Below are 72089 nucleotides of genomic sequence, written 5' to 3' on the forward strand. Positions count from 1 at the left end.
TTCCTCTGAGTCTGTCCTACCCCAAAATGCAATGTTCTGTTTTTATTTCCTTTTTAATTACACTTCGAAGATAACATCTGTTTTACTTCTAATCCTCTATACCAAAGAAGTATAGAAAGAAAGTCCCTGAGGAGATAAGGGGGTTTTATAACTGACTGAACTGCAACACGCTGAACTTGCTTCCTCTTTTATGTCCAAATAAAACTTCATTGTGAAACTGTGTACTGTTAAAATAGCTGATTGCAAAACTCTCAGTCCAGGCAGATGGACTGTTGTAAGAAGAAAAAGCCCTGGTGAGTCAAACGCTCAGAACAATCTTAGAGAAACTGTTCATCTGTTGGCAGCCCACAGTGCACCCCATTTCAGCCATCAGTCTCCTTCTAGCTGACATGGTGAGACATCTTGATAGATCAAGATTGTCAGGCCAAATAGGTTGGAAGAGTGAGGTGCCAAAGCAGAAACGCACCTCACTCTTGCACAGCAGGCCTACTTTGTTGTCTGCAGACCCTTGTACATATAATTTTCCACCAAGCAGCACAGCACAGCTGCTTTCTCAGGTTTTGCTTTGGCAAACTTGACAACACTTGTCAGGACAAAAATTAGATCTAAAAGTTAGGCCTGGTCTGTTTTAGCACTCGGTACCATACCCAAGAAGTTTGTCTCGGGAGGGACAGTGGATGAAAATACCTGGGGCAAGCAGGAATTCATCCAGCAAGTGTGAGGTGTGGGAGCAGTGAATATGCCTTTGAGATTGGTGTTGGAATATTCCTTATGGGCAGAAGACAAATACTGTTTGAAAAAAATAACTGGACTGTTTGAATTGATCCCAATAGGATAGACAGAATTTGCTTTAAAAGGCATCATTGTGCATCCACACATTGCAATAATAAGAGAAATATATTAGAAATATATTTTAATTCTCACTGAATTTTTACTTCCTCATTCAGTACCATGTGTTTTTCTCAGAAGCCTCCAACTCTGCCAGCCAGAAACAATACTTCTGTTAATGTCATTTTCCTAAATATTCACTATGATGCAACATGTGACTGGGGCTAATATCAGAGACTTCTTCCAAAGTCTTCTTAGACATAGGCATGAAAAAAGTACAAGTGTCATTCTGTCCCTACCTACATATTTGTAGCTAATTCATACAGCAGTTTAACAAGTGATATTGTACCCAGTCATATGCCATGCTGGGGCCAACAGCATCTAAAACTGGACCAGCACAAAAACTGGACAACACTGGCAGTTTAATGCAAGTCTCATCAGATATCTTTGCTGTAAATGTTCTCCCTGTGTGTCCTAGATTGCATGGCAATATGTATTCTATTTACCATCTCTTAGAGCTGTGGCAGTTTTCTTCTGTTAATTGGGCAGTTTTCTTTATCTCTTCCACAAATCAATCCTCCCTCTGGGGAGATATCTTCTCTTAATGGGCCATTGATCTCACTGCATGACTGATAAAATTACATCATCCCATTGGGAGAACCTCTGCCCAGAGAGAGGAACCAAGCATTCCTAACTGGATATAATCTGAGATTTTGGGAACAGCCTTTCCACCAGATTCCCCAAGGAAGAGCTGCCTTTTCCACTGGATCTTCACAGGAAGATGTCTTGGTTTGGAAAGACAGGAGTCTGCTAAAGAAGGCAGGAGCCTCCCCTGAAATGGAGTATGTAAACTTTCCCCACCCCTCTGAATTGCTATAAATTTTAAATTAAGGGGCTCTCAGGCAAAAATATGGGAGCAGAAAATAACAGTTCTTTAATAGGGAAAAGAAAAAAAATAAAGGATAAAATAAACGATGCAGTACACTAGAACAACACTGACAGAGTCAGAACCCAACCTGATACCCTGTGGGGTGTTGGTGGCAGTCCAATTGGAAATGTGGCTGCAGCCCTCCTGAAGTATCACGTGTTGTTCTGTTGGAGCGAGGGGGATCTGTAGAGAAGGATGTATTCTTCCTCTGAAGATCCAGTGGAAGAAGAGACAGCAGCTCTTCCTCCAGGGAATCCCGTGGAGAAAGCCGTGCTGGTGTCTCAAAACCTCTGGATTATATCTGGGTAGCAATGCTTGGCTCCTCCCTCTGGGCAGAGCATCTCACAATGGGATGTTATAGTTCTTATCAGTCATGCAGTGACATTCAACAGTCTGTTATCAGCAAAGTCCCCTCCAAGGGAGGTGTGAATGTGGTCACTCAGAGAGATAAAGCAAACTGCCCACTTGACAAAGGTAATCTGCCATACAGATGATAATTGAAAACAACTTGCATTGCATTGCAATCTTCAACAGAAGACTACACCCTTCTACAGGATCACTGCTCCAACAGAACCACACCTGACACTCCTGGAGGGCTGCAGCCACCATTCCAATTGGACTGCTACCAACACCCTGACCCACAGGGTGTCAGGTCATATTCTGACTCTGTCTGTGTTGTTTTGTATTACTGCATTGTTTATTAATATTTTCTCTAATTTTTTTTCTTCCCTAATAAAGAACTGTTATTCCTGCTCCCATATCTTTGCCTGAGAGCCCCTCTTAATTTCAAATTTATAAGAATTTGGAGGGAGGGTGTTTACAGTTTCCAGTTCAGGGGAGGCTGCTGCCTTCCTTAGCAGACACTTGTCTTTTCAAACCAAGACACTGTGGAAACAAAGCTACTGTCGTAACAGACCACCCCTTTTATGCTTAACATTAGCATTAATATTAAACATTATTGAAATTTTTTCTCTGATCTCTCATTTGTACTGTAGACCAATCTCAGGCCTTGTCACACTTATACTGGCTCAACACTTCTTTTCAATGTTTTCTTACCTGGATGAAATGCATCAAGGAAAGCAATAAATAAATCTCTGTGAGGTTTTACCTCTTCTGTAGATCTAGGGAGCTTTATATTCACTGAAGCTCAATATTTCTAATTAGACTGTTGGGGAAAAGCTTTGATAGTATAAAAAAGCATTTCTGTAATGGCCCTCAGAGAGTTTTCAAAATATTTTTTTAATAATCTAAATCCATACAAACCCAGGAAGATACAAATGGACAGATATTTTAAAGTGCTTCTACTGCCAGAATAGCACAGCTATCCAGAAACACTGTAAAATCAATCTACTATCATAGATTTATGTAAGTATAGATTTAAAACTTATCTTCAGACACCTAGATTTGCATAAAATGACTTTTTTTGTCATGCATGTGGAATGTTTTCAGTTCTCTAGAAGAACTCAAACATTGTCTGCATTTCTGCACAGTACCTATGGAAGTGAGATATAAAACTGTAATTTGTTGTGTCACTGAAATTGCACATTAACATCCTGACAGTCTAGGCTCTCAGGACACCCACTTATTCTAATGACCTTTTCCACATTCACTCCTGACCTTGGAAGAGTTGACCTCAGCTAACAAGCACTGTCCTGTATGAATTTTTGCCATGTGGCTTATAAACTGCTCTGAGTGCAGAACTCTGAGGGGCAGATCCAGATCTGAACGGGCTGGGTACAACACACCAGCACCTGACCCCTTTTGCAGAGATCCCCACGTGGGCTGTGCCTTCTCATGCCCAGTGAAACAGATGTGAGAGAGAAGGAAGCTTCAGCACCTCAGGGAATCTTTCAGTCAGTCTCTTCATCTGTAAATGTAGCTCAGATTGTGAGGCCATGCCAAATTATTTTTGTCAGTGTAATTCACTACAGCAAACCCAAAATATCAAGACTCTGTAACCCTATGCCCTCCCCCCTCCAAAAAAAAAAAAAAAAAGGAAAAACATTTCAAGTAAATTACCATGTCTCCTTCTCTACCACATTATTCTACTCATAAGGAATTTCCTTGAGGAAATTGCTTTAATTTTGATCCTAAGCAGTTCTGATCCTTAGTTTTTTAATACAGTTCAGGAGTTTATCTTCAAGACAAATGTGCCAGTTGTTTGCCCTCACTCTGCTTTGGTTGGCCTCTGTTTAGGCTGGGCCTGTTGGGTCAGAGAGTGCAAAGACAGCTGCCTGTCATTTGCAGGTGAAATGTTTATATTCTAGAAGTGATAAATTGGGATCTTTTGCTAAGACAATATTCCACAGCTTTTTTTTTTAAATTCAATAGTAGGAATAAGTGCATAAAATAAATCAATTTGCCTGTACATATAGTCAGGCAGGTACGTACACAGTAAGCTCTCTCTGGTTATCAAACTATTTTAGCTCTATTCTTAATTGGCATGTCTGTACCTTTACCCATAAATTTTGAAATTTAAAAGGTTAAAGAAACCACCTTAACATTATGACCTAGTTTATAAGTAGGTCCTATTTGTGCAATAGGACAAAGTGGATATTTTCAAACCTTTTGATCTTTGGAAGGAAAGATTTTATGGGAAGGAGATAAGCATGTTACCCAGTACTCCATCATAAAAACAATAATGAATGATTTACATTCCTTACAGCAGCAAAATCAGACATATTTCAAGCTTTCCAGGAAGTTTAACTTGATTTGAATTGAAAACACAGTTTTCAATGCATTCATTGCACCAGTATAATCAATTATTTGAGTAAATCAGCATTCTTTTAACAGGGAAGAACCTTCATCATGCACAGTTATTTTTCATTTTCCTTTATTGCTGGTAGTAGAAAATAGATCAGTAGAATTTTCTAGATAAAATGTGAGGATTCCTATCTTACAAATGAGTGCCAGGCAAGTCTGGTTTTGACATATCTCAGGCCAAAGGGAGTCTCCTGAATTAGTTACTCCAACCCTTTACTTGCTGTGTGGAAAAAAAAGTGGTTGTGACATCGTTCTCTTGGCCATGCATTTCCAAGGAGGAAAAAAAGACCTGTATCTCTCTGGATACACAGAGAGCCCTCCCATTCTAGAAAAGGTGAAGGAGTTTTGGTGCCCAGCCATATTTACTGTTTCCAGCTGTCCATGGCCAGTGATTGCCCACACAGCAACGAGAAGTTTGGCTGTCCTTGGGGCCCAGAGCCTCAACTCAGGAACTCAAGGAGCACAGCACCTTCCATGTAGTTATATCCATCAAGCCCTGCACCCAGAGTATGATACTTCAAAATGAAGCAATTTTTTCATCACACAAAAGTGACCACTAAATCTTTTCATTAACTACAGAGGCATTTGTAATTCAAGTACAAATAGGGTAATAACAGGGAACATTTGCTGCTTTTCATGCTCCTTCTAGTCCATTAAATATACAATTTATTCCTATTCCTTTTCTCTTCTGTGGATGACATACATATTTAGTTATATGCAGACATTGCTACAGGTTCAATCTATGTACAAATCAAGGAAACAAAAACAAGGCCTTTGATATGAGAAAATTATAAGCAAGAACATTGCACCCTCTGATAAAATCTCCAAGGCCAAGGGGAATTTGCTTTGGGAGGAGATAACAGTATTTGATATAGCATATTGAAGCTGATCTACATTATGTTCCCAGCACTGGTGTTTTGTAGTAACAAGTAGCCAATTAGTGAAGTCTTTTCAGTTCATGTTCTTTTCTTCTCTCACTAATTTACATGAACTAGGAGACTGATCTTGCCACAGTTCAGAAATCTTTCTCTTCAGTCTCAACCTCTCTTCATTCATAGCCCCTTATTTACCTTTAGTAATCAAACTGTTCTGCCCATATCCTTTTGTTGTAATGGTCACAAATGGTCACAAATGATGTATCCTGAACAAAGTACATTATTGTACAAGTGATCCCACTGATGGCAGAAACTATCCTGAGGTTTCCATGCATAACCACACATGGGCACATAAGCCTTCAAGCCCTGCAGAGCGTGAATCATCCTGTAAAGCATCAGAAGGCAGCAAGCTGGGCAAGCTGCTCTCTTTCCATTGTCTGTATCTGTCCAGAAGCCAAAAACTTCTCTTTTTTTTATTCTCTTATAATTTTTTTTGTCTCCTAACTAGTACCATGATAACTTAGAAATGGATGGTTTTAAACCAACCAAGAATATCAACATCTAAATGCCACCTACTTTTTAGTACCCTCAAGTAACAACATGCATAAAAGGTGGTCTACAGTGAGCAGAAACATAGAAATATATTTACTGAAATCCTGATGCACACCACAGATACTGTGCATGGCTTGCTCTGTGCTGCTGGCTGAAATACCCCAGGGTCTGATGCACTTCAGTCAGCAGCAGAGAGGAGCCCAACTCTCAGCACACTGTGCAGAGTGCAAACCACAACTACTCTCAAGCAATGAAGCATATTATTCCCCAGCTCAGCAAAAAGCTTTATCAGCACCTATAACTCTCATGTTTGCACCTCCAGGTCTTGTTAGACAGTTCTCTGGGGTCACTTTTTAAGCTTCCCAGGATGCACACATTAGTTCTGATCCTTTCACAGAATTTATGGTAGGCCTCATCATTCCTCAAAAGTCGACTTTTAGACAGGAAGTTTAGCAATTACTTTTTTTTGGGGGGGGGGGGTGTGATTTTTGCTCAAGATGTATCATTTCTCTGCAAGTATTTAAATTTTCAAATTATGTCCTTATACACTGAAGGTTTGGTGGTTTATCTCAGTTTTAGATTTATTTAATGTTTTTCATACACTGAAAACTTCTTTAAATGGTTGAAATTAACATAAATCATTTCAGCAATGTAAAATAAACATTTTATAAACCTGAGTGTGCATAGCAAATAGAAATGACGAAAATTAGCATTTCAGGTATCACACAAACAAAACAGCTACCCCAAATCTCTGAACACAAGCATCTCCTGCAGAATAAAAAAGGACTTGAGTTCCTGACTATGGCAGATCACTTCCTACCATAGGAAACCTGCAGGGATGTTACACTGCATCCTTGGCATCTCAAGTCTGAAATGATCACTCACACATGATCACTTAATTAAATAGAAGCTAATTGCATCCTACTCATCAGATAGAAAGGTGTTAAACCTTTGGAAACCATTGGACTACTGATAAAACTAACTTGTAGGTTAGTTTTATCAGTAGTCCAATGGAAGGAAATATTTTTGCTCCACCTTTTATTGAAGGAGTGCTTTCACAGATGCAGTGTCTAAAGCAGAGATTCTAGCAGCCCACATCATCCTAGGGAGAGGGCAGCAGAGCTGAAGTGTTTTTACCAATTTTGACAGAACTTGACTTTCTTTCCATAAGAATCTTTTTCTGCTTTCTTGCCTCTGGATGAGCTCATGATTCCCTTCTCAGCAGATCTCTAGATCTAATAAACTCTAAGCCTTAGCAAATCCCAGCTGATGAGAGGAGGAGCTTGTTCTTTCACCTGGCTGCACCTTGAGGACAAGGAAGACCATTCATCTCTGCAGGACAAGTGCACTACAGTACTTGCAGTGTTCTTCCTGGCTTTCTGCCAGATTCCCACTGAGGCTGCACACACCCTCTGGGATAAAACAGGATATTCCTAAGGAGGAACTGGTTAATTATATTATAAAAATGTCAAATGTCATTTCCAAGAACAATAAAGATTATCTGAAAGACTGCCTACCTGTACAGAATGCTGACACGTGATACAATGCTTGCATTGGGTCTTTGTTAAAAATAAATCATGCATCCAGCTGCTAATGTACTTCTTGGTTCAGTGACAACTATCCACTAGTGGTCAGGCTTTACAATCAGGCAAAGAGCTGTTATCTGTAAAACAGGACTGAGCAACAGATAAGGGCTTTCTCTTTTAGTTTTTTTTTTACTACACATCTGTGTAACAATAAAATTGAAGGCAGTCAGGCCACTAAGAAGGGATTTTTTTTTTTTTGTTAGTGCATCAAAATACCACAAAAATTGCAGAAATCCAAGAAGTATTACAGCACTCTGTTTTCTTTAGTTGCATTGGCACATGCCTGTAATTTCTAGGTAGAGCCATCCCATGATAATTGGGTGATTTTCATGGGGGTTTTTTTGCTCAAGTACTGGCTCTTAATTTGACTCTGATTTCTACATTCCTCACTTTCTTAGTCTTCCATCTTCCCAGCAGTCAACTTTTACAGCTGTTCTAAATTCTGTGTCAGTAACATTCATTTGAATATTTTGTCAGAGAGTAGCAACAGAATAAGCAATTGATCTGCTGAGTACTTTTAAGAAAATAATGTTTATTTACTTATAACAAAATAATGTTTACTTTTAACAAAATAATGAAAACCCTCCTGCACTTTGGTCCATGCAAAGCAGAAGCCATCACTGCCCACGGAGTTTTTTGGGTTTTTGAGTTAGGTAATTCTGGGCAATCATGCCATGAGTGAAGAAAAACAGGAAAAGCAGAAAATGTGAGGGTCTGGATCACTAGTGGACAAATTACTAGTTCTATTTGCTAAGAAATTATGTTCAGCACAGTTTGCTGCTGTTGAGCATTATCCAGGGGCAGAAGACCTGCCAAAGGAAGTGAGAGGGAGGAAGGTTTTAATAGGAAACTTTCTGAAAAGCAGATTGAAAGCAAAGGGTCATTGAGTTGATTTTTTTGAAAGAGATAGTTACAGGAAAAGGGCAGAAAAACATGAAATTGAGCAATTAGACAGACATGGAGAACCAGGGAAGCTTTTTCAGATGGAGGCTGCAACTGACGTTTTGCAAGGAAGACTGGTAGGGAAAGGTTATTTAGTTACATGAATAAGAGGAAAACAATTTCAGAAAAATTGATCCAGCATGGTTTCTGAAGAAAACAAACATATTTACTTTAAGATGGAAAAGTGTATATTTGGTGTGGTATTTAGGGGATTTATGGAAGATATATATACATATTCAGGAAGACTGGGAAGGAAACAATACAAAGATTTAGAAATAAGAGCATTTAAGAATTTAAATTACGAGCCAGCAATGTGTCATTGTAGAAAGAAGATCAATATTATCTTGTGCTGCATTAGGCAGAACATTGTCTACAGTTTGAGAGAGCTGATCCTTCCACTCTACTCCAGCCTTGAAGATACTCAAAAACAAATGAACACCCATCCTGAGCAACCTGCTCTCAGACTCGTCTTGGAGCAGAAATTTGGACCAGATGATCTTCACAGGTGCCTTCCTGCCTCAGCTGCTCTGTGATCCTAAATAGGAAGGAGGCAGAAAATACAGCATTTGGTACAACAGTCAACAAAGATTTCTCTGCAAATGTTTGCTGCTACTGCAGCATAAAAGAGCATGGATGTGTGAATACAATACAATGAAATACACAAATATGTGTGACAGTAAGCACAATGATACAATAGACAAAATCTCGATATAAAACTAGACAAAGTAGCAGAATAACCACAAAGGAAGAAAATGGAAACTAAAGGTAAAGAAAGTTTTTTCCTCAAAGCAGCATCTGATATTTGAGAATTGGGGCTGTATTGGCAACACTGCCAAAATCCTCTGTTTCTGAATGACATCTATAAATATTACATGACGAATTTTCTCAACTGGTTAAATCACTTAATAGCAAGCATGGGTTTACATAACACTTCCAGAGAAACAAGACAATTTCTTGGATTTGATTATACAAAAGGTGAAAAAATTCAAGTGATTTCAGTAACCACTAAGCAAAACATCAAAGACTTTGGCCATAGGCCATATAATTACATTTCCATAGTGAAAGGTATGAATGCTGGCATCAAGAATCCCAAAAGAGAAATGTCTGAAAACCAGTAAGAGGCAGGAAATATAGATCAGAACAACATGGATTACTCCTAAATCAGTATTAAGAAATGTCTGTATCTTTCTGGGCATTACAGAAATGTTGAAAAAATGTAAGGCTGTAATGTCAAGTAAAATTGGTTATTTTCTTTTTTTTTTCCCTTCCATTAAATTGTTTATATTTATTTTCATCTTAGGTAGTTGGCATCTTTAATGACTTGGTAAAGCTACTGGTGAAGGGAAGAATGAGATAAATCATCAGAAATTAGAGACGTTTAGTATTTGTGCAATTTCTTCTTTTTTTTAACCTCACTTTACATCAAGCTGCACAAACATCATTATTTACAACACAGAAATTGTAACCTAAAAATTATAGTGATCTATCAGATATCTGTATCATCATCAAACTCAAGAGCCATTTGTGCTAAGTCAGACAGGGCAAAGTAAAATAATACAAGAGGTCAATAAAATAATTATACATACCAGATACCATGATAAGGAGCACTTACAGGGCATAATTCACATTTTGCTATGGATTTACTATGACCAGTAAATGGGAAATATTTCACAATATCCTTGACTCACCCATGTGTGATACATGATGCAATCAATTTCCATAGAAATTTATATCTAGCTTTTTACTAGAACAGTACTTTGAACCCAGTATTATTATGCTCTGGCAAAATGCAGGATTAAGGCTGCTTGCTGTCAAAGCTGGCTGTTTAGCACCCACAGACTGGAGAGAAAAACGGGCACATTACTGACAATGATCTCTGGTAGCCCTGAGGAACTCTAAAATACAGGTGCTAAGGTCAGTGGTCCTGATCTCTGATGACTACCCTGATGTGATGGTGTTTGAGAGTCCCCAGGATGAGGGAAGAGATGAGAATCTTGACTCCATGTTTCAGAAGGCTGATTTATTATTTTATGATATATATTATTTTAAAATAAAATTATATAGTGAAACTATACTAAAGAAAGAGAAAGGAGACATCAGAAGGCTAGCAAAGGAATGATAATAAAAAACCCATGACTGACCAGAGTCCTCACACAGCTGGACCAGGATTGGTCATCAAGTAAAAACAATTCACATGAGACCAATCAAAGATGCACCTGTTGGTAAACCATCTCCAGACCACATTCCACAGCCATCAGATAGTCATTGTTTATATTTCTTTTCTGAGGCTTCTCAGCTGAAAAATCCTAGTGAAAGGATTTTCATAAAATACGTCAGTGACACCCTGAAGGGTTGGGCCTTTTTTTAACTGAAGTGTTTAAACCACTTAAGTCATTCTAAAGAGAAGCCTGGACTCTGGATACCATATTTGCACATCTCCCCAGTTACATCCCACAGCTTCTCTGCAGACCCAGCTGGTGAAGCACAAGCTCTCCTAAAGAGCAGAGGCTGCTTGGTCACTGCCTTGCTGCCTGTCAGTTGTGGTTAGGGAGAGGACAGAGAGGAGGCAATTTTGGCCATTCAGTTGTTGGCTTTGCTGCCAAGCAGTGTGACCTCTGGGATGAACTGAGCAGGTCTGAGCAGCCCTGCACAGCCATGGATGGGCACTTCCCATTAACTCTGTGAGTTCTTAGAGCAGCCCAGGGAAAAGGACAAACTACCAGCACCCTGACTCACAGCCCTGGCAGCTATGGAGGGCAGGGGAGGACAAACAAAGTCACTCCTTTTGCTGTTTTAAGTGTTTCATTCAATTACTTATGATCAGGACATACCTCTTACATGGTGGAATGTTTCTCAATGCAATAAATGTCAACCTGACATGAGGAACAGTGGGTATCTTTGTAGAGCAGGAGGAAAGGAGCTTTGTCCTGCCCTCTAAAAAATATATTCTTATTAAAGCACTTGAGGATTTTGAACTTGATTTACCTGAAGACTGGAAAGAATAATCCTTTTACTTTTTTTTCTTTTTTTTTATTCCTTAATTCTCCAGCCCTCAGGCCCAAAAGCACAGAATATTATTGGACTGACCTGCCTCAGGTGACACTGTGCATGTTTAAAGGCACAAAGGTCAGAAGGAGCATTTGAACCTGTTAACATTTGAATTAAGAGATAAGAATTTATAAGATTTGGTAAGAAATGGACACTCCACCTTTGAACTGTTTCTATTGCAGAACACAGCCCAGTTCCTCTTTCTTTGTCTTCTGAGGTGAATGAACTGAGCATTGCTCATGAAAGTGCAGAATGAACTTTTCACAACTGGTAAAATTCCCTATAATCAAGACAGCCTGGGAACTTGAACCAACAAATGAGGGGCAGAGCAACTGTGGGAAAAACACAGCATCCACCCATCTGCTGCTTTATGTGTAAAAGGCCACACCACATTCAAGGAAAGCACCTTCTCACCTTTCTTCCACAACAGCCTCTTCAGATTTCCTTGGGAAGCTGATTGTTTAAAGTTTACCTGATGAGGGCTTTTCTCACAGCAAAAAGATAGTGTGCTATTCTTAAATCCTCCCTTTCCTGCCCACAAAGCTCCCAGGAAAAATGTGCTTTGTTAGCTGGGACCACTTGTTTTACATACACTGTCTCAGTTGTCAAAATTACGAAGAAGTTAAACCTTCTGCTGATGTGTATAAGGAAAACAGCATTTCAGCCATAGAAGAACTCTGTGTTTTATATCAGGCTTCTAATTATTACAAAATTTTAAAGAGGAAGAGGCAAAAAGAAAATAGGAATCGGTCTTTCTGGAGAATATATAAAAAAAACTCCCTTTCATTTGGATGTTGTGTCATCTGCAACTTAAGGCACAGCATAACTGAATGTCTAGGCAAAAAACAAATGGTTTTTAGAATAGGGTGATGGGGGGAATTTGTAAGTTCGCTCCCAACCTAAATTATTTTACTAAAATGGCATTGAACTATTAGAAAGCAACTTACTACTTTATGCTATTTGATGTATATTGTGATGTTATTTTAATGTAATATCTGGAATTATTATATTATACAAAACTTTATCTCTGTTTTTATTACATATATATATATAAGAAGACATTACTCAATCATATATATTATATCTATACCTATGTATATATCTATATCTATGTGTATTAACTACAATTATTTAGTGTACATACTATTTATTGTCAAAGTTCACATCATGCATTTATTGTGAATAAATAGAAGTGTATTTCCCTATGTTTCATATGCCTCCAAGATTTCTAATACCCTCAGTTCTCTTTTGTTTCAGCAGACTTGGGTGCTCCATCATCTGAGAAGTCTGTAGAAAATACATCAGGGATGTCAGTCTTTTCTATTCACTGTTTTCACGTTGCTTACAAAAGTACAGCAAACAAAACAGTAAGTGAAGATAACAGAAAGAAAGTCATTTTTATGTTAAAATTTTAGTCTTTTTTATTTCTTAAGTAAGCAGTGCTAAAACAAAACACACACATCAAGCCCATTTTAGGGCATCCACAGGAGAGAGGCACATTTCCTTGCCACCTTAAATTCACTGCAAAAGCTTCCTTTGACTGCAGGGGGAGCAAGAATTTTCCTAAAGTATTTTTGAAGCATTTAGTTGTGGTGCACTCACTGTGCAGTGTCTTGCTCATTGGCTAAATAATTATTTCTCCATAGAACAGAAAGAATTAACTACATACATAGCATATGAAACACTGAGCAGTGTGTTGCCTCAGGCTGAGTCTCTGTAGAAACAAATGTATAAAAGAGGCTAAAGTTAGTAATTTAATTTCTTTGTATTATTATACCAAAAATATAATTTCATACAGAATGAACAGCCAGATATAAATTTATCCTGGAATAACAGGAAACTTATGTTGTTACAAAGTTAATTTTTCTATTTCTGCAATAAATAGATGAATTTTACCAGTGTTACACTGACATTCTTCACCTGAATATGTAGCCTTATGATTTTATCTATGCTCCTATTATATTTTGTCCTAATATCATCAATAAGGAGTATATATGGACAAATCATTCTTTCCTATTCATTAGAGTCTTATTAAACTGTATAGAAGAATCAATGCAGCTTCTAGAAGTCAATGTACTCACAGGGATGACTCAGAAATAAGGCAGCTGGAACAGTTTCCACCCCAGCTCTCTGCCCCTAAGAAGCTTCTGTTCCCACAGAAGAGCATTGTAAACTGGAAAGAACCAAATGCTATGAGTAAGCTCTCCTGATAATGGACCAGGAGCATTACTGCAATTAGAAGTTGATAAGGAGTTGTAATATGAAGATTGACACACATTCTGTTAACAAACCACTGATAGGTACATTGAAATGGCAAAGGCCCTGAGACACAGTTATCAGGAGCTCACCTCAGGAAACCCGGGCAGGAAACTACATTTTGAGGTACATTAAAGACAAACAGGAACCTGCTGTTGGGAAACAATTCAGACAATGTATAAATTCAATATAAATTTGACCTCCACAATAACCTACTGAAATAGCCATAAGTGATAGCAGAGGTGGAGCCATCTGCAAATATAAACCTGTAAGAAATACCTCCTGCTGCACAAGTGTCTGTGCTTTAGAATCCAGAATGCAAACCTGAGCACTCAGCCTGCCTGCAATGCTCCCACTGAAGGGTTACCTTACGGTCATCCCGTATCTTCACCTCTGCTCCAGCATCCTGCCCAGCAGGTCTGGCTGTAAACCAGCTGGGTCTGACAGAGGCAGGTGTTAAGCCCAGCATTACCCTGGGTTTCCAGGAATGACACAGGCCTGGTGTCTGTGCTGGATCAGGACAGTAAGGTCAGCAGTTCATCCTCACCTTCCAGGACTGGAGCAAGAAGAGCTGAACTGGTCACTGTTTCAGAAAAGCGTCTTCTTTTTGTGTGTCAGGCTCCTCCACCAGTGCACCAGGAAAGTGCATTCTTAGATCAGATTTCCTAATTACTGCTTAAAATATGTGGTCTCAGCAGATGCTCAGAAAGCAAACAATAAATCAAATTCAGTCTATGAAGATCAGTCCACATATCCACTTTCTCTTTGGGTGACAGGGCTTTCTGCCTTAATGATATCTACTAGATATGTCACGGCTTTCTCATACCTTCCCCAGGATACTTTTGAGTTTACCTCACAAACTCAGTTATCCTCCACTATTAAAGAACCTTTTTCTCTTGGGCAGTTTCATTGATAGCTTAGTTATCTTACTCTCTGTGTTTTGCTGGGAGTTTATTTTAGTGGATTACATCTGAGTTTCTTCTTTCTAGAGCAGGGTTGTTACTCCATGAGGACAGCTTTGAGGTTCTGCTTTGGCGACCACAGAAAGAAATATATGTAATATCTCTCAGATTAATTTCAAATGCAATTTAATTGTCAATAAAACACAGCAAGGCATCTTTTATGAAGCTCGGCAAGGCTGGTGTTCATTTCAGTGTTCTTGATGAGGTGTATTTTCCAGCTGTCATGGGTTAGGAATACTATTCCTCAATTTAGTATTCCCACTGTAAAGACAACCACAAGACACTCCCCTCCCCCACTCCAGCAAGAGAGACAAAAGGCAGAGATTACAGGTTAAGATTTACTGGGAACAGCAATGAGATAAGAAAATGAATGATAAAACAGTATTAATAACAAAAGCATACAAAACCTGGGTGATTTACATAAAACAAGATGCTCACTGATATTCCAGGAGATCCATCTCCTCTATACTCTCCACTAGGTAAAGTTATAGGCAGCAGTGAGATGTCCCCTACATTTTCTCTTCCCAGGGCCAAGCAAGCACATCTCTCTCAGCAGCTGTCTGTACATTACCTGTGAGTCCCCCAGAACTCCACCTGCAGGTAACTAACACCATTTTGCCTTCTGGTATAAGTGGAGCATAAAAAATATCCAGAAGACCTCAGTGTAGCTGAGCTCTCCCATCAGTTTTATGAGAGATACACTTGTTTTGTGATGTAAAATTGAAAACAACAATGTATTAAAGCTGCTCTCAAAAGCAGACAGTACAGTCTAGTCTTCATGATAATAATGCAGCCATTAACATCTCCACAATTTCCTCATAGATGGCTAACATTTGGTTTGATGATATGGAGGCTGAAGGTCTGACAGCAGCTGAGGCAATCTAAGAGGTTGCAGCTGCTGAATATTTCATGCTGTCCCCAGTCTCCTCCACATCATCTCCTACTTATTCTTAACCTTTCCCATGCTCCTTGCTGTGGTAAGCTCTGCTTTTCCACCAGCTCTGGCACTCATTACAGCAAGTGAGTCAATTCAGCTTCTTGGCAGAGAACAATCCACTTTTATTTTGTCTGGGTATGTTTTCTGCCATATTAATGAGCTCAGAGGACTCAAGAAAGGATCCAGTAAAAACCAGACCCCTTGCACAACAAGCAGAAATTGCATGGCCAGGATCAGGATGGTAGTGTAAAAACATCATCCTTTAGGATCTGTGTGAGGCCAGATCTACTTACCCTGTGGAATCCTGCCTCTGCCAGTTATTAACAGTTTATTCTGTCCTGTCCTCTCTGTGGGCAACAGGAATGCACTTAATGATTCCTGAGAAAGGCAGTGGCCAAGGAAAGCAATGCCTTTGGACCTCAGAGAAAGCTGTGCTTTACCTCTGCTCTGCTAAGCACTTCCTAAGTGACCATTGGCCTGTAATTTAGCTGGGCCCACCTCCATATCTGTAAAAAAATGCCATAGGCATTACATTTTCACAAGAGGTTTCATAGAGATGATACATAAAAACCCTTTGATGTTCATAGATAATGTACAGTTCCAGAGGGCATCTAATTAGCTAGAGTAAATTACTAGATCACTTTATAATAATTGGTGCTGAATTCTCAATTCTTATCTGAGGGTGTTGCACAGTAATTCAGTACGCCATCACCAAACTGAAACAGAAAACCAAAAAGACTGGATATATTTTCTTTACTAAGCATGTATTTTCCTTAGCAGAACATATATTTGATAACATGCTCTAATAAAAACTGTCCTTCTGTACTCCCTATAGACATATGGCATCTCCCACTTGAAACTTTATATTCTATTCCTTTGCTTTAGTTCTTCTGCATGATGCAAGAGCCCAGGTTTGTGTAGAATTGAGCTCAGGTTTGTGCAAGATTAACAGAATTTAAACCCATTGTAGCAACAGTCTCAGAGTCTTCATGGAGTTCCACTGCTGCTTCTTGGTTTTAATCATATCTTCACCACATACAAAAACCAGAGTCTGGAGTGTACATCACTAAATTTTCAACTTCCAACTAGGATGTAGATCTGATATATCTGATATATCCAAATATCAGTATTTGGAGCAATATACAATCCTATTATCATATGCAGCAATTTCACAAAAGCCTATTTTTGGAAATATCCGCTGTGCAGTGCAAAAAAAAAAAAAGGATGTGAAAAGATGCCCTTTATGACCAGCAGTTGCCTTGCCTCTGCCAACTTAAGGCTAAAGTACAGAATGAGCCTATGAGAATTGGCCTTATCATCATCTTATGGAGCACTAATTAGATTAGCTCTTTTGATTAAAAAAAAAAAAAAACTAGCAAAGTACAGTTGTTATGAAAACAGTAGAAAGCTAACTCATTTTTAATGTGTGTCTTCAATGCAGTGTATAGTTTCAGGAGAAAATTTTGCAGTAAGTTGCCATGATTTTTATGGAAGCTAAAAGACCAAGTATCTCAGTTAAGGATTTTGAAGCATGGAGTAGTAACTATACCACTAATGAATATTTATATTCTCTGAATTATTCACTCAATAATTCCTAAGAATATTTACTTTTATCTATATAAAATTCTTGTAGGGTGTTTTTTCTGATTTCTCCATTTTGATTTGAATAATAGGGCTTTGAGCAACCTGCTCTAGTGAAAGGTGTCCCTGGTAATGGGCAGTGAATTGTCACTAGATGATCTTTGATAAGATCATCTTCCAACCTAAGCCATTGTGTGATTCTCTGACTCTTGTAAAGACTTACTGGCTTAATAAATGCTTTTCAAAGGATTTAGTATTAGCTGTCTTCAAAATGTGAATTTATTTTTATTATTTATTTATTTTATTGTCCACCAGAGAGGCAGCAACTGCAACAACGATTACTCGGGGTTTGAGCACTGTGAGAGTGATTCTAAATATAAAATGTCATTCAGGGAAAACTATTGTCTAATACCAGGTCAGAAGTAAAACATACCCTGTGAAACATTCATTGCATCACTGCAGTCATGGCTTCACAACAAAATGGTTCCTGCCAAATGGTGACAGGGTATTGTCATGTACTGTTTGGTGTGTGCCAAAACAAATGTAGGAGACAGAACACAGAATGGGTCACCACAATCCTGCCCTCCTCTGGATCTATAGAAAGGTTTCCAGCACACAAAGGGTGCTGCAGATGACCTATAGTGAGGGCACTGGCAGCCAAGGTCACAATCTGTTTGTGCTGGCTCCCTGCTCCAGAGCAACAGAGTTTATCCACTTGTGCAGGCCAGGCACCCTCACACATACCACTCATCTTCCCAGTAGGCAAAAGGGTGCAAGGGGCAGCGTGACTCATTACCCCGGTGCCCTGGACACGTCACAACTCCACCTGTTCCAGCCCAGCTCCAAATCCGTGCCCTCTGTCCCTGCTGGGGGAGCCCAAGGATCCCTCATCTTTAAGGAAGTGCAGGGTTTGACGGCCGAGCCCTCTCTGGCACTGAGGAGCAGAAGGGAAAGACAGGGACCTCTGGCACCCACTCTTTAATTCACACTGTATCACATGCTTGGAGTAGCCTGACACGGTCACATTTTGTCCTTAGCTTGAGGTCACTAAAGAAGAATCTGCCAAGAAGAGCAGAACGGAATTGCCAACTTAACTCTGCTGAGATTAAAGACAAAAAATCAAACTGAAACTAAAAAAACCTGAACCAAAAGCAAACAACTGGGTTTATGTGCTATTGAAACTAGTTCTGTAGGAACTAAATTATGTTGGCTCTGAAAAATGCACCACAAATATTTATGTGCTTAATTAAAGTCTTCCAATGTGTCCACTACCTTAAAAATATTTTTTTAAAAAAGCAGTGGGGCTGTATTCAAAGATGGAAAAACCCTCCATTTGAGTACAGTTTACAGAACAAGAGGTCAAAAAGCTCCATGTGGAACAAGAGCAGCATTTACAGGAATCTGCATTGTGTGGGCAGTTGACAATAACCAGCAACTTTATAAATGTTACATTTTGAGGAACTGAATTTAACTTTCTTATAATTAAGTCGTCTAAAATCAATGAGAGCCTCCATTATTTCTACCAGGCTAGAAATTGTTACAGCAAGTCTATCTAAATTCCAAAATCTCTTCTTCTGTCAAGAATAATATATACAAGGCTCTCAACTAACACTTGAGCTTTATTTTGGGGTTTTTTCCCATTTTGCAAGTTCTTCAGCAGGAGAATAGAACAGCAAACAACTTGATTTGCACTGTGTAGACTTGCCTCAGTGAGATCTGAACCAGAAGCAGAAGAAATTAGTCCACACGGATATCCACCGTCCCTCCTTTAAAGGAAGCTGATTCCTTTAGAAGTGTCTCAGCCAGGCATGGCCTCACACCATCTTACTGTAAAGGTACGGCCAGAGCTCCTCCCTTCCTTCCCCTGCAGGCTTCCCTGGGATAGCACCCTCTATCCCTGCTCTACAAACAGTATTGCATCATAAATACTACAAGAAAAAAATGTTCTATTCAAACAGGAATGTGAAGGAAGCGAGAGCACACTGTTGAATGAGCTAGGAAGAATAAACTATTCTCCCTGAGTCAATATTTTCTGGTTTTGGACTAAATTATTTCCCCCTTCTGCCTGTCTTGCCTGTCTGTTGAGGGTTAAGAAAATATCACAGGTTATTGCTGTCACCTCTCCTGTTCCTGGTCTATAAACATTCACAGGAATTGCTGAAGAACACCTGAGGAAATGTCACCTTCTAGAGAATTTCTGTAACTCAGTAATCCTTAACAGTACAGTGGCATTTCATGTTTTGCATAAATGTCTGTCATGATATTGCTTCCTCCCTTCCTGGATCTCTAGAGACCTCAACCTTTGCTGAAATTGTCACACCCTATCTTGAGCTAAAATACGCTCAGAACACAATACTGCAGCTTTTAAAAGAGAAATAACACAAACCTCACACTTTTCCTAGGAATTATACTAATTAATTCAGATTTAACTAAAATCCCATGGGATTAATTCCTAATCTACATGGAGAAGATGTAGCCTTGGACAAGTTTTCCTGATGAACTGCAGTTCTTGGCTTTAGAGTAGAAGCTCCCTGTGACAAGTGAGGAAGCAGAGGGGGTATCTCTGACAAAGAGAGGGATCATTATGACCTTCTAGGATAAACTCTGTGGATCTTTTTCTAAGGGCTGCAGCAAGCTCTTGAGCAAGATGATCACTAAACTATAGCTAGGTTCCAAGAAAAAAAAAAATACCAGTCTTGGTAATAAGATTTAAGAATAATGGAAAATCTTTGATAATATTTGGCAAGTGGCCCACAAGCTACTTCACTGTCAGTTTTGAAAATGCGGATGTGGGATGTGGATCTTACCACAAGGCTGTATTTGTCTCATTTCAGATGCTGTAGTTAAGGGCTGCAATGAAATCCCTTGCTATTACACACGAGCAGTAAGTGCTGTTCACGCCCCATCCAAGGCTCCTCCAGGCCAGCTGAAGCACTAACAAACAAAAAAATGAAAGAGCTGGGTAAGGTATCTTGCAAAGCTTTCCTAAGTGGCAGCAATCAGATTGTGCTCATCACGGAGCAATTGCAGCAAAACACCCCAAGTTTGGACAACTACTAGTAACGTGAATTAATGGCAAAGGCAAATCTTTTTAATGGTGTCTGTGGGGGCTGGTTTACTGGCACCGTGTGTCACTAATAACTCTTCAGGCCCTTCAGTCAGCATTGGTGGCTTTTGCAATTCCGGCCCGGCTCTTACAACACCAGCGGTTTTTCTGGAACCTCAAGTTCCAGGAGTACCACAAGGAGTAAGGAAGGAAGACTGAGATTCCATTTCTTTTAAGCCAATGAGTATCTCTTCATGACGCAGGGTAAATATTCAAAAGATAAAAGAAGCCGCTTTGGGGATGTATCATGAATACATAGCACACATCTCGGTCATCCACGATCACTCAGCCTTGCACAGTTCCTCAGCAGCATTCGCTCTGGGAATACCCAGGATTGGCACCTCCCCAGCGGAGTCCCGCCTCAGAGAATGGGGGGTTTCTTTCCCCCTCTCCCCAAAAAGGAGCGAAGCACGTTTCGCTCCGTGGAACGCCGCCTCAAGTCACAAGTGATCCGAAAAAGGGACCCGAAAAAGGGACTCGAAAAGGGTTCCTGCTGCTCTCCCGCAGCGACCCGGGCTGACCTCAGAGCCAGCAGCGCTGCCCTCAGCGCCCCCGGGACTCTCCCTCCTCCCCACCCGCGCGCCACCGCCACCCCAGGGGCTCTGGGGCGGGGCGAGGAAGGGGGCGCGCCGCGCGCCGCTCGTCACGTGACACGCCCCTCTCGCGCCCCTCCGTGAGCCGGGCCCCGCCCCCGCCGCTCCGCCCCCGCCGCGCCCCGGGCTCTGATTGGCTGCGGGCTGACAATGCGCGAGGCAGCGCCCCCCGCCCCGCCCCCCCCGCCGGCTTCACCCCGGCAGCCACGCGCCGCCGGCCGCGAGCTGCCCGTGCGGTGCCGGCGCGGCCGTTACGGGAGCGCAGCGGGCGCTGAGGGGGCTCCATGGCCGCGTCGCTGGGGCCGCTGGTGGGAGCCATCGATCAGGGCACCAGCTCCACCCGCTTCCTGGTGAGCACAGCGCGGCGATCGGGGCGGCACCGGGGGCGGGCGGCGCCCCCGCGGCCTGAGGGGAGCCAAGGCTTCCGCGCCTTCGCTCCCCTCCATCCCGGCGGGGGCCTCTGCCGTGCCCTTGGGGAAGGGCAGGGGAACGGGCCCGCAGGGCTGGGCTGCGCTGCCCGGCTGCAGCCCCTGTCTCCAGGAGAAGCGGCGCCGCTCGGCCCGGGGCTGCCGGATCCGCCGCTGTCCCTCAGTCGCGTTCCCGCCGTGGCGCCGGGGGTAGCGCCCGTACCGAGGGGAGCGGTCCCGGGGCGAGCCCGACCCCGGCGGCTCTGCCGCTGCTCCAGGGCAGGCTGCACTTGCGATCTGTCAGGCTTGCAATCTGTCAGGCTTGCAATCTGTCGGGTACCTCGCCGGTACATTTGAATGGAATCAAATGGACGAGGTCCTGAGGCACTGGGGAAATAGATCCGTGCGAGATCGGTGATGTGATTAGCTGGTGTTCAGACAATGCGATGACTCCGCTGTGTTCCCGCTAAAACCTGCCCGGGGCCTGCTGGAGGGACTGCTGCAGCTCCAGCCCTCGTGTCAGTGCATCTTGGGCACTGTAGCTGTTCAGGTGGCTGAACCTGCGCACCTTGTGAAACACCGATTTGTTTAAACACTAGAGAAAGATAAGTTTAAGGATAGGAGAATTAATATATTAATCATATATTTGACCCTTTAGTTGAAGGATCTGGTTATTTCTGTATTATGCAATAGGCTGTAACTAATGTTGTTATATATGAAACTTACTATAGATGCTTCTGGTTTGCAAATCTCTACAAATGTACTGTCCCCTAGTCAGTTAAGTCATGGTAGTTTGAATTAATTAAAGCCCTATGACAATTTCCTCCATGGAACAGAGATATTTACAAGGTATAAAATGTCAAATGTGCAAAGTATGAATTGGGAAGATGAATGTTTTAGTCTGCTCTTGCTGCCTTTTTTTTTTTTTTTTAATCCTTCCCCTGTGTGAAATGTTCCTTCATGAAGCAGGAGACTAGAATATCTTCCTGACCTGTGTTACCATTATTACTCAATATCACGACCTTCATGCGATTGTCAAATGAGAAAACACAGCTCTGGGGGCGGAGAGAAACTCCAGACTGACAAATGACACCAGTGGGCTGTCTTGGATGCCAGTCAGGAGTCCTTTTTGGGAACAAACTTGAAGAAGGTCCCTGTAATGCAATAAGATCAATTCTGTCTGCTTTTATGTATATAAAAAGTTAACTTTTTTCTTATCCTCAAAGGATAACACTAGTAGAAGTAAAACTTAAGCTCTTTTTACAAGTGTTTTTACAAGTTCCTCTTAGGAGGAATTTCTTACACTTCACACATTCATCAATGGTTTTTATGCAGTTGGGGAGATTTTGCCTGCCTACAAGAGGATTCAATTGCTTACTAATTTTTTCAAGAACTATATTGTGTCAGCCACTTTTAAATTCTTGTATCCATCTCAGTGTCTCTCCATTCATGTCGACATACAGCACTGTCTTAAACTTGGCAGTGTGATCATGCCATTATGATAATAAACTTACACTATGATAATAAAGTTGCATGGGCTTGAGCAAATAAGATGCATGATCACTGAGTTAAATCCGAACACAGGGGAGAGGGAGAGAAGTGGGCAAAATGTGCAGAGATCTGTTACAGCTGATCTCAGTCATTCAGATAACAACACCTGGAGAATTCTGTGCTGGAAAGGGATTGCTGCAGTTGGAATAGAGATTTTGCCTTGAAATATTTTAAGCCAGAATGTAATGATGTTGTCTGTGCCTAAATTATTTCCTTGGCTCTGTTGATCTTTTGCTTTTAATTGGTTTTGTTACATTTCACTGTGATGTCTCTACGTTTTCTTTTAACTGTAGGGTTTCCAACAGTTTTTGTCTTCACCAAGTCACAAGTCAAAATCAACCTGCTGCTTACTTTTTGCACTTGTGTATTCAGTAGTTCAGTGCAACTGTTATCTAACTTTTTAAATGGAAAACATATGATTTTGAGCAGGTTAAAGAGTTCTCCTGGGTGAAAGGCTGTCTGGTCCAATGGGGCCAAAGAGCAGTGTCAGCAGTCCAGAGTGTAAATTTACAATTACAGGTGGCAGCTTTACCAGTGGTGTCCATAGCAGTCAGTAGTGAGGGCTGATACCCACAGGATTTTCCTGCACAGCCATGGGGATGGGTTGGGATGTTCTCTCTGATGGGGGTGGCCAGCTGGCTGAAATTCCAGTTGGACAAGGGGCCTGCCAGAATATTCATACAGTTAAACAAAGTTTAGCACTCGAGACAGAATGCTAAGAAGCTGCTTAGTGAAAAAATTCACACTCCTGCTGGACATCAAGTTGGACATATGTGAGCAATGCATCTTGGTGGTGGTGCACATTAAGAAAAGTTCAGACAGCAATTGTTGCCATCTGTGCAGCACTTAGGAAGCAGCATCTGGAACACTGGGGCTGATGCTGGACCCTGCAGAGGATGAGAGCTGGAAGAACTGCATTTCATCCAGCCAGAGGAGTCCCTGTGCTGCAGCACAGGGCCATGGAAGGAGGGTTGGGAGATCAGGGGTTCTTTCTTCACAAGAGAGGCTCAAGGGGTGTCCTCAGCTATGTAACCACAGTTTGTGAGCCGTTTCTCAGACATGCACAGGAAAAGACAGTGGGCAGTGAATACAAGCTGCTGCAAGTGGGATCTCCAATAGATGTAAAGAAGCAATGTTTCACTATGAGGGCTCCAGATCAGGTACTGAGAAAGGTGTGTGGAATTTCCATCTTTGCAGATGCTCAGTGCCTGACTGAAAAAGGCCCTGAACAGCCTGGTTGTAAATTCAGGCTTACCTGAGCAGTGAGTCAGGCTAGGTGACCTCCTGAGATTCAGAGTGAATTATCCTGTGTGCAGACACAAATTTTGTTTCTCCTGCTTGTGAATGAGGAGGCTGTATGAGCACAGAGGCTGAAGGAACACCAAAATCAGGCACATTTCTGTTACCGTCACTCCTCCTTTAGCCTTGCCTCTCACACAGCACACATACAGTGGTACTTTTGTGCTGTAGCTTTATCCTCCACAACCCTATTTTGGATCTTTACCTTTATTAGCTAATTTTGCAAAATGAACTACAATTATTTTTGAGATTGTAACTTTTCTGTTAAGTTGGGTTGAACATGAGTAACAGATTCAGAGTTACCGGGGAGAGCACAGTGCTCATAAGACAATTGCTTAAGGCTCATTTTCTTGAAAATATCAAGCAGGAACTTAAATTGGATAGGCTAAATAAGTGTACCCAGATGACTGAATTCTGGCCAAGATGTTTCATGGAATATTTTCATCAAATACTTTCATCTCTTGTGTTCCATCTTGTATTATTCAAGAATCATAAAAATACACTATAACTTCTTTTGTGAAAAGTCTTGGGATCAGGAGCTAATGGCCAGCTGAACCATTGTTTGATCTCTTTAAAGGTATTTGCTGGATAGTGTTTCTGTCATTTTATCCAGGAACAGCAAGAATTGAAAGAAGTGAAGTCCCTACACAGTACTTCAAGTTATAAGTTGGTCAGTTAGACACAGGACAGTTTTTTTTCTACCTTTGCAAAATATTTATTTTTTCCTATACTTTGTCTCCAGAAGAAACAATCAAATAAAGCTATATTACACTGCAAGCATTATTTCAATAAACAAAACCTGATTTTAGGTAAGGAAGACATTCATACCCATTGAGCTTTCGCTTCAGAGGGGCATTCATTTTACCCCTCTTCTGAAGTAACATGACCTTTTGGGAGAAACTTGATTGTATAACTAGCAAGAAGGGTTAAAAATACTGTAAATAAAGTTTCCCCCCTAGGTCTTATCACTTAAAGTACAGTGTAGTTTTACTTTTAAATCCCATAATTGTAAGCGCCTCCTAGAAGGCGCGAGAAATCCGTTCATCACGAGCCTTCCAAGGAAGGTAATTTCTAGGAGGCTTGTTAAACTTGGACTTTTTCATAAATTCTGATTGTGCTACTCCTAGTTAAATACTGGAGAGGGAAATGATTGTTTGTCTCTTTTTCTTGCCCCAGCTGTGTTGATTTCGATGCAATTTCAGAACTCCAGCTCTGAACTTGTTTGCCTGCAAAGCCATGACTGTTCCTGCTTGCCAGAAACTCATGAAGAAACAGCACAGCATAACAGAAATAGCTTTTCTGCAGGCAGAGTTACATGACAAAGCTTGAGAGATGTGAAAAGCCACTTCTAAAATCTATTTTCATTATTGTCTTTTCAGCTGTGCAGCTTCTTTCATCACTTCCATGAGCCTCCTATTTCTGTTCATTCCTTGAAAATTGTTACAACTCATTGATATTAATTCTTTTCCACTAAGACAACAAAACATAAATGTAATACACAATAATATGTAATAATGTGTAACTATACCCCTTTATGTGATGTGATGTATTATTATTATATTAAAGACCCTATAAAAATCTTCAATTAAGTGACCAGCCCCTGTGCCTCTCTGCTTCTTCACATCCAGGACACCTATGTAGGCCTTTCTTCTCTGCACTCCTGAGACTCAAGGCTCCAGCTCTGATTCTGCATTGGGAGTAGAGGGAGGATGTTATTTGTTCCTTTTTTTTAATCTCTCACTAGAGAATTTGGTACACATCTGGTGGCTTTCACTTTCATCTCTGTTCAAGACAGCTGTACAAGTCCAAATAGCCTAGACAATTCTTCATTTATGCTGATGAAATTAGGGCAAAAATGACTTTGGCTTTCCCCACACACAACTGAGAGGTCAGGAGCATAAACTTGAATCAGTTGTAAATGAATATGAAAGGTTTGAAAACCTCTAGTCCCAACAAATTACAGAAATACACTTCAAACCTTTTTCAACAGGGATGTATTGACCTTATCTGATTTATTTGTACTTATTCTCACTTAGTTTCTATCTCTCCACTGTCAAACAGGGATGACATAGGGAATTTTTTTGACAACGGTAGTGTTTTTTTGGAGGGAGTGGGAAAGAAAGGCTTTGAGGTCCCATATGTTCTATTTATTCCCTATGTTATATATAATTTTGTAGGTTTAAATTTAGTGACTCATTCATTTTTCCACATATCAGAATTCTGTCTATCGGTGTAGAAGTCATAGAATCATGGAATGATTTGGGTCAGAAGGGACCTTAAAGATTACCTGGTTCCACCCCCCCACCATGGGCAGAACAGCTTCCATTAGACCAGGGTGCACAGGGCCCTGTCCAACGTGGCCTCAAACAGGGATTGCTCCCAGTGAAACTTTTTAGTCCCTTGCCCTGAATAATGGGGAGTGTCTGTTGCTTTTGTTGAATGTCAGAAGCTTGCAGCTTGTTTGTGATGGATTAGCAAAGTGTTTGTCTAGTTCTTCTCTATGGATATGAAAAAATGTGTGCATTCATAGTGTTACTGCTTCCATTGAAAATGTGTTCCTGTCACGGCTTATTGCTGTGTCTGCAAGCCACACACTCCACATTCACTTGATGACTTTATCTAATGGAATCTGTGCTTCCTGCTACCAGTAGGAATCCTTTGCATTTTCTGTTTCAAGAAATACTGAATGATTAGTGGTGAATGATTACCACATGATATTTAACATTACTAGTATGTCAGATACATAACTTAATAACATACAGGTTAAATAAAGTCTTCTATCTCTCTGTCTTTATTGTAAAAACCTAGTAAATTTGAATATGCTTTTAGCAGGAAGGCTATTTCAAGTAAAGAAATCTTACTGCCTACATGCAAAACAACCTCTCCATTAAGTGTCTTGTGTAGCATTTTGAGATCCATATCCCATTATGCAAGTTGCTTCCTAATGTGTAGTACTGACAGAGCTTTCTCTTTAATAGGATAGACTCCTGTCAAGCCTGAGCTGATAGATGAAACACAGATAAGTAAATAAAGTACCAATAATTCAGTGGTGCTCTTTCTATGCTCTTTTGAGCTGATAGCAGAAAAGAATGATCATGTACCTTTTAAAGACTTCTTTTCTGGGCAATGAAGTTTTCAATGTTTTCCAGAGTTTGTGCTGTTTTCATCCTTGGAGGTTTTCAAGACTTGCTTAGAAAAGTTCTTGAGCAATATGATCTAATCTCATTGCTGATCCTGCTTTGAGCAGGAGGTTGTACTAGAGATCTCTCAAGGTCCCTTTTAGCCTGAATTATTCTGCAATTCTAATATATAAGTCCAATGTTTCTAAACATCAAAGTTTCACTCTAAAGATGCTCTTTAAGGTTCTGAAGAAACTGGTGAATCAGAACTTCATCTCCTTTTTGTCAGAGTTGTTCTAATAGTTTCAGGATAAAGTGTACTGTGTAGATGATACCAAGAGGTCATGGATTAAAAACTTTAAGAGAAACCCCTAAAATTTGTGGTATGAGAAGAGAGCATTAACAAGTATAGAATACATTCAGTTGTACCCTAGAGGGTGGACAGATATAACTGAATTTTGTTTCTTCAGCATGCCAGTGGTTTCCAAATCTGGCTCAGCTCTGCTTGCCATGAAAAGGAGGATGGTGTCCTACTGACACGTTCTGCAGTTCACCTGAACCTGCTGCTAGATTCTCCTTTCTAGGTCCCAGAAGGTTCTTCACACAAAAGATTCTGTGTGGTGCTGTGGACAAAGAGCCCTTCCCCCAGGATTGCCCGCAGCCAGGCCTCTGGCTCACCCTCTGTTCACTTCAGTTGAACGTTTCACCGGTGAATGTTTCCCTCAGCTTGGCCTCGGCAGAGATTCCTTTTGGGAACAGTCACTGCTGGTTAATGAGGCTTGCTGTGCTTTCTCCATGAGCTTGTACTGCAAGGCACGACCTCTAACTTGGGATTCCTTGAGCACACCCCATTCAGAGTCCTCGTGATTCTCTACTCTGCTGGTTCTTATTGTAGAGTATCCAAATTTAAGTTACTTTTCTGCATGTTCTCTTTTTTGATGGGTTGTGTTGCTGCAGTGGCATTCTTTTTTGTCAGATTGTTCATGAGCTCTGTACTTGTAGTTTGTTTTGAAACAAAATGGGTTTTGCTTAGGTACTTTCTTGTTCTTTAGTTTGATAGATTTTGTCATAGATTTTCTCACAGATTCACATATATCTATTCACATAGATGTCCCATAGATTTTGTCATAGATTTTCACTCTTCCTAAAATGTGCTAACCCAAGAAAACACACAGATAACTCTGGCAGTAGAGTGGCACAGCAAGAGGTAAAGAAATGCTATACTCAACAACAGTGGGTATTTTACTGAGTAATATTCTAGTATGCATGAGGAGTTTAACTTCTGTAACAACCACAAGAAAAAGATCTGATTCTTTTCCAACCCATTAAGGAAAAAAAAGCTGTTAAAATTGACAGAGTGACAGCAAAGTTTGCCAAAATAATCTTTGCCTACCTTAATTTTAAAAGTGTGTATCTCTGAATCCTTGTTATATAGATATTGGGGTTGATGATAGCAAATTACTATCTGTTGTCACAGCACTGCATTTGTTCAAAATAATAAATGTTAATTATTGTTGTATAAACTTCTGTGTTCGTAGAAAATTCAACTGTGTAATTTATTTGCAGGTGTTTAATGCAGGAACAGCAGAGCTCTTGAGTCACCATCAAGTGGAACTAAAGCAAGAATTCCCTAAAGAAGGGTATGATAATTTTTTATTTTCATTTGTGTAGAGTTTGGTAGAGCTTATGAATTTTTATCTATGAGTCATCAAAACTGAAGCTGATTAACAATTCTTAGAAGCACAGCAGCTGCTGTAAAAGCCTGGGCAGAAAAAATGGCGTGAAACAGCTCCCACTGGGTGTGCAGAGCGTGCCTGAGTTACAGAACTAAAAGTACTTGGTGTTTGGCTCTGGTCACTCATTTACATATTTCACATCTAAACTTTAACGTCTAAACGTTGAAGTTTAAAACTAAAGTTTAAATGAGACTTTAACATCTCATTTAAGGTAATAAAATTGGTAATTTTTACATTTGAATCACAGTCTTCACCTTGGTGTAGAAATACCTTCCTTTGTTTTCTGAGGTTTTGTTTGTTTGTTTGTCTGTTCCTAAATGACCTACCAGTTGCTGCCAATGCCCTCTGTATAGAACAAAACAAAACTCTTTGTAGATATGTAAAACATGTTTTGTAGCTATATTTGTATTAAAATCATCATCTTGTTTTTCAGACTAGTATTATTTTTTCTTTTTATGTACATTTTTATTAACTGGTGTTTACTGTTTGTTAAAGATGGGTGGAACAAGATCCAAAGGAAATATTAAACTCTGTCCATGAATGCGTGGAAAGGACCTGTGAGAAAATGAAAGAACTGAACATAGACATCACTAACATAAGAGGTACTTATGGGTAGAGGGCTTTAACATGCTATGGTTGAGCAATTCAGATACCATAGTTTTTAAATGAATAAATATAAAGGTGGCAGCATGTGCCAGCCTCAAACAAAATGTTAAATTGTATTTGAAAGTAGTTTTTTGGGGAGGAATAATGAGAAAATAAGCGTGTGTATTAGCAATGCAGAATCTACAAATAGACTTAACCTAATCTTGTAAAATCACTGAGACGAGTGATGAAGAAATTCTGAAATTAAGTTTAGGACTTTAATTTAGGAAAGCTGTTTTCCCCTGTCAGTGTTGTTGCTGTCTCAGTTTGTGGCTGAAAAAGAAAGAGGTTTAGAACATATAGGTTAATCAGCAAAGATGAACTCATAGAAGTAATATTTCTGGATTATGCCTTGAAAAAATTGGAAGCTTTTTATTTCCCATTTACTTTGCTCTTCTGCTTACCTGTTCCTCCCTCCTCTCCACCTCTCCGTTCCCTCCCTCACCCCCCCAAAAGGGGAAAACAAACCTTCTGAAAAGGATACTTTCTGTTTTGTCCTGAAGCCATTGGAGTCACCAATCAGAGAGAAACAACAGTGGTTTGGGACAAGACAACTGGAGAACCTCTTTATAATGCTATTGGTAACTATGCTTTCTGAATATGTAATATCATAAAATGATCATGTTGTGGAAAAAAAGCTTTTGTAGTTTCCTGTGCAAATCTGGTTGTGGCCTAGCCTAGTAATTTCTTGGATTTTTTGATATCTGTGTTGTAAGATATGTGTTAGCATACATACCAGTGCAGTTTAAAAAAACTCATTCCATAAAAAGTGTTACTTAATAAATCACTTTATTGGTTTTCAAAAAACCCCACTATGTTCCTGAGGGGTTCCTGGCATAAAATACTCTGATTTGCACCCAATCACTTTCTTTGAAATTTTCAGGATGCTGGTGATTACACTTTAAAGGAAAATCCTGTTAAATAGGTTTAATTATTGATGACTTAATGAATACTTATTAATACTCAGAGTTTTGTTTTTAACTTGCTTAGCTTTTCAGATATTGTCAGCTGAAAAATGATAATTGTCTAGAGTTGGTTTTTTAGGTCAAGTGCCAGATATAGTTTGACATAGTATGACTGTAAAACCAGGACTTGTCTATAGTCAAATAAATTGTAGTTAACAACTTTATCTTTAACCCAGCTACACCTTGATAACTACAACACAGTCTTTTAGTAGAAAGTTTACATAGAAATAGTAAATAATCAACCTGCTATTTGTTTTAATCTCTTAGTTTAATCACAGTCATCTGCTGCATTAGTCACTTGCTTATATTCTGATAAAGTAAATACCCTACTTCTGGAAAATCCTTCTTCTTTCTCAAATAATTTGTTCTTTTAAATCAAATTGATTTATCCAACCATTTTAATTTTTACAACAGTGCCTTTAAAATACAATGGCAATACAATATTCTTTCAACGACATGAAAAGATAAAAATAGACAGGAATTCATTGGCAAGAGCTGTGGTTTCATAGAAGCAGGCTGAACATGTCACTTTTTGTGTATTAAATCACATGATCAATTGATTTTATTCATGGTTTTAGTGTGGCTTGACCTGAGAACCCAGTCAACAGTTGAACGTCTTCTTAAAAGAATTCCTGGACAAAACAAAAATTTTTTAAAGGTAGGAGACATTCCAGAACATTTTAATGGTACCTGCTGCAATCTATAATGTTTTGGATCTATATGTTTAAAATTCTCCTAAACCAAGTTACTTGTAGTTTTTAGTCCCTTCTTAGCTTGTCAAATAATAAAAAATGAGCACAGGACACCAATCTGAGACTATAAAATTTTTCATTTCCTTAAAATAAATGTTTAACACTTATTTAATATCTCACTATGGAAGTGAGATAATAGCATAATCCTATGCTATCTAGCCAATATAAAATAAACATTACACACAAAAATTAAAGTCAAGTAGGAAAAAAAAGGGAAATAATTTACTGGTATGAAATGTATTATCCATTCTCATGCCTTAATATTGAAATTAATTGCATCCAATCTGAAAACAAGGAAGATGATTCATAAAGAGCAAGATCATTCTTTTTTTGTGAGCATATGTATAACAAAATGAAAACTAAATGCTTGTAAAGAATTGTCACAATTGTTTGATTAATGTTGTCCTTTACTAATAGAATAAATATTATGTACTTTTTATATTATATGTTTCCTACAGGCAGGAAACAGATGTCAAAAAGTGCATAAACTTACTTGATTTTCAAGTTCTAGTAGAATGCAATTTTCATCTTTCCTGTGTTGTCCTGCCCATTTTTGTTGTTGTTACTTATTGTCTAGTCATATGGAGATGTCCTAGATAAGACAGGCCTTCTGCAAACAACTTTTTCCACGTAGATGATCTTTGAACTGCATTTAGATCAGCTTTGATCTTTATCTGTTTTTGCACTGGTCATTTGATTTTGATGTTTTCAGACTTGTGTGTTGTATGCTTAGTACTTATTTAAATAATTGCAGAAGTTCGTGGAATTTTTCTGAGTTTTGTGTATTTTCTTTTTCCCTTACTATCACCATTTTTACATATAACTACAGTATTTATGGAAAAGATACTTGCATGATGTTTAAATTATTTTTTTTTAATTTTACAGTCTAAGACCGGTCTTCCACTTAGCACTTACTTTAGTGCAGTGAAACTTCGGTGGCTTTTGGATAATGTGGAGGAGATTAAGAAAGCAGTTGAGGATGGAAGAGCTGTGTTTGGGACTATTGATTCATGGCTTATATGGGTATGTATTTGTGAGTGTGTTATCACTCTTCTTACAGTGAATTCCCATATCATGTAAATCTCCATGCATGTGATACTTGATGCCCACTGATGACACAGTGATAAAAAATCAGTCAATAAAAACTACTAAAGAAATTCCAATGAGGTTCCTTGCAAGATGAAATACCAGAGTTCCTAATCCCAAGGTGAAAACTTTTTGATTTTGAAATGTTTTTGTAATTTGTTGGAGTAAGCCTGTATTTCTCCTTGACAAATGCTGTGATTTTTTTGTTTAGAGTTTGACAGGTGGAATAAATGGAGGCATTCACTGTACAGATGTCACCAATGCCAGTAGAACAATGTTGTTCAACATTCATTCCTTGGAATGGGATCCTGAGCTCTGCAAGTAAGCTCAGTTTTTCAGTAATACTATAATTTAAATAGTTTCTAACTAGTTTAAAGGTAAGAATCTCTTATCTAAACTAAGATCAGCAGGTACTGTTCTATTTGCTGTTGACATTAATAACTAAGATTCATTGTTCTCCAGATGTCCAGTTTATAATGGTCTGGATTAAATAAAAGTAGCAGAATCTTTCTGTAGGTGGAGGCCTGGTTCGTGGACACAGTTTAGCTCAGTTGATTAAAGCATGATGCTAATAATGCCCAGGTTGTGGGTTCCATCCCTGTATGGGCCAATCACTTCAGATCCTTGTGGGTCCCTTCCAACTCAGAATACTGTGATTTAATAGTGTTTTTATTACTTAATCAAATTTGTACAGCAGCTGAAATGATAGCATCTCTATTTGAGACTTCAATTTACTAATAAGTGTGTTATTAAGATACTGTTGGAAGAGGCATGAATTTCTATATAAAAGAGTTGGATAGGTCCTCAAAGATGGAAATATATGCTGTTTTCCTCCAAAATTCAGGGTCCACTGTAGCAAGTGGAAAAACATGTAGATTAAAAACTAGAAACAAAAGTTCCTTTATGCTTTCTGATTTAGCACTGACTACATAATATACATTATTTTTTGTTGTATTCAGGTTCTTTGAAATTCCTATGGAAATACTTCCAAACATACGAAGCTCCTCTGAGATTTATGGTGTGATGGTATGTTTTCCAATATTTGTGTGAAATTCATCTTGTAAAAAGTATAGCTGTATTCATTTGGATTGGACAGATTCTATAGATTAGGATTAATGGTTTTTTCTTGACCAGTATTTTTTGGTTTATGATTAGTAAGCTATTACCTACTATTATATAATGTTATAGGAAGTTGAGTATTTGATTACTTTAATGCAGCACCAGTTCTTCTGACACAGTGGCATCTAATTAATAAACTTCAAGACTGGATAAACTGGATGTTGGGATTTTACATTCTTTTTTCTGGTAATTTGAGCTATTCTAAATAAGAATACATGTATTTTGAGTGAACACAAGTTACAAGATGGATTTTTTTAAAATAGAATTCTAACTTCCCTGAAATATTTTTGCTAATGTGTTAATGGAAATGCCACTAGAATTCATTGTTGATGTTTATTTATGTGAAGGTTGGATAAGAGTGAGTTGTATTAAGATGAATGAGCAAGGTAAATGGAAAAAGATACTGCCTGACCACCAGAACAGAATTGCTCTTCACTTTAAATGTGAACTTCTGTTTCTCTTCCCCTTTCCATTTTTTTTTCTTTTTCTTCCTTTTGCTGGCTGTAGAAAATCTGTCCTAGCCGGGTGAGTAGAGGCTTCCATTAGGCTGACCACCTTACTCATTCTGCTCAGATGCTGTGCATTTTCATTGGTTTAAGGATTAGAAAAAGTGCACTCCTAGGCCAATAAATTTGCTGTGTGTTTCCAAATCTGAGATAAAAAAAATTAGATAAAAGAAATAAGTTCATGCCAAAATTATTTCTAAAACGTGATCTCAGTGTATGTGTTTGTCCTAATTTCCACACTGTTGAATATTTATTTTATAGTGAGATAAAAAATACAGCTCCTAGCTAATAAATGTTAGCTATAGCATTTTATAAATGAGAAAAAGTGTCCATTCTCTCTAAAAATATTAATCCTATGGTAGCTAAACATCAGATTCATGTAGAGCTTTTTAGTGCATTTATAAACACAGTTACCTTAAATACAGTTAATTAAAATGTGAATTAATTCAGATTGGAAATACACTTGCATGGCTTTACTGAAAATTCATTTTCACAACTGCACAAAAAACCAATTTAAGGAAACAAGTAGAAATTGTCAGGAAATAGTTAAATAATTAAAATTTTCAGGATACCCTCACTAAGTTAGCACGTGACACTGAGTAGGGCAGAATGTTGATCTGCTGAGAGGGCAGGAAGGGTCTGTGGAGGGATCTGGACAGGCTGGAGTGATGGGCTGAGACCAGTTCTGTGAAGTTCAACAAGTGCCAGGTCCTGCCCTTGGGTCACAACAACCCCAGGCAGAGCTACAGGCTGGGGGAAGAGTGCCTGGAAAGGCCTGGAGGAAAAGGAGCTGGGGGTGCTGGTCAGCAGCAGCTGGACATGATCCAGGTGTGCCCAGGGTGCCAGGGAGGCCAAAGGCACCTGGCCTGGGTCAGCAATAGTGTGGCAGCAGGACCAGGGCAGGGATTGTCCCCCTGTGCTCGGCACTGGTGAGGCCACACCTCAAATCCTGTGTCCAGTTTGGGGCCTCTCACTGCAGGAAAGGCACTGAGGGGCTGGAGTGAGTGCAGAGCAGGGCAGCAGAGCTGGGGAAGGGTCTGGAGCACAGGACTGATGAGGAGCAGCTGAGGGAGCTGGGGGTGTTTGGCCTGGAGAAAAGGAGGCTCAGAAGGGGACCTTACCACTCCATAACTGCCTGACAGGAGACTGTAGCCAGGTGGGGGTCAATCTCTTCTCCTAGGTAACAAGTGATAAAACAAGAGCCTTCACAGCTTGTCAAATATTGGAACAGGCTGCCAAGAGAAGTAGTGGAGTCACCATCCCTAGAGGTACTTAAAAGACGTATAGATGTGGCACTTATGGACCTGGGTTAGTGATGGACTTGGCAGTGATGGGTTAACAGTTGGACCTGATAATCGAAGAGGTCTTTTCCAATTTAAATGATTTTATGATTCTGTAACAGGAATGTAAATGAAAAACTCTGGTAGTGTTTGTAAGAAATCCTACTTGAGACTTAAAATGCTAAATCTTAACATCAGGCATCTGCCTTTGATTAGGATGTCATCACAGCCATGTTTTTTTCGTGATCACTTTACCATTTCGCACTTTTGCATTTTACACTTGGCATTTACTGCACAGATTACACTGAACTGGATTTTCTGTATAGTGTTATTTCAAGAAAACTTATACTAAGAACTTTTGAGGTCACATGAACTATATTTGTAAACTTCCTGCTCTTCATTTCTTAGTGGTTTAGACATGAGCTGCATTAAGCTGAAACAAAGTGTACGCCTGAGCTAAGCCGTGTTGCTTTCATGACCTTTCTTTGTTTTCCTTTGAGCATTAGAAGTTTAGCTTATTTTTCATTGCCTTCAATTCTAGTCATGGAAAGCTAACTCTGAGTTTTTCTTTCACTTTTTGCAAAACAGGAATCTGGAACTTTGACAGGTGTACCAATTTCTGGGGTAAGTCCTACTTCAACGTAGCTTTTGGCATGACAGCCTAGAACTGCATGAATGTAGCTTCACAGGAAAAAACTTTAAGGATGAGTGAATCCTGCTGTGAATTAAGTTTTTAGTTTTTTTCTTCAGGTTAAACAGGAAGTAAACTTTTGTAGATGAATCACTGTTTGGCTTGATCCATTATTATTAAGGTCTGGCTGTGGAAATACAAGTGAGAGCTTTAGCTGGAAACTTGGTATCTCTAAGTAAATGACTAACATTACAAAATGGAAGCAAGCTCTGCTTCATATATATAAAAAAAGTATATACATAATCCAGAAATGCTGAGCAAATTCTCAGTTTTTTCCAATAACGTGTAAAGATAGTAAATTTTAGTTTTTATTTCTATAAATTGCTCACCATAAGTAGCACAACACATCTCATTTGCAGCTCTTACAGGGAAGAGTAATAAAAAGCATAGCTTTCCTCTGTAGGTTTTTCCTTGCTTTCAATTATCCATGTGCTACTAATAGATTAGAGTTATAGACAAATATGAAATTCATGTGAGGACATTTGCTAAAGGAAAAAAATCTTTCACTTTCAGTGCTTGGGTGACCAGCATGCTGCTCTTGTTGGGCAAATGTGCTTTCAAGATGGACAAGCAAAAAACACGTAAGTTATTAGGAAAGTAATAAGATAAACACCCTGCTCTGTTTTGAATTTAGCATTATGTTCTCTTTCAGGCAACTGCCAAACTCTTTTGTAATTAACGTTTAATTACACATCTACCTTTTGAGTGTGTTGACCCACAAAGTAAACCATGTCCTGACTCTTACATAGTAAAGATATTAAAGTTACATGGCTTGTGAGGTATATTTTGTAACACAGCCACTGTGAGGAAAATCTCTATGTGACAGTGGGGTTTTCATTTTAACATTCTTCAAAACACAGATTAAAACATTTGCAGTGTCATTTAAATGGTGACCTAAGGTTAAGCAAATACAGTACGGTGAGTTAGATTGCATAGACTTGAATGACACTTTGCTAGATGGGAAAGGTCCGTTTCAGTTGCAGTGCTTAGTTTTGCTTTTATGTCTCACTCAGAGTGGAGAATTTTATGTTTGCTTTTTCCTGTTTCTCAGCCTCTTAGTGTCCTTTGTTTAAAATAGCTGATCAGTTAAATCAGGCAACTGGTATAATAAAAAAATCATGGGAGGAGAAGCTGTCTGCTGAAATGACTTACTGTTCCATGTACAGCCAGGTGCTTAGCTAAGCATGTAGGGACATACACACTCAAGTATGGGAGATTCACAGGTATGGTTACATATTAGTCTATCTTGTTTTAATTAATTTCTGTTATTGCTTTACTATTTCTGTTTCCAAATATAATGAAGGCTATCTCAGGACTGGTTTAAGGTATTAGTTTTGAGGGATTTAAAAAGGTAAGGAATATTTTTCTCAAAAATGACTTCTTAGAGTAAGTTGGAGTGGTTTATAATATTTTTGTACTCCTTATATTAAACTGTGTTCCTGTAGAAGTGTGTATGCACGCACATAGATGATTTGGTCTTCAAATGGGAAACATGCCATTTTTAGAAATTTTTGAATGGGATATGTCTAAAGAAACCCCTCTTTCTGAAAGGAACAAAGTTTCTTAAAATTTCCCATTTAATATTGTGAAATATTTATTTTATAAAGTTGATCTCATAATCAGCTTAAATTGAAGTAGGTAAACACTGCCACCAAAGAGGAATTTACGCTTAGTTTTCAGCCATATCTCTCCTTGATTAAGTGTTAGACAAAAAAGAGAGAGAGAGAAAGACATGTGACTAGATTTTTCAGGCTGCATTCAGATCAACTTTTTGAGGATAGTTGTATCATCAGTTAATGGTGGCAAAACCTTCAAGGGTCAAAAAGTGGTGTCCTGACTCTTCACGGGGGACTCATGGAGTGCAGTAACAGGTTATTCTTTAAACATTGTGGTTTTAACTTTGCTTTGTTTTCATGCTAGGTACGGAACAGGTTGTTTCTTGCTGTGCAACACAGGTCAGAAGGTCAGTTGCATTTTTGAGTTGTTTGCTTTTTTGTTTTTCACAATCTATTTAACTTCTGAAACACAATTCTATGTTAGCCATTCTTGGACTTATTAACAACAATTATATTGCGAGCCAAAGGGAAAAGCACATACTGAAATCTGAAAGAATAAAAGTAGTAATTATTTTTAAGGTGTTTCTGTAAGATTCCATTTCCTATCTCCTTAAGTTTCCAAACAGAACTTTTCTTAACAAGTTTCATGCTCTTCCCTTGTTTCTTGTCACCCAGACAGGATTAAGTGTTATATTATTTTACCATATGCCTTTTTCCTTGTCTTGGCTGTTTTATTTCTTCTCTTCATTTTCTGTCATCATTTCTTTGTAGTTGGAGTTGAATAAATAGCACAAAACTTCTGTGGCTTCCTTCTCATTTACATCTCCCCCTGAAGACCCCCAATTCTTTTCTATAAGGAAGATGGAAAGATCTGCCGCAGCTTGTAGAAACAAGAATTAGCACCAGCAATCTGAGTACTCTATCTTAGGTGTTTATTTAGAGTCGCTGATAATTTACTTTGTTTAAACTTTGCATATTTCATTTGAAAGTTTGGTCCCTTGTTTATTATAATTTGAATGTTTTTATTTAAGTATTTTCTGCCTCTGTTCATGCTTTACCTTTTCTTTTCCCTTTCCCCATTTAGTGTGTGTTTTCTGAGCATGGTCTTTTAACCACACTAGCTTACAAAATGGGCAAAGACAAACCTGCTTTTTATGCACTGGAGGTAAGTTCAGTACTTTCTTCCTTTTTGTAATGATGTATGTTCTTATTTACTTCTGTTATCTGGTACTTTTATGGTGTCTTCAGCTGTGCAGAAATGAAACTAGCTCTGTGTTATGCTTGTGTGCCTGAAGGCTTCTGTGTGGTTTTGGTTATTCCTGTCTCAAATCTTTATCATGAAATCTAATAAAAAATATTTCTTCATTGCATCATTTATACTTTCAGAGCTAGATGGCTACAACATTTTTTCTGTTACTCAGTCTCTCAAATCTTTAATAAGTACTATAAATAAAAAGCCATACATTTTGTAATACTAAGTAAGGTTTAAAAAAAGAAGGAGAAAGTACTAATGTTTCAGTTATTACCTCGTAATAAAGTCATAGCTATTTTTTTTTATTTTGTTCTAATGGATTTTACTTCTAACTTCTAAAAATGTGAATCAAATTTCTGGGAAAAAATCCTCTAATCATTTAGCTTTTTTACCTCTTTCATTTAGATGCCTACTTACAGAATTTAGTTTCTCAATACTCCAAACAAGCCTAAGGGTATCCAAATTATATAGAAAATTGTATTTAGCTTAAACTTTGGAGTTCATTGTTCTAAAGCTCTACTTCTGAAACACAGATCAACTTAGCACCTATTTGGCACCAACAAAATTATTATTCTTCCATCTGTGCTGCTTAATGTGCTAAGTATTGAAATATAATAATTATTCTCAAATCACATGCACTGAATGCTGATACTGAGCTTTTGTAGACAGACTGTGTTTTCCATGTGAAAGACATCACAGGATTTTCTTCACTCTGAGAATAGTTTGTGGCTTTATTAGGATGTGGGAGGCTGAGTTTATTTCCGTTTTCTTCCCTGAGGAAAGTGAATCTTGCATTTGCCATGACCTGGCAAACTCTGAGATTTTTGTTTTGTGTGGGTGTGTGAGAGGCTTGTTTTATTTTTAACCCTTGTTCTTAAAGCAAGAACTGAAACTGTCTTGAGAGTGATTTGAATTCCTGCATGTTGAAACACCTGCACTTTGCTTCTTCTTCACCTCCAAGTCTTTAATGATATTATCTGAAAACATGGCTTCAACGGAAGCCATTAAGTGTGCTTTGTCCTATATCCGTTCTAGAATCATCTACAGTCTGCTGGTTGAGACACTGCAGAGAGACAGAAAATGTGGATTCAGCCTTTTGCTTTAATCAAACTGGTATCTTGTAATAGCCAGCTGCTTAGAAAACACCCCTGCCCCTTCTAGCAGTGGCTTGGAATGAAAATATAAAGCTGCTACTGTTTTACTTAAAATTAGTCTACTGGACTTGGCTTTGGGGTTAGATGGGAGCCATGCCATCCATCTGTGATGTGGTGAAGCCATTCAGGGCCATTTGCTGAGGCAACAGAACAATTTTGCTGGCAAATGCACAAGTGCCTAAATTTTCTGTCTTTCTGGATGTTTGTATTTAGACTAGACATAATTAGTCTTTTTTACATCAAAACATAAAAATACTGATGTGTCAGGAAAAGAAGTCTGAGGCTACTGAACCTCATAACTATATATTCAGAAGACATAAATTAGAAAGACAAGAAGACTCCTTAGGAAATGTCACTGTAACTTCCCCTCATGGAAAAAAGCATACGGTATGCACCTTTTCTACGTGGGTCTGTGTAACAGGCTGCCTTTTTTACATGGCAGTTTCCAGATGCCAAGAAACTGTGCTTTGTTGTGAGCTGTGACTGTGAGCCTGCTGGTGGAGGCCACAGCCACCTCTCCTCCCCAGGCTTTTTAAAAGCAGCACAGAGCTGCCAGGTGCTGTCTCCTAAAGGAGTGGCTTTGTTTCCTTCAGGGATCCGTTGCAATAGCTGGGGCTGTCGTTCGCTGGCTGAGGGACAATCTGGGTATTGCTAACTCTTCCCTGGAAGTTGGTGAGTATGGAGCTGTACAGTTTTTTTAAGTTTTCCAATGTCATGATGTCTCTATCGGTGAATGAAAGCTCAAAATATTTAAGTAAAAAGCTGGAAGGTGCATATATTTTGCTGTGTTTAAACACAACAAAAATTTACTTTGCATCCATGAGCTCATTGTTGTTGATACATGTATTTCATAGAGCCTATCAACACAGTCTTGGAAAGGCTTTGTCATCTTTTTTCTGTTGCAATCTGTACTTTTTAGTAGTTTCCCTGGTAATCAGATATTCAGGAAGATACTATACTTACAGAGCATCTCCTGGTTTTATGCAGTGTTGAAGTTTCCAGAGCCAAGAGTATTTAAGTCTATATTACAGAAACCAGCATATATTTGATGCTAAACTTACATATTCTTGTCATAAACATGAGAACCTGAGGCCCTGCAAGTGTATGTAATATTCATGTAGTAGGTTTCATATCCATTGAGTTAGGGATCTCAGTTTGCAAAGTTGCCTTTTAAAGAGATGTGGAGGAGGGTAATCTGTTTCTACAGCTGAGAATGCAGTAATCCTTTAGCTTTTGTGTAGCTGATATTTTCTAATTCAGATGAACTGAAACAAACTAGATTGTAAGATAAAAACTAGGAACATATCAAAATTTGGAAAATAAAAAATGTCAGAGGCATACAAAGGCAAAAATTTGAAAGTGACAGATTAAATGAGATTTAGGATTGAAATAAATTAACTACATATTTTTAATAAATTGATATCTTAGTCAAAGGTAGGAAAATTTAGAAATAAAATTTAATATAAAACTTCAAAGAGTCAGGAAAAACTTAGAGCATCAGTCTGTTTTTCTGAAAGAAAGCTGTGAAGATCATACAGAAGAATATAAACTAAATTAGCCATAAACTAAATCACATAATTAGCCATTTGTTGAGACTACAGTACCTCTTCACAAGTATGTCAAGACCTTTGGGAGGTTTAAGTTTCAGGACCTTTAACTTTATCAGTGTTGTTAAAGTCAGTAGGGATTCCATCATCTCTTCCTGTTTCACTGAACTTGTCTTTCCTTCTGCCTTCACTCCATTTTTTTAAGTGGAGTCTGTATGAAAGAATCAATTTAGAATGACTTCTTGGAGATGTTTTACTACTCCTTTCCTATACTGCTATGTTTCTCTGATCAATGCAAACAAAAGAAATTTGCAAAAGCAGAAGGAAAATGCTCCTTTCTTGTTATAGGAAAGAGCTGTTCATTAGCAATATCTCTTTTGTCATTATAAATGTCTTAATTTATTTTTTAACTACAAATATTTTGGTATTGAGGAGTTCATATATCCACAGTTATTTTTCTCATATCAAGAAATTTCAGATTTCCTTCTAGCTGGCTTTGTGATTAAATACATAAGCTGACAATTTGGAGCTCTAAATCCATTTGAAATTAATGGGAATTTAGTTCTTAACTCCCTTTGGTCTTGATCCACTTTCACTTGCTTGCCTTGACTTAAACGCAAGTAAAGTGTGACCTTTTGGACTGCTTTGAAGGTTGCATTCTTTATCCACATGATAGATAACATTTGAAAACCTCACAAAATCTAGGTCAGAATATTGAGTACACAGTTGTGGGTTTCAGTTTTGATTTTTCATTTTGCATTTCCCACAACTCCTTATGCTCCATCTTCTGTTTATATTGTTGCAAAAGGAAAACTGGCTAGCAAGGCACAGAGTGCCAGCATTAGTTTTCTAGTTGTATACATGGCTGGATTAAATTTGTAGCTACCCAAGATATCCTGAATATTTTTCTTGATTAAATGATAACACTTTTAGTGATGTATTTAAGTGTTGGTATAGTTGTGAAAAGTTAAGTTAGTGTTTTGTGTGTGCTTTAGAACAACTGGCTGCAGAGGTGGGAACTTCCTATGGCTGCTACTTTGTGCCAGCATTTTCAGGACTGTATGCACCATACTGGGAACCCAGTGCAAGGGGGTAAGGATCTGACTGAACACTGCACTTGCAGGGGGATTTAATAATTTTACAAATATTCCTTCCAGGTGTGTGAAATTTTCCTTTTTGTTGCCTTGATGTGTCGGGATACATCATTCTCTGTGGTATTTTTGTGAGCTAATGTGTTTCTGTTCTATATTTAACCTGATCAAAACAGCAACTGCTACTGGGAGGAAAGGAAGGATTAGCTAGCCCAGCTATTGATCCTCCTCTCCTCTCCTCTCCTTGTCCCCCTCCTCAAAATAAAATTAAAAAAAAAAAAAACCAACGAACCAAAACCAGTGTGGGGCAGGGAAAAAAATTTCAGGTTTTGAAAGGGTTTTTATCTCACTACAGTAAAAGGTCTGCATTCCTGTGAACTGTCAGGCAACAAAAGTAGTAAAGAAAGAACTTTGTGCTGATTAGTATTTTGAGTTCAGTTTCAGGCCATGTAATTCCTTCCCACTTGGCCTCCTTCCCCTTGTATACTGTGTTCTTTCCAGTCTTTTGAAAATTCCTTTCTACTCCTTTTTCTACAGCCCCTTTCCTGGTAGTTCAGCCTCAACCACCTGTGATATTTCAAACAATAGGTTTTCACTTGTCTTTTCTGCTGTTGTGAGCTTGCCTACTGTTGCTGGAATCACAACATGCCATAGCAGTCATGTAAGCATAACAAATATAACAAGCATAACAAAATTAAAAAGTAACTTTCCTAGACTGGGAAAAGAAGTCTTAAAGGCTAGCTTATTCCCAAGGTTTTAGGTAGTTCCATCTTTAGAATTCAGATGCTTCTTGTATGTATCTTTTTCTTTAAGGAAAAAGAAAAATCTCTGAATTAGATGTTTTTACAGTTTTTCATATCAGAATACTTAACTTTTAATGGTTAAAAACTGATCTTTGGAATGGTAACAATAAAAAATGTCCTTTAATATCTATGAGCTTGCATGTATCCAGCAGTATTTCTGTGTAGTACTGTGCTGTTCCTCAGCTGTTGAAATAGAGTAAAAGATGATTATTTGCTCTGCTCTTCAGAGTATATTGGCAGAATTCAGCTTAGTTAATCATGGTTAGGTGTAGCATAATTCCCATACCCAAAAATCTCTTTGAAAGTTCAGAAGCAACGAATTATCAGACTGGACCTGAAAACAATTTCAAACATTTAGAGAACAGCAATGAGCCATATAGGCTTTTCCTTAAGAACTGAAAACATTAGAGAATTCTTTAAGATTTTATTGATAAATTCTATTATTTTTTAAAGAGAAATCAACCTCAATCAAGCCTTTTTTTTTCTTAAAGAGAGACTAGAATTTGTGGGGCTGTTTGTGTGTGTGTATGGATGATTTATGACAGCTGTATTGATTGGACTATTGAAAACACTTTGTCAGGAAAATTAGTTTAGATTTTAAAATCCAAGCTTTTTAATATTAAAAAAGTAGTCTTCATACAATAGAACTGAATGAGATTTGAAGAGGACCTAGGTGTGAAGTATAGGTTTATGTCTGATAAAGAAGAGTGTCCTAATTGGGTTTTTTCTCTCTTCAACAGTATCATCTGTGGCCTTACTCAGTTTACAAATAAAAACCACATTGCCTTCGCTGCACTAGAAGCAGTCTGCTTTCAAACACGAGAGGTAAAGACAAATTGGGTCCTAAATTCATTGTAAATTAGTGTGATAACAGGAACTGTAGCTCTTCAGGAAAAGAGGAGATTTAAAAAATTTAATGAAGATTAGTCATATGCTTTATATTGTACTTGGATGCTATTGTTGTCTTTACTTGTTGCTAATGTTGAAAAATTGCTCCTGTGGACTTAGCTAAAATTGTGTGCCACATTTTTTTGGAGTGGTAATGCTGCTTTTTACCAGCATGTAAAATAAGGTGAACATATTTTTGAATATTTTGAGGGGCAAAACACAGAATGTTTAGAATGGCAGGGCCATTGACATAGCTACAAAGCTTCATTGGTGTAGGAAACTACACTTTATGGTCTGCTGTGACAGAGATGGCTTATGTCACTTTTGGTACACAAGAACAAAAAGGAGTTAAGGCAAGAGAGCAGCAAACATACCAAGGGAAAGCTGGCTTCACTTCCTGCCTGTTCCATCCTTCACTGCCTCAGCTGGCATTCAGTAACAGCCAACCAAAATTCTCACAGAGGAAATTAATCCTCCAGCCAGATTAAAGAGGTTGATATCAGTATGAGCATTGAATCCTTATATCACCAGTGTTTGCAGTCCCTGGGTTCTGTGCAAATACAGGAGGAAATGAAATCCCTAGACCTTGCAGGATAACAGTCAAGCCTTAATTTGATTACCTGAATTAAACTGGTGGTATTTAAACATAATGATTTTTAAAATAGCATCCTGCTCTAACCATGTAAGATGAGGGAAGCAGTGTGCTGTTTCTGTAGTGATATAGAATAAATTGCTTATTGGAAAAGACTGACAGAGATTTCACACAGGCTTCTGCTTTTGAAGCTGTGCTGACAGCCTCTGAGCCCTCCGATGGTTGTGAAGGAAATTGGAAGTAGCATTCTAATTTTCTAATTCTTGTACTAGAAGTCAGGGTAAAGTTACAGGCAACTGAACTGATTTGTTGTCTGCTCCTCTTTCCTTGTCCATCCTCCCATCCATTCCCTCTCATGTGACAACTCAGTGAACTTTCCAGCAGAAAATTATCCCTTTTTTTGCTAGGCTATTTTTCTGCTGGATTAATGACCTCAGCTACCTCACAGACACATTCAGCAAATGTCAAAATGCAAGGCAGGGCATGTGGCTGGAAGTAGGATGGAGGGGGAAAAAGCTGTCAGACTGAGTGAGGGTGAAGTTCACTGTTTGAACAGACCTAACACTTCCCCATACTTCAGTCACTCTGATTTTATCACAATGACAGGAGTGCCTAATCAGGCACTGGACACTCTCAAATGAACAGATTAAATCCTAGCGACACAGGTAAAATATATTTATGTTTTTCTAAAGATACATCATTAGTTCTGCCTTGTCAAAAAACAATTTCTTTTAATTCCAGTGAAAATGGAAGTCTTCAGGAAAACCCTTCATTGGAGGTCACCTTCACTGGAGTTCTTGCCTGTTTGTGACATTTACTCCTTCTGAGTACCTTGTTATCCAAAAAGCTTCTTCCTTATGCAGATAGATGACACTTGTTACATTTTTTTCTTCCAGAAGGAATTTTGGAAAAATAAGCAAATTTTCAGTTCTAAGAGCTGTACAATACTGTCACGAGGCAAAATCTGCATATTTGTATCCTTGCTCTTCATCCCACCTCTGTACAATAGGGATAGCAGCAGCATGACCATGATTTGTTTTGTTCCTTCATCCCTTCCTGGCTTCTAGCATTCTTTTTATTATTTTAATCTCTGCTGAGTGCATGCTGATCCAACATGCTCTTGCACAGTGGTAAGCAAACCCAGAGCCTCCAATGGTGCTGAAGTTCTGAATGGTAAAAAAGGCAGATAATATCACCTTAGACAAATGTGAAGTGATGTATGTGAAAGAAGTAAGTACTAGTTTAGTACTGCCAGCAAACTTCATGCAAGAATCCTGTTTTCCAATTTATTTCTAGTGTATTGAATAGTGTGGGCCCATAGGCAAATGCTGCCACCATGAAAACTGTCCTTACTCTTTCTACCTTGTAATTTTTAACCTTTATTTATCCTGGGCAGTTCCTTATGTTCCTTTAAAGATTTTTCTGGTAAGGGACCTTGCTGGCTTACTTTCTGGAAACTGGGAAGATCTCCTGGATAGTTCATCTCCATGTAGTTTTCACTATCTTGCAAGCCTACAATTTTTCTGTTCTTTTCTAAGCAGCATGTTGACTATTCCTGGTAAATATTGTATTACTGGGTACTTTGTGAGCTACAGAACAGGGCAGAGTGCACTGTAGTTTTAGTCTTTTTTTGTGATCTGCGTTGCTTTGTCATTTAAAGCTGAGAAAAACACACCTCTTTTTTATTTAAATACACTGAAAAATTACAGAGAGAAAACCATACTGTACTTGTTAATGCCTAACTTGTGCACTAGCCTTATAAAAAAATGTAAATGAGACATTTAACCGACTGCTTTTACAAAACCCCACAGAAACCACTGTTCTGTATTTATTGGTGATTATGAGGCAGTGCCATGGTGTTACCAGTAACTATGGTTTGAGGCAAGTCTTAAGTTTTTAGGAAAGCTTCTAAAAACCATATTGAAAGGTATCAGTGAATTAAATACTCCAGCTTAGATAATTATCCTGTGCAAACACTTCAACATTTTTTAGCTAGAGACTGTGCCCAAACGAAGGAAACATAATTTTATTAAAAATTGCACTAACAGTTTATTTTTGCTCTGTCTTGTTTGATATAAAATTCTCAGTTTTCAACAACTAATTGAAAACATTTGAAGAGGCTGCTCTTTCAAAACTTTTCAACATTCCTCAGTTCTTATTGAAGAGTCTTCCAGATTGCCAGTTCAAATGTTTTAATTCTTCAATTCTTTAATCCATAAAATTAGAGAAAATATCTAGACAAAGGATGATCAACTGAAGGATTCCATTTATTATTGCTGCTTCCTTTGTTAGCTTTGATAAACGTTCTCATCAACTTTTCTTAAAATTCCTCTCAGGCCACACAAGCAGCACATAACATACATCCAGAACACCTGAGGAGAAAGGTGTCCTACACTAGGATTTCTGTAATGAAGAGAATGCTCGTGCTGTGTGTTAAACAAAACTGTGTTGTCATTATATCTGTTTTGCCTTTTAATATATAGGAGAGAGGATTGATCTACTTAACCCTCTTCAGCAAATGCTGTAGTATCAGTGTTTTACCCTCAGAGGGTATCGGAGCATTTCTGTGCAATTAAATTGTAACATATATTACTCTTATTTAAGATTCTAGATGCTATGAACAAGGACTGTGGGATTCCACTAAGTCAGTTACAAGTAGATGGAGGAATGACCAGTAACAAAATCCTCATGCAACTTCAATCAGACATTCTCTGTATTCCAGTAGGTAAGATGAATTTACAGCTCCTGCTTTATTTTTAATGCTGAAAACATTAGTTTGTAATGGCTGTTGAGAGCAAATTGGGTAGCTTACTTTGTTGTTGTATCTTGATAGATATGTCAGTCTTTAGTTCTGATGTCATCAAGGGGACTTCCATTACAAATCATTATGGTCTTCCCTGTGTTTTGCTCCAGTAAAGCCATCAATGGCTGAAACAACAGCTTTAGGAGCTGCTATGGCAGCAGGAGCTGCAGAGGGTGTTGAAGTTTGGAGTCTGAATCCTGAAGATTTGACAGCAGTGACATGGGAACGATTTGAACCACAGATAAACCCAGAGGGTAAAACCTTTTTGTGTTATCTGAGTTGCAAACTTACTGTTTTTACAGATGTTGATAGGACTGGTTTTGGGTACTCTTAATTTTGGCTTTAAAAATCCTATATTAATTATTGCTTTTTATCTAGCTATCTTTCTCATCAGTTCTTAAGTGCTTGTAGAAGTGGAAAGTGTGCACTTGACATAATTAATCCCTGTGCAAGATAAATTTTTTTCATCTTTTCAATTATTTCTTTATTTTTGGTACATATTTTTGTCTTACCATTTTGATTATAATTAATTCTAAAATCTCTTACTTCAAGACAGCATTTGAAGTGTTTCTACGTAAATATCAATTGTTTAATTTTGTCCTGCTTGTAAATCTTCTTATTGGTGAACATGAAGAAAATTTCTTTAAATGAATAACTTATAATAAATAAATAATAATAAAGAAAATTTCTTTAAATAAAATTATTTATTTCTTCTTACTATGCATAACTGTGGGGTTTGGGGTGGAGTGTTTTTGTATTCAGAAAAGGATTTTATATTACTTTCTCTGTGCAAACAAATGATACTGTGCAAAACTCATATTGCCAGATCTGGTTCTTAAATATTTGTGGTTGTATTCCTATGCATTGAGAGGCTTTTCTGTTTTCTGATTTCTTAATTTCAGAAAGTGAATATCGCTATGCCAGGTGGAAGAAAGCTGTGATGAAGTCTATGGGATGGGAGGCATCTGACAGTACAGATGGTAAACCAAAAATTAATGCAGGTCAAGTGTTACTAATTAGCCACTTAACCTAGGGAGCTCATCTTGCTTTTGTTGACCTTTTCTGTTCATGCCATCTCTGGACTATTATAGTGATTTAAAGGTCATTATTTAAATCCACTGTGGAAACAAAGCAGGAGAATCTGGGTCTTCCTCCCGAATAGCTGCAGGTTTTGCAGGATGGCACTGGTTTGCAAAAGAAAAAAATCTCACCTGCAAGACGAGATACAGCACAATGCTTAGAGCACAGGGACTTTGTAAACCTTCTTATACCATAACCTCATGCTGCAAAGGAGAAAAGTTCCATCCTGTGGTTTTGCTTGCTGTATCTGCCTTCATTATTTGCTGTGTAGGAAGGAGGGATTCATATCCATATTAAAATCTATTTGACCCATAGAGGGTAAGAGCAAGGAGTTATCATAAAGTAAAGAATTACACAGACCTATTGTTTACATACAGAAAGTATGAAAACACTTCTGAGGGACTGAACAAGAATTTTCTTCTGTAGTACAGGGCTTTCTCATCTGTCACGTTTGAATTAATTAAACCTGCAGTCTTCCTGTGATCTATAATTTGAATGTTTATTTTAGTACTATTTTGGGATAAGTTTTTAGTCCTGAGTAATAATATAATACATAATTTATGGGCTTTATCAATTATATTTAATTTCCCTTTTATTGGAAAAACTATTAAAATGAAAAGTATTAAGTAAAGAATCCTCAAAATTTAAACTCCCTTCACAATCCATAATCCACAGTTGGAGCCCTCAAGCTGCATGTGGCCACTTTCTTCTTGAAAGCTAAAATTTTCCTTTTGCCATCCTATATGTTGGTTTAAATATTTTACTTAACACTGTGGTTTACAAACAATTCTGCCAAGGCTATTGGGAAGGGAAACAGGTGAATTAACATGAGCAATATGATTTTCTTCAGTATTGACCTTTATGATTTAGTACCCTTACATCTAACCTGATGCTTATCTTACTAGGATAAAAAATTCTGCCTTGCACTAAATAAATCTAGATGGTTTTTCTTCGGTTTATGTGAAGAGATATGTTTATCAAAACTTAATTTAGTGATTTTTCTGGTCTAACACCTGGGGGGCAAATGTTATTTTCCTTAGTTCTTTGATACTTTAGGGCTAGGCTGGGATTGGAGAATACTAGAAATGGGCTGAACCTGGATTGTGCTGATAGTGAAATTTGGACTTGAACTCTTACAGAGAGAACCTATTTTTAATTATTATGGGGTTTATGCAAAATATTTTTTTAGTTCTTCTGCCAATGTCACTACATTTGTTACTTTTTGCTTTTCATATATATTTAACACATATGCTGCAATTTATATATATATTTCTCTTTTGATTTCCTTGACTGGAAACACCATCCCTGGATGCCATCAGGTGACAGTAGTATCTTCTCTAGTCTGCCTTTCAGTGTTTTTGTTATGAGTAGCATGCTAATGTTAATCGGAGCAAAGTACCTCTCAGGTTAGTTATTATTTGAATTAGATCACTTTAAAAACTGTCTACACTATTTTAAGTTTTGGGGTTTTTTGTATTCCATCTGTCTGTTTCTAGCAAAAATGACTGATGCTTTTTGTTGTTCATGCACACAAACGTTTGAGGGTGTGAATCAGACATAGTGTGCCTAAGGGAGCCAAGGGAATGCCATCTCAAATCCATCCTCATGTGCCATTTAATTTGTACTTGTTGGATGCACATGAAACTTTGGATTCTGTCTGTCTGTACAGATTGCACAGTTTATAAAAGGGATACAGGTTGGAGCAGCTTAGCAGAGTTATGCATTGCCTGCTTTACAGTGTTCATGGCAGATAGAATAAGGTTCCATCCTTTATCCTGCGTTTCTTCTTGCACTGTTCTTAATTATTTTGAGGACCTTGTTTAAATTAAGTGAAAACTATTTCTTCTGTCCCTGAAAGGCTTCATGCACCCATTTGATTTTTCTGACCCCTTGAAACTATTGTATTGATAGAAATCTTCATCTACTGAATCTATAAAATGTTCTTCTTGTATTTTGCTCTTGATGGATAAGTTAATTAGTTTAGTCTAAAAAGAAGAGACCCTTAAAGGCTTAACTGCAAAACCAGGAAGGGACTGTGTGCATATGCAATGAAGATGCATCTTCAACCTGTTAATGTGCAAGTTATTCTAAAAGAAATCTCTTAATGTAGATGACAGTTACTTATGCCAGAAGTAAGACATTTCATAAAGATATTCTTACAGGACGAAAAGGAAGTTTGTTTGATGATGTCATTTATTCCTTATCTCAGAATTTCATTGCAGAGATACTGTTTTACAGTATAGGCATTGCTGCTGCTCAGTAAACTTGGGGATTGTTTAGTTTTCTTTTTTTATTTTGGTTTTGGAGGGATAAGCAAGGAGGTGTTAATTAAACAGACAATTGAGGACTCTAGCATGTTCCTGTGGTGATGTGTTTGTATTTTGTTTCTACTCATTCAGCCTGAATTAACTATTCAATTTTCCTTGCATGGAAGAGATGGTTGCAGCTTGTAGGAGAACTAAAATCAAGCTAAACAAGTGCTAGGCAAAAATCATAATGAACAAATGGATTTTCAGTTATTTACTAACTCTGGAATGTATCTGTGAGTGAGAAATATCTATATTATGAAGAATAAAATAAAGCCAGCTGTGAATAAGTGGGTAAATTTTTAACAAGCTGAACAAAGTAATATGAATATAAATTCCAGGTCAGGTGCTTCACCACATAGATGGTACTTAAAATAATATGGAAAATCAATGATAAATGAACAAATAAGCAACTTAGACACTGCTCTGGTAAATATCCTTTTGCTTTTAAAAGGCTTTTTGACCAGGCGTTCCTTCTAATTCAGTGCAGAAATTCCATTTAATTAGTTTGTTACATTTTATATTTTAGTGAAACACTGTAACTCCAATGCAGTCGTCAGAGTAGTAGGTTTGAGGATTGAATTTAGGGAGGATTGAATTCATCCTTCATGTGCTGAAACAGCAGTAAGTCTCACATGGCAGCAGTGCTGATGTTGAACATGTCTCTCTAGGGCAGGGCCATGATTTTACAGCTACTGAAATGTGAAGGAAAAATCTGCTGTGCCAGAATAGAGAACACTAGCATAGCAAAACCCCATTTACAGAACTGCTAAGCTGCCTTTTCATGTGGCACCTGATGACTGAACAATACTCTGTTAATGGTATAATATCATAATATCATCAAAATCATAATCTTGTACCTTATTTTATAATCTTAATTCTTTTCTGCTGGAGAGAAATGGATGGTATTTTTCACTATTGAAGCAAGGTGCATATAACAATTGGAGTCCTTATGCTAAGATTTTTTTTAAGTTTTTCACACTTGTTTTGAAAGTGGACATCAGAGAGATTTCAATGTATTCCATAGCTGTAGATTTTTGGTTTTGTGATTTTGGGGGGTGTTTTTTGGTTTTTTTTTCGTTTTGTTTTTGCAGGGGTTGGGTAGGAGTTAACTGAAAATGATCCTATATTTTATTAGATTCAAATTTAAATAAATGCTTTTCTGGCATTTATTGCTTAAATTGGCATCTCTCAAGTGAGGTATAGTTGGGATTGGCTATATATGGGGTCTTAAGAGGCATCTGGGGTATAAAGTTGACTTTATTCTCACAAAATGAGACATCAGTGCTGTTCAGCAAAACTATATTGTCCCTGCTTAAATACCCTGTGGTTTTTTGGTTTTTTGGTTTTTTTTTTTGTAAGATTCTGGTTTTCCTTTTTAGTTTCTTTTGTTGTGATTGTTACTGCCAAATTGCATACTAATTTATATATAGGGATCACTGTGCAATTCTGCAAGATAGTTGCAATAATATTTTCCAAATTTCTGAAAGTTGAACTCATATTTAGAAGAAAATAAGCTTAAATTACCTTCTTTCATTCCTTCTACTTGTTAAAAATTTACCCATCTTAGTAGTGTGGTCTCTGCTCCCCCTACTGTACACATCCCACACACTTAAGAGCTGGCTTATCTGGTGTCACAAGACAAATCTAATTTATAATTGCAGTAGTTGAAAACAAAAGTTGGTTTTACTGAATTCCTCTTATAGCTCAGTTGTGTTATAGAGTGTTACTAATGTTTTAAAATAAGTTCTGTATTCCTAATACACACATTTTTTATTTAAGGTAAATGAGGCTACTTCGTGGACTCACCGGAGGCAGCTGATTTTTTGTTTCGGTTTGTTTTGTTGTCTGAAGAGATTCCACCGCCAACGTGATTATGCTGCTTTTGTGGTTAAATATATTCACGAATCCATCTGTCACCAGTCTCTGCATAACTTCCCTGTGTTGCACTGAAAATTCAGTCTTCAGCCCTTCATTACTCTGTTCCCTTACCCAAATCAGCTCCAACTGCACTGGAAGCCTTTGTGTGGATGATCTCACATCATCCTCTAAAATCTCTCAAGCCCTAGCTTTGTCTGAGAAAGTGGTATGACAAAACCCTGCAGTCTCTGAGGTAATGATGGCAGATGTTTAGCTGTCCTTTTCAGGAGTTTGGTACTTCATGCAACATACTTCAGAAAGTTAATGATGCACTATGGAACTTTATAAACATCCTACAATTCTTCCAGCTGCTGTGAATTACTTTTCATATGCCAGTGGTTGCCAAAGATGTTTTATTGTAGTTGCCACTGTTGTGAAACATATTCCATGGTACAAACCTTTTGAACACTAGCTCAAGATGGATCACCATAGCACACATTGCCTCTGTTTTGGCCATGAGAAGTTTGCTGCTATGGTCCACAGAGTATTGCTGAAACACACAGTTGCAAGGTTAAAAAGTTGGGTTTGGTTCTGGCACATGAAGTCACTTGGCCCATCGTAAGTATTTATGACACTAAATTCTGTAGCTGTACCTTTAAAGAGATAAGAGAAAATAGTGTTTTGGTTAAGGCCATGTTTCATCCTGTGGTTTTGGGCTAGCTTGGAAAGACAAGTTTGGTACAGCATGCTATTGACAGGACAGCTGCTTGATAACTCAGCAACTGATAACTTTTCAAACTACTCTGGACAGTGCACTTTCCTTGACCAATACTGCATATATCCTGTCATCCTGCTTAAGTGACTATTTGTTAAACTTTAGAAAGTTGAAGCTAACTTAGTTTTCATTAAAGAGGGTCCACTCCAAACTAATTATCAGTGCTTTAGTTCTTGATTTCATTTAGTATATCTCAGGGACCAAAATCTCCCTTTCAGTTTCCTTGTCCATAGTTTTAACTGCAAGTTGTTGCAAAATATGCTGGGACAATCCAAAACTCTGACTCAGTAGACTAAGTACTGGCACCTGAAATGGGCTACTGGAATTTACAGACAATGGTGACAGCTGAATCCCATCCACTTTGAAATCCTTTGTTTTCCACATGAAAGGAGTGAGGTAATAATCTTATCTTCAGCTTTCCTGTTTGTACCAACAGCATCCTAAATGCCAGCCTTATTGGTTAGGTCAAGGACAAGGTGTTCTTGTGTAGTGATGTTAGACCAGTATGGAATGGCAGCAAGGTTAAATGTGGGAACAACACAGAGAATTTCAAAGATGTGTTTAAATGCACTAGGAGTTAAAGGGAGAGGTTTTTTGTGTGCATTTGTTCTTAAAGATTTTTGTCTTCAACAAAGTTTTTCTTTGATTAGAGGCTTAGTTTTTAAAAGGATGTTATATGTCTGAAGCAATGAATTGCACAGAAGTTCAGGTCTGTACAATATAGTTAATATCAAATGCATATTAATTGCCTTTTTATTGTCAAGTGCAATGACTTTTGAAAATGTGACTTTTAACTTAGAAGATAGAGATGGAACACTTTTTTGTCCTGTGGTTGCATGTATAACTTCAGCAGAGAGAAGGGATTTTGTATACAAGTGAAAATATAACAGCATCCTTCAAATCCTGTCTCTCCTGTAAATACTAACATGTGAAGTGTGACAGCCAAAATTTCTGGTGTTTCCAGTTTGTATTGGAGAGGTGAAGAGTAAAAAAAGAATGTGATTCCATAGAAAAAATCTCATATTCCTTACCTTTACTCTGAGCTGTTTCTGATCCCACTGTACCCTGAGGAAGAGGAATGGAGCAGCTGTGGAGCACAGGGAGCAGGGGCAGCACACACCTCAACCTCTGGACTTTGGAATATGACCTCTGAGTCTTGCCAAAACCACTGAAGTGCTGGACCTGGGAACGAATAATGCTGAAGTGTGGCCTTTGCCTATGACAAATGTGGCAGGGCAAAGCTTGTACCTAACAAGTAGGAGAGGGAATTTTTGCTGCTTTTCTGACTTATCTTTTACTGGGAAACACAAGTCCTATTAATTTTTCACTGAGTAAAAATTGTTATTTTATTTTCAATTGCTGTTGCAAATGTTTTTTAAGAGTTTCACCACTGTTAACTTTCTACCAACATAGTTGAAATTTATTGTAAACTGCTTGTTGGCAGGGAGGGGACAAACTGTTAAAGTTAGCTTTTTCTGAAGCTGTGATTTATTTTTTTTTTTATGAATTACCAGTTTATAAATTCTTAATTGAGAAATGCATTAACTTGGTATTAAAGTACCATAAATTAATTGATGGAAGGTGTCCGTTTATTCTTGCGCATCATCTTTCAGACACATTGTCACTAATATTAAAATATTTATATTAGTGACAATAATTATAAAAATAATATAAAACAAGAGGCACGAGTATACACTGATTTTATGTAAAGCGGCCACTCTGAAACATGCTTTAAGTTGCTCAAATATACAGGTGAAATACATGCAATTGTGCATTCTGCTCCAGTGATGCAAGGACTCAAGGACTGGATTAGAAATCACATTTCCTCAAGTCCCTCCTTGTTCAGGAAAAAGCAGGAAAACACAAGTAAAACAACAGAAAGGAACATGGTTGTAGTACAGGTTTGATGCAGAGGTGGGGTGGGGCCAATGCACCAAACAGGTTTTGGTCTTATGCCATGGTCTGGCAATTGCTACAGATTCAAAAGCCTTTGTGAGCTGTGGGGAGAAATGTTCATGAAATAGCAAACCTTGCTGGGTGGTAGCTGGGAGCAGAAGATGCTTCTGTTATTTTACAAAAGGAGCATGGGGGATATCTGATGGGGTTTTAAAATGTTCTTTAAGTGCATTTAAAGAGTGCACCTGCTGGATTCTTACTCTTCTTACTCTGTCTCTTTGTGGCTTCCAGCTGCCTTCAACACATCCAGTGCTCCATGATTATCCAAGGCTGTGGCCTTTATCCATTGCCTTTACAAATCCTTAGTCTTTACAAATCTTTAGTCTCCTCTATGGAAATCAGTTGTGTGTGTCAGAAACAAAACACACACCAACACACACCCTGGAAACAAAAATTTAAGTTTCACATCAGCACACAAACACTTATCACTCAATATCAGGCTTCTCCCTCTGCCCCTGAGACTCCAGTGTCTTCCTTTCACACAGCAGAATTGCAGCCTTGCCCTTAGCTGCCCTGCACAGGAGCGTACTCATATTTCATGACTCATCAAGCTGGACTACTGTGAGATTGCAATTTTATTAATTTAATTAGTTTCAGAAGCTTATAAATATTTTTTTTTTCAACAAAAGCTAATACAATGTCTGTTACTGGGACTCTGTGCAGTATAAGCAAGCTTCTTAATATCCATGTCAGCATCCAAGCTCTAATCTTTCCATCTAAAGAGCCCTAGATCTCTATCAGCTCTTGGAATGCTGTGCCTTTATCAGCTGTAGCTGGGCCCACTATGATTGCTGCATGTACATGTATGGTTTTTTAATTGCTATATATATATTTTATATAAATTACTGGAATTTATGGAAGCAGTACTCATCAATCATGGAGATAAAGATGGGCAAATGAATGGCAGCCCTTTAAAGCTGGGAAGTGGCACAGGAGCACTGCTGGAATTATTTGTCCTGGGGGATCTCTGCAGGGTGGAGAAGTGGGCTGGCAGGGACCTTAGGGAGCTCTGCAAGGGGAAGTGCCAGGTCCTGCCCCAGGAGGGGCAAACCCTGGGAAGCAGCTCTGCAGGACAGGTCCTGGGGGCTCCTGGTGGACACCAAGTTGAACCCTTGTTTCCAGCAACCAGACAAAGAAGGCAAAGAGCACCTCGGGCTGGGTCAGGCAGAGCACCAGCAGCAGGCAGGGGAGGGATCCTTCACTCAGCCCTGCTCAGACACAGCTGCTGCCCACAGAACCCGTGGGTGCCCCACCCCAGAAATGTTCAGTGCCACGTTGGATGGGGCTTTGAGCAACCCGGTCTAGTGGAAAATGTCCCTGGCCATGGCAGAGCAGCCAGAACTATGTCATCTTTAGGATCCCTTCCAGCCCAAAGCATTCCATGATTCTGTGGTACCTGGAATGCTGCATCCTGCTCTGGGACTGCCAGGATGAGAGACACAGACATAACAGAGGGAGACCTGTGCCAGGCCACAGAGATGGATGAGGTGTTAGAGCATTTGTCATGGGTGAGAAGTTGAGATGCTTGGGCATATTCAACTTGGAGAGAGCTCAGATATAAATTCCTGGCACAGGGACTGAAAGCCAGACCCTTCTCAGTGATGCCCAGTGATGGAACAAGAGATAAAGGACACAAGTGAGCACAGGAAATCTCATTCAAACAAAAGAAAACAATGTTTTACTCTGAGGATGGTCACACAAGGGAGCAGGTTGCTCAGAAAGGTAGGATCTCATCCAAGATATACAAAACCTGATGGGACACAGCCCTGATCTCTCTGACCCTGCTCTGAGCAGAGGGTTGGCCCAGACAGAGGTGCCCTCCTGCCTTGGTCCCTCTGTGGGGCTGGTTAGATCAGCCACAGCTGAACCCCAGCACAGGCTGGAGCCTTGAGCCAGTTCAGAACAAAGGCTAGGGGAAAGTCCATGCTGGTTTATTTGGACAAAACCAGTTCAGTTTGCATGAACCAGCTGTCACCCACTGTTGTATTTCAACATTCTTCAGCTGGCAGTGTCACTGTGTTACCCTGTGTATGTATTTGCTTTGGAGGAGTCAGCCCGACTGTGTGGGCTGCTTATCTTGCTTGGTTTACTCCTGAGAGACATTCTCTTCAGCAGTTGCAGTGGGAGTTTAATTAAAATTACTCTTTTTCAGATTTCTGCTTGCTTTAATCTAACACCCTATTTTCATAGGGAATTACACCACTAGGTGGTTCAAAGGAGCCTAGAAGGCAAGCATGGGATAATGTGTTTCCAAAGACATCACAGTTAAATTGCTGTTAGCAAAACCTAAAAGGATGGGTTCTTTAATTTTTTGTAACAGGAAGACATCAGTATGGGAGTAATAATTTTTTTTCTGTAGTGTTTTTTTCCTTCAGATCTATGGGCTGCTGCTCCAGGAGTTCCTTCTCTGACTATCCTTCAAAGTACATCCACTTCAGCTGGAGGGATCTCCTGCACAGTTCCTTTTCAGTTCTTCAGGACCATGCTGAGAACTGAGGCTCCAGCAGCTCCAGCTTCCTGATCTCCTGACACACTCCCTAGGTCTTGTTCAACTAGAAAACAGACAGGATGGCTCTGGCCATCAGTTGTCACTATCTAGAACAAGCATTTTCCCTCCCACCACTACAGCCAGTTGCAGTTGTATTCTGTTTGTTTTGGCAAGAGGATGAGTTAATGTGCTCAACAGCCCCCACAGTTCCTTTGATACTCATAAACACCTTCAGGAGTGGGGGCTATGTCGCTTCAGCTATTTATTTTTGCTAAGCTTTCAGTGCTATCCCTCCTTCTTGCACAGGTTGTCTTGCAGGTGGAGCCACTGCTAAAAATGTTGCCACAGAGCTTATTGTTTGATACAGATTCATGAACTCATTAGCTTTTATGAGCACAGAAATCCCTTTGTTATTACTTCTCACTCTGGAACACCAGGAGTCAGTTGAGAAGGTACATAACACAAATATTAATATCCTTCCCTGCATGATGTTTCAGTATTAAAATACTTTCTTCCACAAACACTAAAGTCGGGTGCTGCTTCAATATGAAGGAAGATTACTTGAAAAACTGTGTAAACTGCTTCAAACTCTATCAGCTTATAACTAGACTCTAACTCCAAGTCTTCTGTGGACAGCAGAAGGTACATTCATTTTCGGGAAATGAATGTACCCTGCAGCTTGTCAACCTTGATTTCTCAAGGGCAATTGATTCTTCTGTTGTACAATTCTGAAGAACTGACTCTTCAGCAGAAGAAAGTGCTTTAGCAAAATGAAATGATTTTAGAGATCTCACAGTAGAGATACTGGAGGCATCAGGTATTTTCCATTTCTGGGAGGTTTTTAAGGAAAAAGAAGAAAAGGGGAGAATCAAGAATCATGTCACTGTGAAAATACAAGATGGTAACTATAATTTTGTTCTCAGCTACACTTCAAGACGTATTTTTAAGTCCCCCCGCAAGGAAATAGGTATATATCACCAACACAAGCTGTTTTTATGCGGACACTAGTCCTCTAAAAGGTGCAGACCACTTCAAGTGCAGCATGGTGCCTCTATCCTGTGACTCTAATGCATAAACCTTAAAGAAAACAAATTACACCTTGTCTTGCTTTGGATTTCAGCTCAAGTCAGGAGCTGCCATACCCAGTGACACATTTTAGACCATGCCATCATTACTTTGACTCTTACCAGACTTTTTTGTTTGACTTCTGATATCACATCATCAAAGAACTGCACACAAGGCAGGGTTTGTCAAACTTGGAAATGTTAAGCAACATTCAGCAATGCTAAGCACAATTCATGTTAATTTAATTAATGATTAAATTAAATGAAACATAGTTGTGCTGAAAGATTTTATTTGCTAATCTTGAAATAGGTCATTTGCTTATTCATGAGGATGTGAAATACTGAGTCACAGCTGATGTGCAGATGAGCTATGCTGTACATCGGAATATGCAGGTAGGGTTTTATTATTCAGTGTGTGAGGTAAGCACTTGGGAAAGGTAGAAAAAAAACACCTGGATTTTAGCAGTTCAGAACACAGTGTAACACAATAGTAGATCAATATAACAAGCAACAGGGTGGTTAAAGGTCATTGCAGTAGGATGACACTGGTTTACAGAATATCCTTGATATATCTGAAATTGTTGGAAGAGTTCATTAAAGCTTCATTAAAGAAAGCCAATCAGTTATTCCCACTTGCTTTTCAAAATCTGTTGAAACTATCACAGCAGCATTTGGCACATTATTGTCAAAATGAAAATGTTGAAATCGTGATTTAAATATTTATGCAGAAACATGAGTCACAGCTGCAGTACCTTACAATAGAAACAGAGATAACATCAGCATGCAGGCAGCTCACTTACACACTGCAGATCAGCACTGCCAGACATGTTTGCACTAAACATGTGGCACTAAACACTTATGAGGAAAGACAGTGAGGACTTTCATAATAAAATTTGAAAAAATAAGTGGTGTGGTAATTCTTGTTTACAGATATTCCCTTAAGATTGTTCATATTATGGATTTCCACCTAAAGGTCAGGAAGTTCCAGCACCAAGGTTACACACAGACCTAGCTGTCCATATCCATTGAAGTATAATTAGTAATTTCTTTCTCTCAATGGATATTTCATTTTGGACACTGCCTAGACTTTGAAATGACTGGTGTTCCACAATGAAGGAAATGGATGTGAGATGCATGGATCTCTTGCTTCTGTTTTATTTTGAAGTCAGAGGTTGTGTAGAGCATAAGACATGGGACTGAAATGATGCTGAGCCACGACCTTTGCAGACACACCTGCAAGGGACCTCTCCCTCTGTTCTGGCACTGTAACCCACACTGACATGTTCAGAGGGCTGCTGGCAGTTGTGGTTGGTTATTTTGGGTTTGCTTGTCTGCTCCATCACTCTGTCTGGACTTGGTGTCACTAAAAACATTCCTGTTTCAGAGCAGGAACAAGGAGCTGGGGTTTCTCCATCTGTCCACTCACCCTGCTGCTATACTGATATAATGTGTGGCAATCTTAGGGCACATGGAATCACACACAGATGCCAGGTAACATCCTACTTCCAAAGTACATTTTTAGACCATATACTCCTATTTCCACCTTTGTCACAGACATCTTTTACGAAAAATCCTTTCCTTAGGATTTTTCCTCCTGAGAAGCTGAGAGGCCTCAGGAACAAAACATAAACAATGATTATCTGCTGCTGTGGAATACAACAGGTGGATCTTTGATTGGCCCATGTTGGTTATTTTTGATTAATGGCCATTCACAGTCAGCTGGCTCAGACTCTCTGTCCAAGACACAAGCCTTTGTTATCATTCCTTCTTTTTCTATTCTTAGCTAGCCTTCTGATGAAATCCTTTCCTCTATTCTTTTAGTATAGTTTTAATAAAATATATATAATAAAATAATAAATCAAGCCCTTCTGAAACATGGAGTCAGATCCTTGCCTCTTCCCTCATCCTCAGATCCCTGTGAACACACACCTCTATCATGTATCCCTTCTCTTGCTGGACATCCCTGTAGCTCCAGCCCAATAGAAAGAGGGATGAGCTAAACAAGAATTCTGCCAAAGTCCACACACTGAGTGTTCACTGGGGTTCAGGGTGGTTTCTTAAGGATTTTTTGACAGGTCTGGCAGTCTGGCTTACATCATGCCAAGAACAGAGTACTGCTTCTGGAAAACAGCATTGGGGACTGAAAAAATAAGTGTTTGCTGCACTGCATTTGTATAAATTCAAACGCTCCCTCTCTTCGCCAGGCTCATGCTGAAGCCAGGCCCACACAGCAGAGCTGTGCTGCCCATGGCCAGGAGGATGCTCTGCTGGTGGCTGTCCTGGTGCCTGCACACCCCACACAGGATGGCCCTGCTGTGCTCTCACTGGTTTTGGGGTGGGCACTGATAAACCTCTATATCAGCACCACAAAATTGCTCTGCTGCTGTTTCTCTGCACTTAGAAAGGCTCTTGCAGAGCTGCCCTTGGCATCTTGGGCCTGAACTAAACCAGGCTCTTATCAGAGCAATTTCAACAGCTGACTTTTCAGGGCAAGTCACATAATGCTTCTAATTTAAACAAATAAGAACAAGCAAAATCTATTCAAAACCAATGTTTGTTCAGTGAAGACAAACTTACAAATCGTGCAAGAAAATAATTAATGGTGAGAGTTTACAAAAGCCCCCAGTGACAGAATCCCTTCATTTTGGGGTGTGTGCACAGGTAAGATCAATCAACTCCTCATTTCCCTTTGTCCTAACATTCAGCTTGAGTAGCATCCCACATGGTGCTAACAACACCAAAGAACAAAAAATAGATTTGTCGCCACTGTCATTTTCTTACCAGAGCAGATGTAAGGAAATGTGGTCCTGACTGAAATATGAAAATACTGTTTGATCACTCAGATAACTGCGTTCCTGGCCCAATGTGTGTGGCTTATCATTTAGCAATGCATATTTCTTACACAGAAGTCATTAGCATAGATATTTATTATGTTACTATGTTCATTTTCAACAAGCCAATATTCGTGTAGCTTCTTTGACATTTTCGTCATTTGCTGGTGCCACCTGGGTTAACATTTAGTTAATGACACAACTGACTTGAAACAGTAAATAGTTGTGCAATTTACAAACTGCAATATAAACAAAAGAAAACAAAATATGTTGACATGGTTATGGTAAGTTCTGCTTTGAATCTGAAGCTTTTGATTGATTAAAAGTTTAAAGCACAAATTGTATTCTCTGAACAGAGGAGCTTTCTTAATCACATTTTGCCTTTGCTGAAAAGTACCATCTGTTTATAATTTAAGAAAAGACACTTGTTGATTGTGTTAATTTCTCAAGAAAGCTCCATTCACTTATAATTAAGGGTGCTCACTTGGCAGTTTGGTGAACAGAAGTCCTTTGTTTATTCACAAAGCCAGCCATGTGCAGGCAGCACATTAAGTCTTGCTCTCTTACCCTCGTGCATCACTTACCCAAGCAGATTCTTGCTGCCAATTAAATTTGGGCCATCTTTTTGGGCAGAGGATGTGTGGTGAGATTACAGCTTGTCCCTGTGTAAATCCTTTTGGATGGATATGAAGGAGTGTTTAACACCATCATCAGTGAGTGGGCAAACACCTCGGGCTGTGTGTCAGTACCTGTGGCTGGATCTGTCAGGCAGCAGCTTGGCATCATCCTGGATCCCATCCACTCATCTTCCATCTTCCTTCTCTCTTCTCCTCTTCTCTTCTCTTCTCTTCTCTTCTCTTCTCTTCTCTTCTCTTCTCTTCTCTTCTCTTCTCTTCTCTTCTCTTCTCTTCTCTTCTCTTCTCTTCTCTTCTCTTCTCTTCTCTTCTCTTCTCTTCTCTTCTCTTCTCTTCTCTTCTCTTCTCTCCCCTTCCCTTTTCTCTCCTCTCCCTGTTTTTGTATGGGGCACACCCTTTTTGAATGACTCAAAATGACACTGACAGCAGTGGGATCAGCAGCTGGCCCTAAACTTGTGCCCCATGTGCACCACAAGCTGGTGCTTTGGGAGGACTTCAGGATCTTTGAGAAATGATTTTGGGCCTTCAAAGACAGCAAGGCCCTGGGTTTGCAGTCGGACTGAATAATTCACCAGGGTTCTTTTGCTCAGGGCTGTCACTCTCAAACAGAAGGATCTAAGCAGATGGGTGTAGTCTGATCAGACCAAGTCCTCAGTCCAGCAGCCACAGGCAGATTCCACTCAGCCATTCATACCATGTCAGCTTTGCCCAGGTGACATTCAGAAACCTGCCAGGGTCTTTGACAAAAATAAAGCCTGTTTAAAAATCCAGAGTACTGCAATTGCTCAGGTTGATCAAATTTATCAAATAAATTGTGTGAAGGAAGTGGACTGAAAGCACTACAAAGGTTTTAATTAAAATTTATTTCAGTGCGTAAAAGGAAACCACCAACTTTATAATTAAATCTTGGCAAAAGGATTTTAATGAAAATGCCAGTGCACAAATTGCATTAATTGTGTAAAGCTACTCAATATGGCTTTCTCTGCTGCTTTGCTGATAGAGTAGGAAGAAGGATGAAAACACCATGCCAAAGCCTCTCTGCACAGGAGTGGATATTAGTCACTTCAAATTCTTTCCTGTTTAATAGAAGGCATTAGCTTAACTTTCAGAGGGAGGAAAGTAATGTTCTCAGTGGTGAAAAACAGCTGGGTATCATTAATGGCTTGAAAGTGGGGGTGGTGCTTTCAGCACTTCCATTTCACTTCCTCCTCCCTTCTGCCTCCTTTTCAAAGCCATAGCTTTATTTTCCCTGCTCTCGCTTAACTGACTCCCAATTACAGCTTTTTGGCAAAATGAAGCTGGATTTTTGGAGGTTTCCTTCTATATCTTGTCAAGCAAGGCACTGGTGCATAATGTTCAACAGATTTGCTTTTCCTCTGGGTTCTGTTTCTTTTGTTGTCTGAAGCATCTCACAAAAAACGTGAGAGAAGATTTCTACATCACCTATGCTCAAACCCCCTCACTCCTGACTCCTCCACAAATGGAGCTGTAACTTTGATGTCAAAAGGAAGGACATTTATTATGTTCCCTCTTGTTCCATCAGTGACTCTGCCCCCACAATGGTGGCTGCATCCCCTGTGAATTCTGCTCTGCAGAGCCCTGGCTCTCCCCAGCCCTGCCCCAAAGCCACAGCTGGAGCTGTGACCTGCACATCCAAGGGGACATTCTCCTCCTCTTATCCAAAATCTGTTTATCTTCCTTTCTGTGATCCATCGGCAGGAGGAAGGACAAATAGATTTTTTTTTTATGTGGCCTAGTCTTTCTCTCTACTAATTTTTTGTGCTTGTCATTGCAGATAAAGAAATTTTGATGTTTTCTGAGAAATGAGAAAGGGAAAGGTTCTGCCTTCTGCAGCAGGAGTTGTTGTCAAGCAAAGAGGAATTTCTTTGGGGCAGTCCAATAGCTGAACACCAGATTGTGCAGGGTTAGCTCCAGTCAGAGACAAAATGCCGTCATTAAGGATAAGTCTGGAAAAGGTCACAAAACAGAAGAATTGCCAGCCTGTGTCTATTTGTCCCCTCCCATGGCCATGATCCAATGTTACCTGGATATTACTGTTCAGTCTTATATTAAAGATGAACTTCCCTGTTCCCTTCCATATTCCTCCACCTGGTATGTGCTTTTCTCCTGATTCCTTTGGCAATAGGAGCCCCTGCTGCCCTTTGTTTTGTGCATTAGGAAAAGCCCTGGGGGCACTCCTGGATGGTCAATAAATGAGTCACAGCCTGGGGCACTCAGTCATTTCGAGCTGTGCCCCAACAGGTTTCAGTGATGCAGCTGTGGTGAAAGGTAAAGCTCTCAATTAATAAATGGCTGTGGTGAAAGGTAAAGCTCTCGCTTAATAAATGGCTCATCCCAGAGGGATGGGGGTGGATGTTCCTCACTGGCACCAGCTCCTCTGTTACTGCCAGCCTTGGATTGGTGAGGAAAGCCAGGAGGTCTCACCACTGCCCTAGGGATGGAGCATTTACCAAATGAGGCAGGTGCACATCCCAAGGAACACAGGCAGGATAAAAAGGGTTCATTCCCTTCCTCCTACAACTGGTTTAGGGGACTACAACTGATTTCTCACCCACTGAGCCTTTGCTGTTCTACTTTCTCCTTCCCTGGGGATCCCTTTTCCACTTAAGGGGATTACCCTTGTTAACTTTAATTATTTTAATACTAGTTTCTCAGTGCTTAGAGTCCTGGATTAAAGGTATCAGTTGCAGGTACAGTTATGTGTATATGTATGTATTTTATAGTTTCTACTTTTCACCTCTTTTCAAGCTTCAAGGAGAAGATAAATATAATTCTATTTTTCAGATCATGTAGTGTTTGTATTGTTGGACTTGGCAGCATGTTTATGTCCTCTAATTGGACTTTGGAAGACAACTCTCAGACAGAAGTTCTGTTGGGTATCAAGGGATTGTCTTCTCTTTACAGAACTTTTCTTTTTCTCTGTGATGTAGTGTGAGTATGTTAGGATTGAAGTTTATTATCTTTCCATTGCCTCTCTTTGTGATGTGTTGAAAGAAAATCTTAGTTATAGTGTTTCATAGAGTTGTAATACGTCAAACAGGTGATTTTTATTTTTGACTCCCTTTTAAAATTAAATGGTATCTTCTGCTTTTTAGGATTTTATCTGTAACATAATGAATCATTGGAAAATTGTAGTTTGATGTTTTTATTTCTCTGGTGGGGGCACAGGAAAGTGAATACAGCAGTTCCTTGTTAGAATGCAAGAAGTTCGCAAATTATTCTAAAATCAAAATGTGAGTAGGTGGATGAATATACAAACTCCTGGCAATTATTGTGCTTTGCAGACTGCATGGTGGGACTTGTATTATTTATATTCTGTCACAGATCTATTAACTGCTGACTGTGATGAGCCATCAGCTCCAGATTAACTTTTGAGCCAGTGTGATTTTCCTTACATGATCACTTTTATTTCAAAAAAACCCTCATTCTCTTCCTGCTGCTCCTGGTGGGGCTAATGAGCAAAGCTTGTCTAAAATACCCCAAATGCAGGTAAAACCCCAGAATTTAATTGCTGGTTAGAAAAAACTTCTGCTGAGGACATTTCTATTCCAAGCCCTGAAGAGTCATTTAAAAATCACCCAAGTGATGTTTGTGAAACTCCTTTGGGATAAATATTTTATTGTGGGCTGTTGATTGGGTCCCTAAATGTCTTTGGGGTTTGCTCAGGTCTTCTTTGCTCATGAGCAACCGAATTTACACTTGGATAGCTTCTTTGCTCATTTTTCAAATGCTGAAGCTTCATTAGAGAAAGTGGGCATAAGAGGGAATTAGGGACAAGTGGGAATAAGTTTTGGGGAATGAGGGATTAGTGGGAATAAGTTTTGGGGATGTGGGCCCATGCCTGGGTTCTGGCTGGGCCATGAGCAGATCCAATGAAATGTTTGCCCCAGCAGTTATCAACACTGTGAATTGGGATCAAGACATATTTTCTCCTTATTTTCCTCACCAGCAAGAGCAGTTTGGCAGTGCCCAAGAACAATTTTTTTCCTCCTTCCCACAACTAAATGTGCTGATTTGAAAGTAAACCAGCGGGAGAAATGGACCCCACACAAAAACCTTTCCAAAAGCAGAGATGCTCTTGTGGAAGGTCTGGTCCTGCTCTGGATCTGCCCAGTGGTGGCTGTTCCAAGTCCCCAAAGTGCCCAGATTATTGATGGCCAAACTCAGTCAGGAAGGTTCAGTATCTTCCCCAGGACAGGGAATTTCACAGTGGAATGATGTAATCCTATGGGTCACAGGATATTCTGGGGGCTCCCTGATGCCCTCAGTGGTTACAGCCACCCACTGGGGCCATTGGCAGAGATGAACCCCTCAGGCTGGGGGGAGCTGTCACAGCTGGATAAATTTGTGCAGGCAAAGAAACACTGCCCTGCCACAGGGTTTGGCCCATTCCCTTATCTGACACCGTGCTTGCAGCCCTGGGCAGCTCCTGGAAATGCCATTGGGAATCATCAGGGATAATGCAGTGGGGTTAAGAGCTGTAGTTTGGTTACACCCCAGCTGTAACCCAGAACAAGAAACAATACATGAAGTGCAGAGAGTGGAAGTAGAAGTGATAAGATTAATCCACTGGAGGTGTCAGTAACTCTGCTTCCAGAAAATCCTGTTCAGTGGCCACGGGCACAAGAATTGCTGTGTGGGTTATGTGAAACCTGGGGTCACTCCTGGCTGGTGGGGCTGGGGAGCTGCTTGCAGGGCTGACCCTGGTGGCATTTCCCACTGCCTGGCATCACCAAACATCCTGCAGGTTTCAGCAGGTTGGGGGTGTCCCTGGTGAGGCTGTGTGACCCCATTGCACCTTTGCTTCTGGTGAGGGCTGCTGGCAGGACGATGATGATGGTCTGGTACCTGAAGTGAAGAAGAAGCTGTCAGTCCCTCACCCCAGTCACCCTTTCTGCCTGACCTGGACTATGATGCACACAGGATTCACCCTGCTCCTGCCCAAGCACGAGCCTCATACAATGCTGCAAATTCTGCATTTGCTGGACAATAGTTCTGCTCTTGTATTAACTTGCTCAGGGAAAATCTTTTCTTGTTGTGTTCTTAGTAAACATGTCGCAGACATCTTTTATGAAAAATCTTTTTCTTAAGATTTTTCTTTCTGAGAAGCTGAGAACCTTCAGGAACAAAATGCAAACATTGATTATCTGCTGCTGTGGAATGCAACAGGTGCATCTGTGATTGGCCCATCTTGGCTGTTTGTAATTAATGGCCAATCACAGTCAGCTGGCTTGGACACAGAGCCCAAGCCACAAAACTTTTGTTATCATTCTTTCCTTTTCTATTCTTAGCTGGCCTTCTGATGAAATCCTTTCTTCTATTCTTTTAGTATAGTTTTAATGTAATATATATCATAAAATAATAAATCAAGCCTTCTGAAATACGGAGTCAGATCCTCATCTCTTCCCTCATCCTAAGACCCCTGTGAACACGGTCACATAAATGCAACTCAGGAAAAGTTTTACTTTGATTTTAAGAGGAAGAAAGTTATTAGCTTTTCAGCCTGGAGAAGACAAGGATCAGGGAGATTTCAGAGTGGCATTCCAGTATCTAAAGTGGGCTTATCAAAAGGAGGGGGAGGAACTTTTTATATGGGGACAGAGCAACAGGACAAAGTGCAATGGTTTTAAAGTGAAAAAAGGCAGGTTTAGAGTAGGGGTTAGGAAGAAATTCTCCACTGTGAGGGTGGTGAGGCCCTGGCACAGCTGCCCAGAGGAGCTGTGGGTGCCCCATCCCTGGGAGTGCCCAAGGCCAGGCTGGTGGGGCCCTGCCCAGCCCAGGATGGAGATTGGCATCTCTGCCCTGGGCAGGGAGCTGGAAATGGGTGCCCTTTAAGGCCCCTTCCAACCTAAACCACTCGAAGATTCCATGATTTTAAAATCTACAAGACGCATCAAAGATTTCCTGACAATTTATAAACTTCTTTCCTCCAGCACTGAAACATTGATGTATCTTTTCTATGGAATGAAGCTGGAGTTTAAATCAAAGGGATCTGTTTGCTGCTATCTGCTACTGCATCTCCATCTGAAATTTGATATTGCAGCTAAAAAAACTATTGATGCCATTTGATAGCTTAAGAACCTCATAAAAAGCCTATTAATGAATAGTTTATTTCATTTATAATTTAACCATTATTTAAGATAAATATCTGCAAGATATTTATCAAATGACTTCTAGTCATTACTTTTGTTGTATTTCATCATGTGCTTTCCCCATCTTTTAGCTGAAGGACACTAAAGGATTTCAGATTTCCCTGACAGTGCATTTTTTTCTTTAAGGACAGGCAAATGGAAAAAAAAATTAATACCCAGGACAAAGTGCTGGATGCAATAGCTCTGATCCAGGGAAATGTCTTCATTCAGAGAAGGACTTTACCTGTATTTTAACATTATCATCAGCTTCAGTGAGAAAGAAGTGGGTGTGTGTTTCCAGAATGAAAATCAGCTTTGAACGATTTGCATGCTCTGTCCTTCTCCCCAGGAGGGGCAGGAGCTCTGAGCTCCTTGATGAATGAGAACAGTGAATTTGCAGATCAGTGCAGCACCTCTCCAGTCCTTCGAGGAGACCTGGGAAAAATAGATCAAATAGAGGCAGGGAAAATCTCAGTGTGCATCTCACATCACTGCTCTTTGAAATACAGAGGGGCCTGAAGCAAAGTGAAACCAGTAAATGTAAGGACAGGACGGCAAAACTGGAGTAAGAATTTTTTCAGGGGAAAAAAAGAAAAAGAAGTTTGGAAAAGTAATAAATGTTTCATTCCTTTAAATTCTGAAAAGAGTTTAATCAATAGTGGGAAGGGTACCAAAAATTTCTGTATCTCGGTATTGATTTTAATGCTATATTTATCCTTTGAAAGGCACAAGGAGGTCATTACTGAATCAAAGAGAAGAGCCCTGAGAAGCTGAGGACTTTTATCACCCTCAAAAGCTACATATTTGTCACTCAAGATCACAGTGAACATTTATTTTTGGAAAACCATTAGTTCCTCGTAGTATGCAAGGGAGAGCAGTCCTGGCTGTCAGACAACAAGCCTGATGCTTCTGTGTCTGTGAGGGTTCATACATCATCCTTTCTGTTTGTAAAGAGGATTATTTTTCCAGCCTAACAAATAATTTATTAATTTACTTCGGCTTTTCAGTTAATCATTACTCAGCATTGCACCACAGCAGGTTTGTGACCCTCTTTATTACAATTTTATGTACAACCCATGGCATTTACATGTTGGACTTTGTATAAATAAACTCTGCACTAACCAGAGGCTCTGTAAAAGAAAACAAATACTGTCCCCATGGCTAAAAATTTCCCCCCTCCCCTGAGGACACCTGCCAAGCTCTGCATTTGTGTGAGGTTTTCAGGGCTTGGATTGTTCCCTCCTGGTTTTCCCACATGGATCCTCCTGCCCAAGGACAATGTGCAGCCCTGTTGCAGCAGCAGCAGCCAAAATGCCCCTTGTGCAATGTTTATCTTACAACTTCTCTTTATTAGCCTGCCAGCCAGCCTTCTGTTTAATTACAGTTTAAACTTAAGTGCTTGGATAAAACCAAACAACTCTCTCCCTTTTTCAGTATCTCATTTCTGTGCCCTCTCTGCTTTATGAGTACTTTTTCTTAGCCCTTTTTTTTTCCTTCTATTGCTTCATGAGGAAGAAAACATTTTCTTTGAATATTGAACATACAGTAGGACATAAAGAACAAGGAAATCCCCAAGTTAAGCCTTCTATCTCGTTATGCTTTACAACTTCATTTCAGTTTTTCCTCTTTTAGCCTACCAAGATCATGACGAACTGCTCCAGATAAACCTTTTCTCTCAGCAGAGACCAAATGATTGTGTTGGGGTAAAAACCAGGAATTGTTTAGGGAGTGATAAATGAACACCATGACAGTTGATAATAAATTTCCTGGGAAAGCTGACTCTGTGGATGAGGTTAAGGAGAACGTGCTGTGAAGGGCTGAGCAGCACCACAATGGGTCAGACCCCAGCTCTGCTTGGCTGCACCTGGATCCTGTGAGTAAAGCAGGACTGAACTGGGTAAATTCATTCTGTGTTACTCTGAGGAGTTGTGAAGATCAGAAAAAAGGAAAATAAATAAAACCCCAATGCCCCAAAACCCCTGCCAACTTGGTTCTTCTTTTTTGCAGGTAAAAGATGATGGGGATGTTAAAAATAGCATGGTGTCTCTAATTTATTCAGTTGTTTTTATTTCAGGTTTTGGTGCCCCAGTTAATAGAGTTGGTATTCAGGTTTTCTTTGAAAAAAATAATTTCAAACTTTCCCTGCAGAGAGGGTTTATTTGACAAGGGCTTTTTGATGAGAGTCTGCTTTAATAATTCTGTGAGCTGCAGTACAAGAGAGTTACAGTGAACCTGAAACTCAACCCCAGCATATTTTATATTCTTCCAGTGTCTAATGTCTGCAATTTTCATAGAATCTACTCTGAAGATTTTTTTCTCTTTGGGGAAAAATTGCTTCTTTTGCTCTTTTAATCAGACAACTGCTTCCTCTTGTATTATTGACAGGTTTTGCCAGACAAAGTGGGGGAAATTTAGGTTGTACAGTTCCATTTCTTCTCCGTTTTGAAAGATGTGATTATTTCTGTTGATTTTTTTTTTTTTTTTCTGAAGATTATAGGTCTTCAGGTAGAGAGCTTTAAACAGTAATTATTCCTGTCAGGATCAAAGGGGGAATAAATGGACTTGTAGGTATTTGCTGTTTACATTGATGACATTCAGCCTTGCTCTAAATGTCTTGTCATTGTGTTTACAAGATAAACTAACCTCTGTGTTTTGGCACCGAATTTTGCTGCCTTTCTTAATGCTCACAGTGCAAGCTGTCAAAACAAGTAACAAATAGAATGAAAAGGAAGCACTGAAATGCATAGAAGACAATTGACAAAAACTCTTTTTCTTATTGAAAAGAGAACTGAGCACATGAGCCAAAGAGACTTTTTCCATTAATACTCTTCCATTAACACCAAGACCGAGACAGGATCAGAAGTCTCTCCTCGTCCTTTGAAGCGCCGGGCTCTTCAAGGCCATCCCTGGGCCTTTCCTTACAAGCCTAAACAACACCAAAAACCTAACAAGTGGCGTCCCTGAGCTATCTCTGTTCATAAATCAGAAAAGAGAAACATTGAAAATCTTACACTCTTGAAGGTCAGCTGCTGAACTGCTCAAAAATAGCTTCCTTCCCTTGTTTTGTCAGGAGAGTACTTCATTATCCCAGCTCAGGATTAATGGAACTGTTTGATGAGTCTGCTTGGGAGAGAGGGAAAGAA

General features: G+C 39.2%; 2 protein-coding genes across 3 annotated transcripts in view; one reads left to right on the forward strand and one right to left on the reverse strand.

The window, feature by feature from the left end:
* The window catches only part of TASL (TLR adaptor interacting with endolysosomal SLC15A4), an 8100-nt gene extending 8002 nt beyond the window's left edge, over positions 1-98 (reverse strand). Inside the window, exon 1 of the mRNA XM_058800425.1 lies at positions 1-98. This exon is cut by the window's left edge and continues 62 nt beyond it. The gene's annotated coding sequence lies outside the window, so the exon portion shown is untranslated.
* Positions 99-21174: 21076 nt separating this feature from the next.
* On the forward strand, positions 21175-55391 carry GK (glycerol kinase). 2 transcript variants are annotated; one of them, XM_058800536.1, is made up of 21 exons: positions 21175-21307; positions 28900-28973; positions 29565-29671; positions 30218-30295; positions 31258-31337; positions 32317-32454; positions 32729-32838; positions 33477-33543; positions 34144-34161; positions 36011-36046; positions 36627-36694; positions 38034-38076; positions 38754-38834; positions 40669-40747; positions 42618-42714; positions 44257-44341; positions 47601-47721; positions 47910-48053; positions 48702-48779; positions 50199-50285; positions 52968-55391. In XM_058800536.1, the coding sequence occupies exons 1-21, from the start codon at positions 21242-21244 to the stop codon at positions 52973-52975; spliced, it is 1665 nt and encodes a 554-aa protein (XP_058656519.1). In that variant the 5' UTR covers positions 21175-21241; the 3' UTR covers positions 52976-55391. The 2 variants fall into 2 exon arrangements, with proteins under 2 accessions (XP_058656519.1, XP_058656520.1); XM_058800537.1 differs by lacking the exon at positions 50199-50285.
* The last annotated feature ends 16698 nt before the right edge of the window (positions 55392-72089 follow it).

Source organism: Ammospiza caudacuta, chromosome 2 (genome assembly GCF_027887145.1).
Source record: "Ammospiza caudacuta isolate bAmmCau1 chromosome 2, bAmmCau1.pri, whole genome shotgun sequence".
NCBI lineage: Eukaryota > Metazoa > Chordata > Aves > Passeriformes > Passerellidae > Ammospiza > Ammospiza caudacuta.

Coding starts and splice junctions, on each gene's coding strand:
- GK (XM_058800536.1), top strand. CDS start 21,242: ATGGCCGCGTCGCTGGGGCCGCTGGTGGGAGCCATCGATCAGGGCACC. Junction 31,338..32,316: donor AAAACAAAAATTTTTTAAAG/GTAGGAGACATT, acceptor TTAATTTTACAG/TCTAAGACCGGTCTTCCACT. Junction 44,342..47,600: donor TCTGCTTTCAAACACGAGAG/GTAAAGACAAAT, acceptor CTCTTATTTAAG/ATTCTAGATGCTATGAACAA.